The sequence below is a fragment of the Saccopteryx bilineata genome, chromosome 1, assembly GCF_036850765.1.
Source record: "Saccopteryx bilineata isolate mSacBil1 chromosome 1, mSacBil1_pri_phased_curated, whole genome shotgun sequence".
Classification (NCBI taxonomy): domain Eukaryota; kingdom Metazoa; phylum Chordata; class Mammalia; order Chiroptera; family Emballonuridae; genus Saccopteryx; species Saccopteryx bilineata.
Genome location: NC_089490.1, coordinates 149673405 through 149733142, shown reverse-complemented (window position 1 = coordinate 149733142; position 59738 = coordinate 149673405). Strand labels below are relative to the sequence as shown.

Here is a 59738-nt window from a genome sequence, read left to right as displayed (position 1 = left end):
CTGGCTTGAAACCCTGGGCTTGCCTGGTCAAGGCACATATGGGGGTTGATGCTTCCAGCTCCTCCCCCCATCTCTCTCTCCTCTCTCTCTGTCTCTCTCTTCCCCCCCCCTCCTCTCTAAAATGAATAAATAAAATTTAAAAAAAAAATTACCGGACGCTGGGGATGGCTCCTTGGCCTCTGCCCCAGGCGCTAGAGTGGCTCTGGTCGTGGCAGAGCAACGCCCCGGAGGGGCAGAGCATCGCCCCCTGGTGGGCAGAGCATCACCCCTGGTGGGCGTGCCGGGTGGATCCCCGTTGGGCGCATGCGGGAGTCTGTCTGACTGTCTCTCCCCGTTTCCAGCTTCAGAAAAATACAAAAAAAAAAAAAAAAGATAAAAATGGCCAGAAGGGAATCCACAAGAATGCCAGCATTGGTGGGCATTAAGGCAATTTATTTTTTATTTTATTTTATTTTTTTAATTTATTCATTTTAGAGAGGAGAGAGAGAGAGAGAGAGAGAGAGAGAGAGAGAAAGGAGAGAGAGAGGGGGGAGGAGCTGGAAGCATCAACTCCCATATGTGCCTTGACCAGGCAAGCCCAGGGTTTCGAACCAGCGACCTCAGCATTTCCAGGTCGATGCTTTATCCACTGCGCCACCACAGGTCAGGCCGGCAATTTATTTTTTAAATGTAGTCCTTTCTGAAAATGTTCACAAATTATTTATAATGAGCATATATTCTTTTGGCACACAGGAAAAACAATTGTTAAAGCATGGAAGGATGGGCCCTGGCTGGTATGCTCAGTGGTAGAGCATTGGCTGGGCATGTGGATGTTCTGGGTTCGATTCCCAGTCAGGGCACACAGGAGAAGTGACCATCTGCTTCTCCGCTCCTTTGCCCCCCCTCCTCTCTCATGGCTCAAGTGCATCAGCCCCAACGCTGAGGATAGCTGCATAGAGGCACTAAAAATAAATCTGTTGGGAGCATGGCCCCAGATGGGCAGAGCATCAGCCCCAGATGCGGGTTGCTGGGTGGATCCCGGTGGGAGTGCATGCAGGAATCTGTCTCTAGCTCCCCTTCTCTCACTGAAAAAGAACAACAACAAAAAGGAACAGAGGATTGAAGGATTGAAGATGCTGGGGCCTCTGCATTCTTGGCGGGGTTTTCTCACCATCCCAGGGGATGCTCCTTGCTGATCCCAGCTGGATACTGGAAGCTATGACCTCAAGTGAAAGAGAATGTTCAGAAACAAAAACCAGCGCTGATGTGAAACTTAGTCAGGACCTTGGGGGTCAGGGAAAACAATCCTGCCCAGCACAAGAATTTCCTCTGCAGGCTGAGTTTAGACTGTTTTCTGTGGTTTTCCTTTGAAAGATCTGAACTAGTTGGTGTGCACATTTCTTGAAGCCTTTACTCCATGCCAGGCACTTAACAAATAGTCTGGAATCTTTCTTCCATCCTTGGGGGTAAGTGTTGTGGTTGTACCCAATATACAGATGGAAAACCAGGGCACAGTGGGAGAAACTCATGCTCCAGGTCACACTGCTGAGATCTGAAACTTGTTCTTCTGAGTCCAAAGTCAGAACTTCTTACTGATGGATGGTGTCTGCCCATCCACTGATTCATTCAACGAGCATCCATTGGAGTGCCCAGGGTATGCCAACCACTGTGCCAAACAAGACAGATGCAGTATCTGCCATTCTGAACTCAGATATTTTATGGACCCAGCTGTATAAACAGACAATGCAGTTACTGGGCCTGGCTTCTTTCTGAGAACATCGGGTGACAGGGATCTCACTACTTGTCAAAGCAACATGGTTCATTATTGGTTGGCTCCTGTTCTTGAGCTGAGAGGTGTTCAAGCCTCCGTGAGGCTAACGGGACATCAAACCCGCAGCCATCCCATTTGGAAGTCTAGCCTTAGATCTGTGTTGCTGTCTCCTCCTCCTGAACCTGGTTTTCCAGGATCTGCCAGGAGTAGCCTCTGACCCTTTGCCTTTGGCCCTTTGAAAACCAGAAGACCCTTGAGGCATCACCAGCCCCTTTTATGTCTTTAATGTGGACAAATGGAGCGGCAAGCACCAATGTCTAGCTTTCATTATTTAAAAACAAAATGAAGTCTGGCCATTTTTCATCATAAAAATTAGCCTGTGCTATGACTCCACTTATATGAAATATCTAGAATAGGCAAGTTTGTAGAGACAGAATACAGGTTACCAGGGGTGGAGGGAGAAAGTTATTATTGCTAAATGGGTATAGAATTTCTGCTTGGAGCAATGAAAAATTTTGGGAATAGCTAGATGGTCATACAGCATTGTGACTGTAACTAATGCCCCTGAATTGTACACTTAAAAGTAGTGAAAATGAGCTCTGGTCAGTTAGCTCAGTTCCTAAGAGCATCATTCCGAAATGCCAAGGTTGTGGGTTCGATGCCTGGTCAGGGCTCATACAGAGAGCAGCCAATGAGTGCACAACTAACTAGAACAATAAATGAATGCTTCCTTCTCTCTCTCTAAAATCAATCAATAAAAAGAAAGGAAAATGCTTGACCAGGCGGTGGTGCAGTGGGTAAAGCGTCGGACTGGGATGCGGAAGACCCAGGTTCGAGACCCTGAGGTCGCCAGCTTGTGTGTGGGCTCATCTGGTTTGAGCAAAAGCTCACCAGCTTGAGCCCAAGGTCACTGGCTCAAGCAAGGGGTTACTCAGTCTACTGAAGGCCTGCGGTCAAGGCACATATGAGAAAGCAATCAATAAACAACTAAGGTGTTGCAACGTGCAACGAAAAACTAATGATTGATGCTTCTCATCTCTCCATTCCTGTCTGTCTGTCCCTGTCTATCCCTCTCTCTGACTCTCTCTCTGTCAAAAAAAAAAGAAAAAGAAAAAGAAAGGAAAAATGGCAAATGTTGTTACATATATTTTACCACAATTTTAAAAGCCATTAAAAAGTCTTAAAACATCCAAACAAAAAGTTGGTAGCAACCTAGAAAGGGTGAGTCTTTCTTTCTTTCTTTCTTTCTTTCTTTCTTTCTTTCTTTCTTTCTTTCTTTTTTTACAAGGACAGAGGGAGAGAGTCAGAGGGAGGGATAGATAGGGACAGGCAGACAGGAACGGAGAGAGATGAGAAGCATCAATCATCAATTTTTTGTTGCAACACCTTAGTTGTTCATTGATTGCTTTCTCATATGTGCCTTGACCGTGAGCCTTCAGCAGACCAAGTAACCTCTTGCTTGAGCCAACAACCTTGAGTCCAAGCTGGTGAGCTTTTGCTCAAACCAGATGAGCCCATGCTCAAGCTGGCGACCTTGGGGTCTCGAACCTGGGTCTTTCTGCATCCTACTCCAATGCTCTATCCACTGCGCCACCGCCTGGTCAGGCTGGTGAATCCTTTTTAATCGAAAGTGCCTCCCAAGGGCCTGTTTTATGGGAGATAACATTTGCAAGGTCTGAAAGCAATCAAGGCCTGAGGAACTTCAGCAGATCCACAAGAATAGGACAGCTCTTCACCCTTATACAGAAAATGTGTCAGGAACAGGAACAAGTAAATCACAAAAGAGGATCCCACCAAACTCATCATATTGTAGATATTAAATGTGTACATCTTTTTGTATATCAATTGTACCTTAATTAAAGTGATTTAACAAAAGGAAGACAGGAAGGTGCATGAACTTGCAAAGAGATGTTCACACTCACCAATGAACAGAGACATGCAGATTTAAACAAGAGACCACTTTACAGCTACCCGGTTTGCAAAAATTAGCAGCATAATGCCCTGCCTTGCCCTGCTTATGTGCTGTGGTGAAAGCTAATGCTAGTGATAATATGATTGAAAGTTTTCCTTCACCAGGAACATCTATAATTGATCATGTACGAGATACAGGAGGTACCCCTGACCCCCAACAGACAGCCTAGCGCTGAGCCTGTCGGCTCTGCCTTTGGGATCTAACCAGAATCTAAACACTTCTCTTCTCTTCCTCAGCCTCTCACCTTAGGCCAATCTCTTTCACCTTTCACATGCACTTGTGGTCACTTCTGCCCTGGTTCCCTGGCTCCTCCAGCCCTCACCTCCTACACTGTCATACAGAGGGCCAAGCCAAGCCCTGTGCTATGAAACAAGCTTTAATCTCTCATTGGTCTATCACTCCCATTTTACAGATGAGAAAACCAAGGTTTGGAGAAGTGGTCATTTACTTCTGATGTGACCTTGCGTATAACTGTGGCACAGGATTCGGTGCTCAGATTCTGGGATCAGATAGGCCTGGGGTTGATGAATTTGTATAAAAAGGGTAGTGATATCAAGGAAGGCTGCCCGTGGAGGTGACACTGAAAGCTGAGGAATGGCCTGACCTGTGGTGGCGCAGTGGATAAAGCGTCGACCTGGAAATGCTGAGGTCACCGGTTCAAAACCCTGGGCTTGCCTGGTCAAGGCACATATGGGAGTTGATGCTTCCAGCTCCTCCCCCCTTCTCTCTCTCTGTCTCTCCTCTCTCTCTGTCTCTCCCTCTCCTGTCTAAAATGAATAAATAAAAAATAAAAATAAAAAAAAGGAGGAGAATTTAAAAAAAAAAAAAGAAAAGAAAGCTGAGGAATGAATACAAGTTTGGTAGATGCGGACCTTGTCATTGAGATCCTCACAGGCTCTGCTCCAACTTCTAGATGATGTTGTCAGACAGTTTTCTCTGGAGGCTGCAGAGAGCAGGAGAGAAGTGCCTAAGAATTAATGCCGGGGTCCCCAAACTACGGCCCCTGTGGGCCGCATGCGGCCCCCTGAGGCCATTTATCCAGCCCTCGCCGAACTTCTAGAAGGGGCACCTCTTTCATTGGTGGTCAGTGAGAGGAGCATAGTTCCCATTGAAATACTGGTCAGTTTGTTGATTTAAATTTACTTATTCTTTATTTCAAATATTGTATTTGTTGCTGTTTTGTTTTTTTACTTTAAAATAAGATATGTGCAGTGTGCATAGGGATTTGTTCATAGTTTTTTTTATAGTCCAGCCCTCCAACGGTCTGAGGGACAGTGAACTGGCCCCCTGTGTAAAAAGTTTGGGGACCCCTCAATTAATGCCTCCTGGGAGCAGCCCTCAGTCTGTGGCTGATGGGGCTGGGTGGGTGGGGGGCTGCTGAATCAACCTCCAGCGGCCCTGCCTTACAGGTGCCTGTCCTACGGGCTATCTTGCGGAGGTCTCTGTTGCCAGCGAGCTAAACAGCCTTTACACTCCTTTCACTAGCAGTTTTCCCTTCCTGGTCTCACTTCCTTTTACGCACTGAATTGTCACACACACACACACACACACACACACACACACACACACACGCACGTGCAGTAGATAGAGCATCAGACTGGGATGAGGAAGACTCAGGTTTGAAACCCTGAGTTCACCAGCTTGAGTGCGGGCTCATCTGGTTTGAGCAAAGCTCACCAGCTTAAGCCCAAGGTCACTAGCTTGCGCAAGGGGTCACTCGATCTGCTGTAGCCCTCCCAACCCCCTAACCCCCCCCCCCCCCCGTCAAGGCACATATGAAAAAGCAATCAATAAACAACTAAGGTGCCGCAGTGAAGAGTTGATACTTCTCATCTCTCTTCCTTCTTGTCTCTCTGTCCCTATCTATCCCTCTGTCTGTCTCTGTCACACACAAAAAAAGAAAGTATCAATTTTGGTCCATCAGTATAGTAATAATAGAGGAAACTGTGTAGGTGTATGTGGGATGAAGGAACCTATGGGAACTTTCTGTATTATCTGCCTGTAAGCTGAAATTTCTCTAAAAAATAACACCTATTCATTAAAAAAGAAGAAAAAATGTCTCTCCTGCCCTTTACCGCCCCCCCCCAGCCTTATCATCTTCTTGGAATTCTTTGAAGAAGATACCTAGAAACTCAAGTGAACATGGTGTAGGGCCAGCAGTCGCGGCCGTCGTCTCCGTGCAGGTGCAGGTTCCCGCTGGACTCGGGCAGACAGTAAAGAAACAGTGGAGCCAGAGAATGGTGGGCCATTCCTTTACTCAGGACTTGCACGGACCAATGAGAAACACACAGGGAAAACACATTTTCCTCTTTATTTAGAGCTCACAAAGCTACTGACACATTATCCAGTTCCACAACCAGGAGAATCTTCTCCGGTTCCTCCTAGAATCAAAGGCCCCACCAGTCCCAAAGCCCCTCACCTCTGGTTCCCCATCTGCCAACATGGCTTCTTACTCTGCAAAACTGGCTTCTCTCTCTATCCCTGCCATCTTGGCTTCTTCTCTCTCCTCCTCCTCCTTCTCTGCTCTTTCTGATAAACTACCTGGGCCCACCAAGAGCCCTCCTCCCTCAACATTAGCAAAACAATGGCCCTTCCCAAGCAGAAAGGTAATTTGCAATTTCACAGATTACATACCTGGCGCTGCCCAGCACCATTTTTAACAATAAATGTGAGCAAACTCAAAAAACATAAATTTTACAAACTCATTTGCCCAACATATGGGTATGTACATATTTCCCTAAAATTTTACACAAAAAATGGCTTCCTATACACACTGTTTTTGAACCTTGCTTTTCTCATTCCAATCCATTCCATGCATTGCATACATAGATGTTGTTCTCATTGTTTCTTTTATTGTCATTGTTTCTTTTATTGAAGTACAAGTCTCATTCTTTTCCAGGACTGCATAGTATTCAACTGTGCAGAGTGGGGCCAGCCCCATGCAGATAGTCATCACCAATCTTAGCTGTTTAGTTGACACTGCCAGAAATGTCCACATCTAACTAACTCCCCAGTTGGTTAGAGCATCATCTCAATACACCAAGGTTGTGGGCTCAACCCCCCATCAGGGCACATACAAGAATCAACCAATGAATACAAAAATGAATGGAACAACAAATTGATGCTTCTCTCTTTCTCTCTCCCTTCCTCTATCTATAAAATCAATAAAGCGCCCTATCCAGGTAACTCAGTTTGTTAGAGCATCCTCCCGATATGCTGAAGTTATAGGTTTGATCCTTAGGGCATGTACAAGAATCAACCAATGATGGCATGATGTTTCTCTCTTTCTCTGTCTCTCTTTCTAAAAATCAAACAATTGGCTAATTGGCTCTGGCTGGTTGGCTCAGTGGTAGAGCATCGGCCCAGCATGTGGATGTCCTGGGCTCAATTCCTAGTCAGGGCACATAGGAGAAGTGATCATCTGATTCTCCACCCCACCCCTTCTCTCTTTTTATCTCTATCTCCTCTCTCTCTCTCTCTTTTCCCCTCCCACAGGGGACATGTGGGAGTCTGTCTCTGCCTCCTCGCCTCTCACTTAGTTTAAAAAAGATATATGTGTGTGTGTGTGTGTGTGTGCATATATATATCCTTAGCCCTGGCCCATCAGTTGGCTCAGTGGTAGAGCATTGGCCTGGCATGTGGACTTCTCAGGTTTGATTCCCAGTCAGGGTACACAGGAGAAGCAACCATCTGCTTCACCTCTCCCCCTCCTCCTCTATGCCTCTCTCTTCCCTTCCCACAGCCATGGCTTGACTGGTTCGAGTGCATCGCCAGAGGCGCTGAGGATGGCTCCATGAAGCCTCTGGCCTCGGGTGCTAAAAATAGCTTAGTTGAACTAACCAGGTGGTGGCACAGTGGATAGAGCGTTGACATGGGACACCAAATACTCAGGTTTGAAACCCAGGTTGCAGGCTTGAGCACAGACTCACCTGGCTTGAGCACGGCCTCACCAGTTTGAGTGAGGGGTCACTGGCTTGAGCCCAAAGGTTTCTGGCTTGAACCCGAAGGTTGCTGGCTTGAACCCAAAGGTCGCTGGCTTGAGCAGGGGTCACTGGTTCAGATGGAGCACCCAGGTCAAGGCACATATGAGAAAGCAATCAGTGAACAACTAAATTGCCACAACAATGAATTGATGCTTCTCATCTCTCTCCTTTCCTGTCTGTCTCTTCCTGTCTGTCCCCACCGCCTCCTGCTAGAAAATAGTAAATAAATAAAATAAAAATAGCTCAGTTGTAAGCATGGCCCTAGATGGGCAGAGCATTAGCCCCAGACAGGGGTTGCTGGGTGGATCCCAATTGAGGTGCATGCAGGAGTCTGTCTTTCTAGCTACCTCTTCTCACCTGGAACAGAAGAAGAAGAACAAGAAGATACACACACACACACACACACACACACATCTCCTCATCATTTTCTATATAAAGACTAGATTTTTGGAAGTGGACTTTATGAGTCCAAGGATTTATAGGCTTGTAATTTCAAAACAGCCTATTTGTCCTCCAGTTGACATTTACTTAAGAACACTTCTGCCAGCAATGGACGTGAGAATTGGGTCTTCCTGAAACAGAGAGTGCCCTTGCCCATCACTCCTCCACTGCTCCCTGCTACACAGGGCAATACTCAGGAACCCACTGGGAGGCCTTGCAGGACCTTGGCTTGAAAACCTACCACCCTCAAGTCTCACCCTTTCTTCCCTAACCCCCACATGGATGACTTTTCTCGAGGTTTGCTTTGCTCGTGGTCCCTTTGCCTGGAACTCCTCTCTTTCTGATTCTGCCTTGCTGACACTCACTTTAACTTTAGGCTTATCTTCCAGAAGCCTCCATGCCTGGCATTCAGCAGGTGCTTAATAAATGCTAGTAGAATGAATGAATGAGGGTAGAAAGGGGAAGGGAGAGGCTTATGGGCAGATGACCAGACCAAAATCTATAGGCCAGAAGGAAGGTCGTGTCTCCCTGCTGCAGCAATATGGAACCATAGCAGGCTTTGTAAGTGTATAAAATAACACACCTCGAGAGTAAAGGAAACCCAATTACAAACCCACTATATTGGGATACAATTATCAAAATATGTTTTAATTATGATGAAATTTGTGCATCTTCCTTTTCTTTTTTCTTTTTCTTTTTTTGTACCTTTCCGAAGCTGGAAACGGGGAGAGACAGTCAGACAGACTCCCGCATGCGCCCGACCGGGATCCACCCGGCACGCCCACCAGGGGTGATGTTCTGCCCACCAGGGGCAATACTCTGCCCCCCCCCGGGCGTTGCCCTGCTGCGACCAGAGCCACTCCAGCGCCTGGGGCAGAGGCCAAGGAGCCATCCCCAGTGCCCGGGCCATCCCTGCTCCAATGGAGCCTCGGCTGCGGGAGGGGAAGAGAGAGACAGAAAGGAAGGAGGGGGGGGTGGAGAAGCAAATGGGCGCCTCCCCTATGTGCCCTGGCCGGGAATCGAACCCGGGTCCCCTGCATGCCAGGCCGACGCTCTACCGCTGAGCCAACCGGCCAGGGCCTCTTTTTTTCTTTTTAAGTGAAAGAAGGAGAGATAGGGAGACAGACTCCTGTATGCACCCCAATGGGATCTACCTGGCAAACCCCTGTCTGGGGCCGACACTTGAATAAACCCAGCTATCCTCAGTGCCCAGGCTGACGCTTGGACCAATCAAGCCTTTGGCTGTGAGAAGGTAAGAGAGAGAGAAGGGGGAGAGGGAGGGGAAAGGAAACAGATAGATGTTTCTTATGTGTACCCTGACCGGCAATCAAATGGGACGTCTGCATGCCAGTCAAAGCTCTATCCACTGAACCAACCAGCCAGGGCCACATCTTTCTAAACATACTAAATAGTGAGGCAGAGCCACAGGTCTAATGGCTGTTGTCATTAGAAGCAGGGGGAGCAGCAGCTGAAATAGTTCAGTTGGGAGTGCGTTAGACTGAAGAAGCAAGGGGAGCGTGAGCAATGCAAGTTTCTTTCCTCCAACTTCAAGGACCCCCCCCCTGAATTTTATTTACAGATCTCTTGGATATCTGGGGACTTGGATAAAAACTCCCCAAACATTGGGATGTGGTGAGAATACCTGCAAAATAAGCAAACTAGACAGAGGTGTCATTCACCAAGAGGAGTGGTTTCCAGGGATAATGAACAAGCGTCCAGGCACACAAGCAAGAGGGGACAGGCAGCTGTAACATCTGTCCAGAGACAAACAGGAAGCCATGTGGCCTGCCCCTCTGGCCTGTCTGGGCCCAACCTTTTTTGATTTAAACTTCCAAAGGCAGGACACTCCCAGCTGGCTTCTAGCTTCCTTCCCTGGTTCTGGCTTCCAAAGCGGAAGCAGCAGTCACAACAATCTGACAAGGCAGTCTCTCCTCAAGCTCTGTGCTCAGCGTCTCCTGGATTCTGTGCTCTCCTGACAGTGCCTCTGGGGCCCCATTACAGTCCCATAGGGCCAGCTCCCAGAGTACTGTCCAAATTTCACAGATGAGGAAACCAAGGCCTAGGGTGGCCCTGGGTCACCCAGCCAGGCTGTGGCTAAGCAAGGACTAGAATCTAGGTCTCCTTGGACTCTAAGACCTGCTTGTGACTGTTCTTACTGAGTTCACCACTGACTGCAAGGCACCCATTCATTCATTCATTCATTCACTCACTCACTCACTCATTCATTATCAAGTGATTTACTGCGTTATCAAAACACACGTGAAAAACCAGGGGAGAGGTTTCCATGAACACAGCAGACACGATGTAAAGCCAGGGGCCGCCGCAGTGGCCATGCAGGTTCCCACTGGATTCGAGCAAACAGTAAAACATCTGTGGAGCCAGAAATTCGTGGGCCATTCCGTTTATTAAAGTCTTGTAGCAACGAAAGAGCAAACAGGCAGGGAAGACTGCTCCCCTTTCTCCCATCTCAGGACCCCACCAGTCTCAGCAGACCCCAGCCAATAGGCCGGGTGGAAATCAGGGCTCCCAGAGCCCGCAGCACTCCCTCTCTCTCAGCACTCCAGCAAAACTGGCTGGGAAATACCCCTTCTCCAGCCATCAGTAGCAAACCATCGCCACTCTCCAGCAGGAAGGCAATCCACAATTTGCAATCTTCTACCCTGAGGGCAAGCACGGCAGCCTTCCACAGACGACACACACAGGGGTCTGCCTCAATAAAAGGGAGCAAACCTAAAAAACAACAACACTTGTTTACCCAACACCAGGTTCAAGTCCCTGACTCAAATGTTGTGTGATTTTAGGCCAGTGGCTGCTCCTCTCTTAGGTTCAGTTTCCTGCACCTGAAGGTTGATGACTTGGGGTGATGACACCAACTCCGTGGTTAGTTGGAGCCTGCCTACATACAGCAGGCACTCAGGAGACGCTTGCTGAGTGGGTGTCCTTGCACCCTTCACTCCCTACCCTGCTTTGTCTGCTTCTCTCCCCACTCACCTCATGGTGTGGTTTCCCTGCCAATGGGCAGAACAAGTGCCTTGGGCCGACTGGTCTTATTATCCCCACCATGGGCACCAGGGGGCAATGGAAACCCCCATCATGTCCCTAGTCCCCATCCTTATGTGTCCTCCTGCTACCAACGCATCTGTTTGGGAAGCAGAGGAATTGATCCATCTGTCACCAGGCTGGACACACTGATGGTGGAAATTGATCCACCTGTCACTTCTCCCAACACACTGATGGTGGAAATGGGAGGCAACAGGGGAGAGGAAGGCATCAGGGTCCTCTGGCCACTGGACCCCTGTCCCACTCTGCCTCACTCATTCTCTTATTGAGTACCTACTGTATACACAGCCCTCTGGTGGGCACAGGGGACACAACAGTGAATAAGAAAAAAATCCTTGCCCTGATGGAGCTTAACATTCTAGTGGGATAATGAATACCACAAAACCAGTAGGCTATAACTGAGGGTGGTCAGAACTGTGATGAGAAAACCCAGGAGTTTGGGGGAGGGGGACCAGAGGAGCCCTTGGCTCATCTTGCGTAGGGGAGAGAGATGGTCAAGGAAGGCTTCCAGGAAGCATGAAACCTGAGGAAGAAACAGAAGTTCATTCAGGCCTGACCAGGTGGTGGCACAGTGGATAGAGCATTTGCCTGGAACGCTGAGGACCCAGGTTCAAAACTCCAAGGTCACCAGCTTGAGTGCACAGCCTCATCTAACTTGAGCATGGGATCACCAGCTTAAACATGGGATCATAGACATGATTCACTGGTTTGAGCTCAAGGTCACTGGTTTCAGCTCAAGGTTGCTGGCTTGAGCAAGGGTCACCAGCTCAGCTGGAGCCCCCTGGTTAAGGCACGTGTATGAGAAAGCAATCAATGAATAAATAAAGTTCCACAAATATGAGTTGATGCTTCTCATCTCTCTCCTTTCCTGTCTGTCTGTCCCTCTCTCTCCCTCTCCCTTTCTCTTTCTCTTAAAAAAAAAGTTCATTCAGGTAAAGTAGGGGAAACAGTGCTCCAGGCAGAGGATACAACCTGTGCAAAGGTCTGGCTGTAAGCAGATGCACCCCCCGTCTGCACACACACACACAAAAACACATCATAATGCTACACTGATTCAAATTGTGAGGTCCTGGAACCAAGCACTGAACAGTAGATTAGGAAAACAGAAGAGAGAGGCCAGAAATAGATATTTGTGGAGTACCAACTATGTGCCAGGTGCTGGGAACCTCTTGAAAACAGATAACCTAGCCACCTGGACACAGTGTGATCAGAGCTATACACAGGCAGCTGTGGAAGGCAGCAGCATCCAAGATGAGATTTAAGGATTAGAGAAGGTGTCAGAGGAGGCGTAGGTGGTGAAACAACATTCTAGGTGGAGTAAACAGCTTTGGACATTGATATGAAGAGAGACGGCCTCCAACTCCACTCCACTGATCACAGATGCTCCACTTGCCAGCAAGTCGATCTTCAAGTATGACCCATCCACTTCTGGCCATTTCCTTGGCCCCACTCCCACCCAGCCTAGTTATTCCCCACCTGGACCAGTGCAGACCCTCCTCCCAGGCCTGCAGGTCCCCACCCTCACACATAGTCTGCTCTCCCACAGCAGCTAAAGGAGGCCAAAGTCCCCACCATGCTTGGCCTCTATTTGAGCAGGTGTCAAGATCACCCCGGCCCTGCCCAGCTGAGTCAGGCCTGCAGTATCCTGATGAGCAACTTCCTCACCAATCAGGTCTGGCAGGCACCAGGCATCTGGGCAGGGCCTTTACTTGGAGGGATCATTGAAGCCATGTTTCCACCAAGACAAGGCTTGCAGTTGCTGGGCTTATAGCCCCCCACTGTGGAATCAGCTCCCACAAGACCTGGAGTGCAGTGTTCCCAATGTCTGTGCCTCATGCTGTGTCTGACCATGAGCTCTCACAAAGCAGATGAGCAAAAAGAGACTCAGAGAGGTTGAAAGACTTATCCTGGAATACACAGTCTGGCCTGGATTGAGACCCAGCTGGTATTTAGACACCAATTTGGGGTCCGGCTCCCTGGGTCACAGATCTAGAATCACAGATCTGACACTGATTCACTGGGTAAAATGCATCAAGTCACTCTGCCTCTCTAGGCCTCATTTTCCTCATCTGTAAAAGGGAGATGATGATGGCACCCACATGTGGGGAGGGGAACAGCACATGCAAAGGCCCTGAGACAGAGTTGTGTCCTAGGAAATGAGCAGCTGGAGTGAAGTGATTGAGAGAGAGTGGGAGGAGGGAAGGACAGGGAGGTGACAAGAGCAGATCATGCATGGCCTTGTGGGCCATGGTGAGGACTTTGGCTTTTATCCTGAATGTGGTGGGAGTCATGGAGGATTCTAAGCAGAGGGTGGACATGACTTGATTTGGGGATTCCCAGGCTCTTTCTGGCCACTGAAGGGGTAACAAACTGTGAGGGGTGAGGGCAGGAACAGGAAACCAGGTAGGGTATGGCTGGACTGGAACAAGGCAGAGGGGAGAGGAGAAATCTGCCAATCTTTATTCATTTCATCTCTATATTTCCTGCCCAACCTGGCTCCCAGCAGCAGTGACAGGTGAGGCATGGACTTTATTTATTTATTTATTTTACAGAGACAGCGAGAGAGTCAGAGAGAGGGATAGATAGGAACAGACAGACAGAAACGGAGAGATGAGAAGCATCAATCATTAGTTTTTCGTTGTGCATTGCGACACCTTAGTTGTTCATTGATTGCTTTCTCATATGTGCCTTGACCACGGGCCTTCAGCAGACCGAGTAACCCCTTGCTTGAGCCAGGGACCTTGGGTCCAAGCTGGTGAGCTTTTGCTCAAACCAGATGAGCCCGCGCTCAAGCTGGCGACTTCGGGGTCTCAACCTGGGTCCTTCCGCATCCCAGTCCGACGCTTTATCCACTGTGCCACCGCCTGGTCAGGCGAGGCATGGACTTTAGCCCAGGAGGCTGAACGTTGGGTGAGGGTGGCTTGGGGTGGGACCATGGGTGGGGTCACCCTTGGTGTCTCCCACACCAAAGTGGTTGGACCACTTGGGCAGGTTTGTGGGCTGCTGACACACATGTGCACATGTCACTTGTCAAGCTGGGAGCAACCCTGCTGTGCCCTCACTGGGCTGGGTCAAAGTGGCCGGGTATGAGGGTTTGCCTTCGATCCAGGTCTCCCTCCTGTGGACTGAGGACCTGACACTGATCTGTTGGGGACCGAAATATAAACAGGGTGTTTTTACAATCTGGATATCCAAGGGACAGAGGTGCTGGGCCTAACCCCCCACCTCACCTGCCCAGTTAACAAAGAGCAATACCTGATTCTCACTTGTCCCACCCATGTTCTCCGGGAGAGGCTGGAAGCTAGTTTCTTACTGGTGTAAAGTTAGATCTAAATGGTATGGTGGGGGGTGTCTTTGAGTTGTCTTGGAAACAATTGAATTGCTAATGGACCACGTTTTTTCCCTGAATAAAGATGGATGTGCTTCTGGGGGCCCTCATTGCATCGGCTTAGGAACAATAGTTAGTGACTGTTTGCTTTGCTATGCGGTCCTCCCGAACCCATCTTTATGTATATATCTTTAATTCTCTATCATTTATTTAATTCCATACCTTTTCCCATTCGAGGACGCCATAATAGACTTATTGTGGCTGAACCATGACACTGATCCACTGGGCAACTGGGGCAAGTCACTCTGCTTCTCGGGGCCTCAGTTTCCTCATCTATAAATGGGGGATAATGACAGCACCCATACATTGGAAATAAAATAACACATGTAAAGGCCTTGAGGTAGAGTTGTGTCCTGGTATTTTTCAGCCTCAAATTCTCCCTTAGACTGGGTCTGGAAAGGCCATCAGGAGGAAGAATCAACCTATGCAAAGGCTTTGAGGTGAGCAAGGAATTGGCACATCCAGAGGAAGAGTGGAGACCCGAAACTGTCTAGGACTCCTGTAGTGGGGCTCAGAGAGGGGCTACTGGGGGAGAGTGGAGACCACAGATTAACCAAGACATTCACCTGTCCTCCTCCCGGGGGGAAGGCTGCCTGGCCAGTCCAGCCTTCTCTACTGGCTCATTCAGGTCCCACCACCAGGTCCTGACTCACATCTTTGGACACATTGGAGCGTAGCTGGAGCCGCTAGGTTCATTTACCCCAGACTGGGCACATCCTGTGGAGGGCTCAGCGACCCTTGTGATTACTCAGGCCTGGGGAAGTGCCCGAACACCTATGTGCCTCAGTTTACTCACCTGTGAAATGGGAGAAATGTTAGTTCCTGTCGTAAATGTCAATGTAAGGCTATGCTTAATAAACTCAAGATTATACTTATTGTGGTGATTAAGGCAATTATTAGCCAGATGGCAGAAAAAGCGTTCCCTGGAATCCGAGGACCACCGTCCACCCCCTGGCTCAGTTTTAAAAGCGTCTCCCCTCCCCTCCCGTCCCGTCCCCTCTCCTCTCCTCTCTCTTCGGAGTCTCAGTTTCCCCACCCCAACCCCGAGGGAGCGGAGCGACACGGGGACCGGTGCCCCTCCCGCCGGCAGGGGCAGCACAGAGCGGCCCGGGACATCCGGAAGGGCCCCTCCTCCGGCCCCGGCCCCGCCCAGCCCAGCCCGGCTGCCCAGATCCAGGAGGTGGTGGTGGCGGCCAGGACCCGGAGGGTCCGCGCGGTGGTGGCTGTTGGGAAGCGGGGCGCCATGGCGGCCGCCGAGCGCCGCGCCTTCGCGCACAAGATCAACAGGTAGCACAGCCGCGGGGTCCCTTCCTGGCGGCCCCACGTGCCGGGGCCCCGCCCCGCCCTGGGGTGGTCTGGCCCAACCCTGCCTGGGCGCCCCCCCATTTAAGCCCCTTCGGTCTTCGCCAGGTCCGCCAGGGCCGGGGGAGGCGGGAGGGTGGCGGAGTCTGAGCTGCGGGTCGCATCCCCGCAGCGAGTACGATGGCGGCTAAGTTCCACCCTCCGAGCTGTGGGACCGTGGGGGCGTGTCCCAGGGGCCTTCCTGGAGGCGGTGGTGCAGGGAAAGACGGAGCCCCGCGTCTTCTGCACCCCTCTCAACCTCCTGGCCCCTCTCCGGTCCCCGAGCCCGAGGGCGCGGGAGTGGGGGGGCAACCTTTGCGTTCCATCCTCTGTACCTGGTTTGGGGCTCCAGGTTTGGGGAACAGGGTTAGTGCTCCTGACAGCTTTTAGAGAAGGCTATGGAGAAGTTTCCCGTACTATAACTGCCCGCTCCACGGGACAGCAGGGTCCCGTGTCCAGCTGTCTGGGGGGCAGGGGACAGCTGTGGATGTACCCCTGCCCTGATTCAGGCTCTCCTAGCACCGGCTGGACGGGCTAGAGATGGATGAGTGATTGAACGGGGAGAGTGGGGGCTGGGGACAGACCAGCTGGTGGGCAGATGGGGGAGGGGACAGGCACCAGGCGCTGGGGGATCCATTTCCCACTGAAGATTGTGAGAGATGCCTGGGAGAGGGATGTCAGACTCGGGATGAAGAGCCTCTTCCTTGCTGGAGCTTTTGCCTCCACAGAGGGGTTTGGTGATTCTCTCCCTAGAAGACTGGACCTGGCCATCCCCAAGTGAAAAGCCAGCCTGTGGGTCTAGCACTGGCCTGATAGAGAGACAAGAAAAGATTCCACCCTCGGAGGCAGATACAATAGGGGAGACAGACGAGAAGCACAATAAAGTAGATTATTCATTAGTGACAAGTGCTATGGGGTCACACAGGGCAGAGAAGGCAGATAGGGAGGGTGGGGGCTATTTTAGATATGAGAGGTGGGTCAGGAATGTCTGGATGAGAGGGTGACGTTTGAATAAATATCTGAAAGAGGTGAAGAAGGGGTCCATGGTCATATGTGGGAAAATGGCCCAAACACAGGAAAGGGCCAGTGCAAAGGCCCTGTGTGTTCACAAAGGCGTAGTGTGCTCAGATCATCTGAGACCAGCCAGGCTGGAGGGAGTAAGGAAGGGGACAGTGGGAACATCATACAGGGCTTTTTGGGTTGTGGGGAGGACTTGAACTTTTATCCTGAGTGAGATGGGAGCCAGAAAGTGTTCTAAACAGACGTGACCTGGTGTCTGGGGCAATTTTTTGTCTGTCATCTCAGTCTCTGAACCGTTTCTCTGTCTTTGAAATTTTTGTGTCTCTGAGCTTGTTTCTTTGACTCTTGGTACCTATGTCCTTGGGTCCTGGCTTCCACTATGGGAATAAGAGGGGGTCATGGGTCCCATCATTGAACAGATGCTACAGAGCCCAGAGTAAGAAGAGCCGAGAAATATCATGGGGCCCCAGTGAACCACAAGCAAATGGCTCAAGCCACTCTCTTATTAGGTCTCCAGAGCTGTTTGGTGGACACCCAGGTGTCTACATACTCAGATCTGGACCTATATTCATTCATTCATTCATTCATTCACTCCTTCCTCCCCTCCTTCCCTTCCTTCATTCCACAAATACCATATTAACATAAGATTGTCCCCCAGTTTCCTAATGAACAGATTCTAGGAAAAACAATAAGATTTTGGAGGACAACTTAAAGTACAGAGTCTTTTAAGAAAAAAAGAAAACAGAAAAAAAGAGAAAAGTATAAACTCTTACAAATGTAAATAACATGAACAAGTGTTATTGTATGGAATATAATTTGTTCAGTTTTTCACTTGCACTATTTTTATTTATTTATTTACTTTTAGAGAGAAAGGAGAGAGAGAAACATCAGTTTGTTGTTCTACTTGTTTATCCATTCATTGGTTGATACTTGTAAGTGCTCTGACAATACAATATGGAATGGTGATATGACCAGTGCTTATAATATGTTTATCACATGCTGGTCTCCATCTGGGATGTCTATTGTTTAATTGTCACCAGAGCCCCTTGATATAGGTATACCTGTTGAAACTGAGACTCAAAGTGGTTAGGTCATTGTTGAGGGTCTCTTGTGGGAAAGTGAGCCCAGGAGTGTGTGGCCCCAGATCCCAGAACAATCTTGGAAACTCTGCCTCTTCCTGCCACCACACATCCCTAAGCATGTTTACTCATTCTTCCTGAGCATTTAACAGCAGCGTCTTCATTCTGCCCCTCAGTGGTCTGGTGTGGGGCAGCTTGTATTTCTCAGAATGATTCATTGGACTGGTGGAGGGCTGTGAACAGACATTGACAGAATTCCAAAGGAACCTCTAGGATTTCAAGGAAATGGCTCCTTCCTGTCCTGTCCCAAAATATATCTGCAAACACGAGCACACACATATATTATTGCCTTTTTAAAAATTGTTATGTAAGACATGCAAAGTGCAAAGTTTAGAGTAATTATAAAACAAATGCCAAGGAAAAGGTCACTTGGGTCAAGATGGAAGCTGTCTCCTTCCTGGGCCTCCCCACTCCAGCAGCCCCTCCTGAGCTACACAGATTTGTGCCATTCAGAACTGCCATGCTGATGGCAGCTGCCATCCTTTCCTTACTTGCATTATGGTTTTCCACCCTAGATAGCTTCCAGGCTGCTGGGGGTTAGTTTTGCCTGTTTAGAGATCCTATAAATGGGATTATGACGGATGTCTAGTCCTCAAACCCAACTTTCACCCAGCATAATGTCAGGGCTTATCTGTCCTGTTGCCTGTAGTCAGGTTCATCCTTTACATTGCTATATAGTATTCCCCTGCCTGTACCTTCTCTCTCTTTGGTCAAGAAGCATGTGAGTTGTTTCATTCTGGGGCTGTCACCATCGGGGCTACTGAGAATATTCTCGGCCACGTGTTTCCTCCTGATTATCTATGCATCCAAATAGAATTGCTGGATGGGCATGTCTTTAGCTTTCCTTGATAATTACAGGTGGTTTTCCAAGGGCGTTTTACAACCAGTGTGTGAGTTACCATTCTACATCATCATTGGCATTCATATTTGTCTTTACATTTTTCTACTAGCCCGGGGGTGTGGGGTAGAATGTGAAAAGCAATCTCTATGTGGTTTTATTTGGATTCACTTTCTTCTCTCACTTTTTACACAAGTGGGAGCACATAGCATTCAGAGCTTCTGTCATTCTTGTTCTGGTTTTATCATCCTCCCTCCCTATGAGGGTAGACCTCCATTAATCTGGCAAGCCCTAGGGTAAGGTCCACAGTCTCACGTGAATCCCCAGTGATACTCCATCTTTCTCTTCTGAGCATCTCTTTCATGTCACATAGGGTTGTCAGTTTTCACCTTCAGAGGATTTATCTGATTGATAGCTATAACCCACCACCCGATCTTTAGAGTTTCCCTCATTGTCATTGTGAGATTGCTTTCTTAGAAAATCACTAAATTCAGCCTGACCAAGCGGTGGTGCAGTGGATAGAGCATCAGACTGGGACGCGGAGGGCCCAGGTTTGAAACCCCAAGGTTACCAGCTTGAGTGCAGGCTCATCTGGTTTAAGCAAGGGGTCACTCAGTCTGCTGTAGCCCCCCAGTCAAGGCACATATGAGAAAGCAATCAATGAACAACTAAGGTGCCACAACAAAGAGTTGATGCTTCTCATCTCTCTCTCTCTCCCTTCCTGTCTGTCTGTCCCTACCTGTCCCTCTCTCTTGTCTTTCTTTGTCTCTGTCACACACACAAAAAAAGGAAATCACTAAATTCAGCTCAACAGTTTGCCTGCCTTTTTGGAACATGCACTATATCAGGGCATCTGATTTGGAGGTAAATGAAAGGAGTTGGGGGTGACCACCTGGGGTGGGGTCCAAAATCTGAGAGCATGAGGCTGCCCTTAGTGAGACAGGGAGACCATAGAAGGGCAGGTGAAGGTCATGCTGCATGCAGGACGCCTATAGGAACCCCCCACATGGCACACAAAAGAGACAGGTGTTGCATAGGATGGACCTGAGGATTCTTTAGTGTTTAGAAGATGTTGAAGCCCCAAAGCTGAACAGGACAGGGACGAGGTAGGTTCTGGAGCCTCTGTTCTTGGCCCGACTCCCCATCATGGGCCACAGGGAGTGCCTAGCTCTGTGGGGCATAGACTCTGACCTCCAGCTGACCAGGAGCCCTAGGTGGGTCACGACTTCTCCCTGAACCTCCCTTACCTTTGGTTGTCAAAAACAGGACCAACATTCCAGTTTCCCAAGATCCTCTTTGAGGCCACATAGTGACAGCGAGCCTTACTTGAGTACTTACCATGTGCCACGACCTACACTCAAAACAGCTCAATAAGGAGTAGACACTGTCTCTTGAGCCCAGAGGTCCACAGAGGGGACGTCACTCACCCATGCACGGTCAGCTCGAGCACAGAGCCCCGGCTTCATGACTCAGTGACTGTCTCCCATGGCCGTAGTGTTGAGGACACATCCTTTTCCCACTGCAGGGAACTCTATAAGCCTATGACAAAATGAAGCTTCAACTCCAGCTCTCCCCCTCTCCTCTCCCTGCTCTGGGGAAGCAGCTGCAGAACAGCTGGGACGAGGACACAGGCAGGCCCCCTGTCCCTGCATCTTTCGTAAATTATCCAAAGTCTTTGTGTGCTCAAGCTTCCAGAGGAAGCAGCCGCAATTTCAGGACAAATCCCTAATTTTGAATACCCTTTGAATTTCCTAGAAGCTTCACTCCACCCCCCCCAGCCAACAGAAGCAAGACTCAGGAGCAGATGACAGAAATTAAATAGAATATAGGGCCAGAAAAGTAGTGAAGCTGGCATCCCAAACTGGAGACCCCTACATTGGATCAGGGTCATGGTCAAATTTTGTTTGACCCACACTATTTGAAATCTGAGGCTTCTGGATGGGGCTAAGGTTCTCAGTTGGCCCAGTATCCCCCACCCCCACCCTGTCTTACCTGGGCCCACTGCACACATCTATCTAGACCAGGGGTCCCCAAACTTTTTACACAGGGGGCCAGTTCACTGTCCCTCAGACCGTTGGAGGGCCAGACTATAAAAAAAAAACTATGAACAAATCCCTATGCACACTGCACATGTCTTATTTTAAAGTAAAAAAACAAAATGGGAACAAATACAATATTGAAAATAAAGAATAAGTAAATTTAAATCAATAATCTGACCAGTATTTCAACGGGAACTATGCTCCTCTCACTGACCACCAATGAAAGAGGTGCCTCTTCTGGAAGTGCGGCGGGGGCCAGATAAATGGCCTCAGGGGGCCGCATGTGGCCCGCGGGCCATAGTTTGGGGACCCCTGATCTAGACATTGGTATCCTGTGGGCCATCAAGTTTGCAATCCTTAGCGAAGTGCTTTTGGGGAGCCCAACTTTTCATTACGAAAACTTCCAAGCACACAAAAGTGGGAAGCCAAAGGGAGGCCTGAATACTCAGGCAATTGCCTTCTCAATTTTAAAAGGGACTGAGGCTAAGAGAGGGTGTCCTTATTGCCCAAAGCCACACAGCTAAAAGGTTTGGGGTTTCCCCAAACTTACAGTAGATTTAAGACAGTTGGGCTAGGTGGGTGTTTGGGAGGGATTCACTCATTCCATCAAAACCCATTTATTGAGCACCTATTATATGTAGGGACCAGTTCTGGGGCCTCCCTGGGGATCACATAGTCCTGGCTCAAGGAACAAGGGTCCATGGTCAGAGCATAGAGCCCAGCTTTGGGGCCTTTTGCATTTGCTGTTCCCTCTTCCTGGCACACTGTTCCCCCAGACAACTGCATTGCTCTCTAACTTCCTCTTTCCAAGCACTGCTGAAGGAATTGAGGGACTGGGGGATCCCTGCCCCCACTGGGTCTGTCCCAAATTCCCCTGCTGGTCTCATCCCCTGGGGGTCTTGTCCCTCCCTGACTTTGAAGGGTAGTGCATATTTAGGTGACTTAGGAAGACCGCAGCCCTAACCTTGGTTGCAGGTTGCCCTGTGAGGGTTATGCTGGTCTCTTACAGGCTCATCTCAGGCTCTCTGAGAATGTGCGCGTGTGGCGTGCCTTCCGAATGCCAGGCCCCTGCTCAGCTACCCACAACAGCTCTGCGAGGTCAGGGCAACTATAAATGTGTAAATTGAGGCTCAGAGTCAGGAGTGACCTGTCTAAGGCCCCCTAGCAAGCACACATATGGGGTAGGCTGCACAGTGAGATGTGTTTGAAAGACCCCAGGGTGAGCAGAGGTCCCTTAGATGAGAAAGCAGAGACCGGCGGGCTGACATGGTAGGGTGAGGGTTGGAAGAAGAGGGCTCTGTGACCCCTCAGGCCCTTCCCAGAGGCAGTTACCCCCATTTGTGCTTGGAGGGGGGGGCGGTCGGAATGGCCTACAGCGTGAGAGCTGTGGATGTGGAAGCCTGCGTTCTCTTGGCCTTGCGGTCTGTTTTTTTCTTGCTATAGCCTGGATTTTCCTCTCGTAGAATGAATTTGTTGGCCCCAAAGCCCAGATTGTCAGGGCCCTGCTGCCCAAGTTTTCCTGCCCTCACGGTCCCTTTCCTGTCCACACAGGACAGTGGCAGCCGAGGTGCGGAAGCAGGTGTCCCGGGAATACAGTGGCTCTCCCCACTCTAGCAGGCGCTGCAGCAGCTCCGTTGGGGTAGGTATTTGGGACATGCCTCCACTAAGACCGGGCCCTCTGACAGAGGTGGAATTCTTCCTGCCTGGCCTCTGTCTCACCCATCCCACCCCATAGTGCCCTGTCCTGTGCGGAAGCTGAGGCGACTTTGGCTCAGCTGTGGCAGGGAGGGGTTCCTGGCCTGGCCCCAGTGCTTTCCCCATTCCTGCTTCCCTGTGAGTGGGGAAGGTGGTCCCCCTCTCTGCAGCTGCTTCCTGGGGGCGGGGGAAGAGGCTCCAGCCTGGTGTAGCCCCCCTCCTGCTGCCTGGACCACCAAGATGAAGATGGGGGGGAAGGTGGCCTGGAGGATAGGGGTCACATCCAGCGGCAGAGGGAAGGGGGAGGAGCTGTCTTGCCACAGGGCCTTAGGAATTGTCTGTTTCTTTGCTGCAGTCAATAGGCCTTTCCTTCCACCGTTAGTTCCCTGCCCTTCCAGGCACAGGGTGTGATTTCCTGCCTGGAAAGAGGGGTTAGGCAGGCCAGGCTGAGGTGAGAGAGGAGTCTGAGGCCACTGTCCATGAAACCTCTACAGCTCAAGCACCCTCCATGGCTCGTTCTGCCCTCTTATTCAAGGCTGAGGCCAGCCCATGCCCCTGCTTGCCCTCTTCCCCCATGCCTAGTGCCCAGAACAAAGGTCACAGCTACTTTGCTCTGACCCAGGTCCCACTGACTGAAGTCATTGAGCCTCTGGACTTTGAGGATGTACTGCTGAGTCGGCCACCAGATGCTGAGCCCGGGCCCCTCCGAGACCTGGTTGAGTTTCCAGCTGATGATCTGGAGCTGCTGCTGCAAGCCCGAGAATGCCGGACAACAGAGCTTGGGATCCCCAAGGATGAGTGGGTGCAACCACAAGCCCTCCCCATTCATAACTCCACTCTGCCTCCATGCACCACCCCTCATCAACACCCCCTTTCCCATCAAACTCCCAACAGCCCTGAATTCGAATCTCCCTCCTGTGTGTAACCTAGGACAAGTCATCCTCCCTTTCTGAGCCTGCATCTCCGTATCTCTGAAACCGGCAGAAGGGCCTGCCCCACCTCACAGGTCACTGGAAGGACTAACACTGGGCCCTGCCTTTGTTTACCCTGATTTTATTTTGCACAGAAAACTAGATGCCCAGGTGAGGGCTGCAGTGGAGATGTACACAGAGGATTGGATCATCGCCCACAGAAGGTGGGTCTGGCTGGGTGCAGCTCAGGGTAGAGGGTCAAGAGGCCAGGTCTGAGCCCAGAAGAGCCTATCGTCTGTGACTGGTCCTCCTGCTTATCTACCCACTGTCCCTGCAAGGACAGCTGGACTTCAGTGATGGAGTACAGGGGAGGTGGATGGCCTTGCAGGCATCACCTGGGGTCTCTCAGGTGTGTTGGGATGCATTGGGGAGCCCTGATCCCTGCTACCCACTCAACCCTGCCTCCTCCTAGGTACCAGCATCTGAGTGCGGCATACAGTCCCATCACCATAGAGACCCAGCGAGAGCGGCAGAAGGGCCTCAGCCACCAGGTCTTTGAACAGGATGCTTCTGGAGATGAGAAATCCGGCCTGGAGGACTCGGTGAGGAAACTGTGGGTGGGGTCACTGCAGGGGTATGTGTGTGGGCTCTGTTTCCAGCTCTCAGTCACATGTGATGGGGAATGACCCAAATAGCCTTGAATTCAAAAGGAAATGTATTGGCCCCATAAGTGAAAAGTTAAGGATAATAATTATTAACATTTATTAAGTGCTTAGTGTATACTAAATGCTTAATACTTGCCTCATCTTTTATCCTGTAAGTAAGAGGAATCATTACATCAATTTTACAGGTAAAAAAAAAAACAGGGACCAGTTCTGGGGCCTCCCTGGGGATCACATAGCCCTGGCTCAAGGAACAAGGGTCCATGGTCAGAGCATAGAGCCCTTTTGCACTTGCTGTTTCCTCTTCCTGGCACACTGTTCCCCCAGACAACTGCATTGCTCTCTCCTTCCCTCCTTCGAAGCGCTGCTGAGGGAATTGAGGGACTGGGGGATCCCTGCCCCCACTGGGTCTGTCCCAAATTGCTGTGCTGAGGCACAGCAAGATGATTAGAGGGCCTTCACTGTCCCACTCGCTCTCTAGCCTATAGTTTATCAACAAACATTTATTGAGCAGCTACTTTATACCAATAATAATTATACCAAGAATTATTGTTATTGTTTTTTTTATTATTATTTATAGAGGCCCTTAGAGTTGGGGTCTCGACCTGGGGTCACAAAGCTGAACTGGGATTTGAACTAGGGCAGTCTGGCTCTAACCATAGCTCTGTTTGGGAAGTCAAACAAGATTCTGGGCCAGGGACAACCCTAGTGAGGAGAACGCTCCCTCCCCTGGCAATAGTGAGCAAAGTCCCAGGGAAGGTTCTCATTGGTCCAGCCCAGGGATGTCCTTCCTTTAGAGCCAGTCTCTGAGACTACTAGATATTGTACTCTGATTGGTCAGACGCAGGACTTGTGAATCTCAGAGCGTATGGGTAGGAGTAGTCTTCCCAACAATGGTAATGGAGGGAGGCTCCCCAGACAGAAGTTTCTAGAAAGCGGGGCAGCAAAGCTCCTAGGTGACCCTTGTTGTGGTAACTCAGTGCTTGCCCGTTCTTCACTAGCAGGATGACCTCCGGCACTCCTTGGGCTCCCCAGAGGACACTCCCCGAAACAGCGGTGCCTCTGGCATCTTCGACCTGAGGAACTTGGTGGCCGACTCACTGCTGCCCTCACTGCTGGAGCGGGTGGCCCCCGAGGATGTGGACCAGCGCAATGAGGCCCTGCGCAGGCAGCACCGACCCCGCACCCTGCTCACCCTCTACCCGGCGCCTGACGAGGTGGGTGCCTGCAGGCCCGCATAGGCCCTGAGGCCAATACCCATCCAACTGACATGTACCCTATATATTATCCCACCAACATGTACTGGGTGCCTACTGTGTACCCTGTATTTTTATTCAGTAGCTTATATTAGATGCCTAATAGGTAACCCTATATATATTCAACCAATATTTATTATGTATCTTCTGTATAGTTCTCTTTAATCAAACAATTTATTGAGTGACTAATTTTTGATTATATATTTATCTAACCAATGCTTGTTGGGCACCTAGTGTATACACTTTATTTTTATTCAATGGCTTTTATTAGACACCTCCTATATACCCCTATATTTATCCAACCCACTCTTTTGTATACCTAGTATATATACTTATGTTTTCATTCAACCATTTATTGAGTACTTATTATATACTCCTATATTCACTCAGTCAATGCTTATTGGGTACCTAACGTCTATGTCTATATATGTCCAATCAGCATCAATCAAATGCTTTCTGTATACATCTGTTTATTCAACTTTTAGTAGGTATCTACTGTAAACCTCTGTATTTATTCAACCACCATATTTGGGTGCCTATTGTATGGCAGGCACTGGGGATACAGCCATGAACAAGATAGACCCAATCCCTGCCCGCCCCCAAGTTCACAGTCTAGTGGAAGAGACATGCTCCACCCAGGAAATGAGGTACTGATAATTGTCCCTCACATGACCCTCAATGTCCCAGCCACATGGCCCAGAGTAACAGGGCATTGTAAGCACCTGGAAGAGGTGCCTATCCAGGCCTTAGGGGTCAGAGAAGGCTTCCTGGAAGAAATGGAAAGTAAGGAGGAGGGGAGAAGCATTTGTAAAGGCTCAGAGGCAAGGGACTTCAGGTTTAGTCAGGCTAGGGGTAGAGCTGGTCTCAGGCTGTACATTCCAAGTCTTTCCTGGAGGATGTGTCCCAGCTGCCCCCTGGTTCTTGGCAGGATGAGGCTGTGGAACGCTGTAGCCACCCGGAGCCGCCCCACGAACACTTTGGACAGAGGATCCTGGTCAAGTGTCTGTCACTTAAGTGAGTGTGCTTATCTGCCTCTCCCTTCAGACATGTAAGGGGACCAGATAGGTTGTGATGTGGCACCCTGGTGCTCATTGCAAGAACTCTGCCATTACCATGTGCAGCCCTGGGACCCATTTTAGGTGGGAAATAAGACTTCCTTATTTATTAGTCAAAGCCACCAAGCCTTAAGTGCTAACTGTGTGCCAGGCTCTGTTCTCATCCTTTCATGTATGTTAACTCTACAACCTTGTGAAGTTGGTACAAGTAGGGAATCCAAGCCATAGAGTTATGAAGCCATTGTGCCCAAAATCACACAATTTGTGAAGCCAGAGTCCAGCATGTACCCACTCTGCTGCTGGGACCTGGGTGGAAGGGGTGCTGGTGACCCTGGAGCTTGAAGCCCCCCCCCCCCACATCAGACCCCCAGGGAGCAGCCAGAAGTGCGTGGGAACAGAACTGAACAGGATGTGGCCTTGGACCTGAGCCTGTCCCTGCCCCTCCCCACCCTGAGTTCCTGCTTGGACGGGAACAGGAAAGAGGCCTAGTCTGGCCTGAGGCCCGGGTGGGCCACCTGCCCTAAGCACAAGGGTTGGGAACTGGCTCTGTGGGCTCATCCAGTCATTCAATGTTCATTGAGTACCTACTATGTACAGGGCATGTAACCATGGGATGACCAGACAGAGCTCTCTAGGTGGCGGCCACACATCCATAAGGGTGGGGTGACATCTGGAAAGGGGAAAAATGAGGCCAGGAGGTGGGTTGCAACTAAGCTGTGCAGGAATTTGTTCTCAGGGAAGCCTCAAATTTTAAGGGTTTTTTTGTTTTGTTTGTTTTTGTTTTTGGATTTGTGAGAGAAAGAGAGAGACAGGAAGGGAAAGAGATAAGCATCAACTCACAGTTGCGGCACTTTAGTTGTTCATTGATTGTTTCTCTTACATGCCTTGACTGGAGGGCCCCAGCTGAGCCAGTGACCCCTTGCTTAAGCTAGCAATCTTAGACTCAAGCTAGTGACCTTGGGCTTCAAGCCAGCAATGTTTGGGCTGAAGCCAGCAGCCATGGGATCATGTTGATGATCCCACACTCAAGTTGGTGACCCCATGGTCAAGCTGGTGAGCTTGCACACAAGCCCGATGGCCTGTGCTCAAGCCAGCAAATTCAGCGTTTCGAACCTGGGTCCTCACTGTCCCAAGTTGATGCTCTATTCACTGTGCCACTGCTGGTCAGATTCAAAGTATAAGTTTTAAGATGCTTCCTTAGAAGGGACATGGTAAGTGGGGGCCAGCAAGACAGAGTAAGACAAGTAAATGGTTACAGTGACCATTCAGGTGAGGGAACGTGAGACTCAACCCAGGGTGGCATAGATGGCAGAGAACACCCCAGAGAGGGGAGGCGGGAAGCCCAGGAGTCAAGAATTTCAAGCAGGGGAGAGAGCTTCTTGTACCAAAAGCTGCTTCTGTGCCAGCTGAACAAGGGCCATGGTTTTGGGTGAAGGGGCTCTGTGAGTTACTGACAGGGGAGGGGAAAATCAGTGCCTCAGTTTCTTCTTTTGCAAAATGGGACAGGGCTTTTCTACAAGGCCTTAAATAATAAATAGCTGTTCTGTGTGACCCAATGGGAATTTGATGCCCCCCCCATGCTGTGCCAAGGCTGGGTTGGGCCTCAAGAGGGAGTAGGGAGGGTGGATGGGGGGAGTGTCAGGGACAGCCTCTGTCAGATTGCTTCAATCACCTACAGATTTGAGATCGAGATCGAGCCCATTTTTGGCATCTTGGCCCTGTACGATGTACGGGAGAAAAAGAAGGTAGAAGCCCCTTTCTTCCCCTTCCTCCCTCACTCCCCTCTTTGTTGTGAGGCTGTGGGCTTCTTGGAGGTGGTGGCCCAGCAGCCTTTTGTGCCCCCAGATCTCGGAGAACTTCTACTTTGACCTGAACTCAGACTCCATGAAGGGATTGCTGCGGGCCCATGGCACTCACCCAGCCATCTCTACCCTGGCCCGCTCCGCCATCTTCTCCGTAACCTATCCGTCACCTGACATCTTCCTAGTCATCAAGGTGCCCACGGAGGCTGGGCAAGGGGGTGGTATTGGGAAATGCCACAGGCACAGTCTCTGCTCTAATGGAAGAATACAGACATATCCCAAGAAGGATTATCAGGCCTCTTGTGTGGGAAGAACAGGTAGTTGGGCAAGCCCAGAGGAGGCTCCTGACCCAACTGAGGTGGAGAGAAATCACCAAGGGCTTCTGTGGAGAGGTGACAGCTGAGACAAGACCCATGAGTGGGAAGCCTATAGAGAAATGGCATGCTGGCATAAGGAGACATGTTTAGAATATTTTTTTTAAGTTGAGAATTTTTCAGTGTATTAGGGGAGGAAAGACCTAGTTGGCACATTTATTTGGGATTTTCTGTTTCCAGGAGTGAGCTCAAATTTCCTTACCTAAAACATTCACTTGGGTTACGCTAATGACATTAACTGAGCGCCTGTAGGTAGGCACTGCTCACAGTCAGTCAGGCTTCAGTGGGGTCCCACCTTATGTCCTCACAGCAGCCTTGGGAGGTGGGAGTTGCCATGGCTCCATTTTCCATATGGGGAAACCTAGGCTCAGAACAGGTAAGGGATCTGCTCAGGCTCCCACAGCCCGTAATCCTCAGGATTAAAGTCCAGTCCAGTTCTTGGAGAGGCCTCTGTTTATACTAACAGAGTTGTAGATATAGGGAATATATGGGGCCTTGGCATTGGGATGGGTTCAAATGGTGGGGAGGGGGCAGCTGGCCAGGCAAGTCAACTGCTAGCACTCAATCCTGAGGACAGTGGGAGCCACTGGAGGTGTTGGAGCAAGAGGTCAAGTGAATAGGGTTCCTGGGTGCTCATGAGAGTTCAGGAGGTTGGGGGTAGGGTGGGGAGGTTAGGGTCTGGCAGTGTCTAACTGGGCCTGCCTGTCCCTCAGCTGGAGAAAGTGTTACAGCAGGGGGACATCAGTGAGTGCTGTGAGCCCTACATGGTGATGAAGGAGGTAGACTCAGCCAAGGTAAGTGGGTGGAGGCTGGACCTGGTGATGAATTGGGCTACCCAGCAGGGCAGATCCTGCATTCAAGGGGGGCACTGAGCTGTGGGTGTCGGAGGGTCTCCCCACAGAACAAAGAGAAGCTGGAGAAGCTTCGCCTAGCAGCTGAGCAATTCTGCACCCGCCTGGGCCGCTACCGCATGCCGTTTGCCTGGACAGCTGTGCACTTAGCCAACATCGTGAGCAGCGCTGGGCAGCCTGACAGGGACTCGGACTCAGAGGGTGGTGAGGAGGCGGGGCAGATGCCCGGGACTGGGGGGTGGGGTGGGCTGATGGCCCAGGGGCGGGGCTACTGAGGAAAGATGGGGCGCCCTCTGCTGGCAGTACTCTGTGCCAAGCTAAGTCTCCAAGTTTTTTCTGTCCTTTCGTGCCTCATCTCCGTTCCCCTCCATCCATCACTGTCACTACCTCTCTTAGAGCGCAGACCTGCCTGGACTGACCGCCGCCGTCGGGTGCCCTCAGATCGGATGAGTAGCGGGGACGACGCCTGCAGCTTTTCTAGCTTCCGCCCTGCCACATTAACTGTCACCAACTTCTTTAAGCAGGTGTCGTGGCCATAGGAAAGGGGGCTAGGGTAAGGGTGCTGAGGGACAACCCCTGTGGCCACACAGGCCCCAGGGAGCCAGCTCATGGGGGCGGGTCCGGTGCAGGAAGCCGAGCGGCTCAGTGATGAGGATCTCTTCAAGTTCCTGGCTGATATGCGGCGCCCGTCATCTTTGCTACGGCGTCTACGGCCTGTGACCGGTGCGTGGCACAACCCATAAACTGGACATGTCACTCACACAGTCACTCAACAAACACACTGATCACCTGCAGTGTCTGGCCCTGGGGACTCAACAGTGACCATGATAGACCTGACTTCAGGGATGGACCTTCCAGTGGGTGCCACAGATTAGAAACAGAGTAACTAAGACAGATATTGGGTCAACTGGCAGATGTAATGGCAGGGAAAACCATGGATCCTGAGAGCAGAGCTGCTCAGTATTGGGGCAAGAGATGGGAGTTGAGGGCAACTTCTGGCCTTAACCACCAGAGGGCATTGTGGGAGAGTCAGAGCCCTTACCCCAAAGCCCACAGAGGGTGGGGCCTGGCCAAAAGGCTCCCAGGCAGGTACAAACTGGCTTGCCCTCCCCAGCTCAGCTCAAGATTGACATCTCCCCGGCCCCAGAGAACCTGCACTTCTGCTTGTCCCCTGAGCTGCTTCATGTCAAGCCCTACCCAGACCCCAGGGGCCGGCCCACCAAGGAGATCCTAGAGTTCCCTGCCCGTGAGGTCTACGCTCCCCACACAAGCTACAGGTACAGTCTCTAGGGCCCAGCTGGACACATGAATGGGGGCATTCAGGCACTGTGCAAAGTGAGGCCCCCCCCTCTCCCAGACACACAGACACCCAGGGTGAAATGCTGCTGCTTGCTTTAATGAGTCTTGGCATGAAAGGAAACATGTCTTTCCTTCACCCTCCTCAATGGGGCCATGTCTTCTGCCTTCGTCCCCACCTGCTTCTGTCTCTGCTCTGTGGCCGGAAGTGGGGCCTGGCAGCCTGGCCAATCCCCTAGACAGGCAGCTCCTCCCTGTTCAGGGGCCACACGGGGCGTGGAAGCAACCCTTGGTGCATGACTGGTCCTCAGTTTCGCCAGGAAGGCTCAGGCTGGAAGCGCTGCTGTGTGGAGTCTGGGAGGGAGATGAGGCTCAGTCAAGGCGGGGGGCTCCTATCCAGCTTCCCCATTACCCCAATCCAATTCCCCAGCATGCCCAATCACATCCTGGCTCACCTCTCCTGGATCTGTTGCAGCCGGTGCTGCTGTGCCAGCAGCTCCCGCCTCTGTCGCTGCACATGGCCTGTGAGGGCCCACACAATGTGGCTCTGCTTGTCAGCACGGTCCTGTTGAGTCAGGACAGAAAGCTCAGCTGGGGGCCACCTCACCTCCTATCCCCTGATCCTAAGCCTTCCCTCTCCATTGCTATTTGTGTGACCCTGCAAGTCACTGCCATTCTCTGGCCTCAACTTCCCTATCTGTAAAATGGGGAAGAAATGGAACTCATTTGGTGGAATTATGAGCTTGATATGGATTATTAAAGGGCACAAAACAGTGCTAGGTACTTACTGGACAATCAAGAAATGTAACCAATTATTCAAAATATGCATTTATTGAGTACCTAGCACATTCCTGGCCCCATGCTGAATATTTTATCTGCACTGAGTCTCTGGCTCCACTCTGACCTCAGCTGTACCTTTATTTACAAATGGAGAAACTGAGACACAGAAAGAGACATGGCTTTTGCCCTGGGTCACATGGGAGAAACCATGGTGCTGGGAGGCTGACCTGGATGTGAGGGGTGGGATCTCTGGGACTTTCTCTAGAAGCAAGTTCTGGCTGGGATTCAGGGTCTTGACTCACCCAGGGCTGGGAGCATCTTACCTTTAAGGCCTCAAGTTCTTGGCGAGCATGTCCCAGCCAAGTGCCTCTCAGCCGGACTTCTAGCTGCTGCATGCTTTCCCGTAGCACCTGCTGTCCCTCGGCCACCTCCTGCAGTGTCTGGGCTGTGGCTTCTGCCTGCAGCTTTAGGTCATCCTCTTCCGTCTGATCAATAGTGAGACAGTAGGATGACCAACTGGTCTTTGTTTGCCTGGGACATGCCTGATTTTAATACTGAAAATACTGTATTGCAGGAACCCCCTCCTCCTGGGTAAACCCAGACATAACTCCACTGCAGTTCCTACCCACCCCACAACACCCCAACTGCAGTGCCCACCTGCATCTTCAACAAACTTGCTTGTAGCTCCCGAGCTGCATCTCGGCCCTGGCTGACCTCCTGCCCCAGGAGGCCCAGTGCATGGCCATAGAAGCCTAGGCTATGCCTGGCCTCCATCAGCTGTGCCTCTGTGACTTTGTATACACCATTGAGGGCCTGGCCCAGCTGCAGGGCCCCATGGAAGAGCAGGGTCAGCTCCTCGTGCTGTGCCGGCTCCAGGCTTCCCACGGGGGCTGCAGAGGCAAGCCCAGCCACCACTGGCAGAGCACACAGCAGACACAGTGTGAGCATGGGTATGGCTAAAGAGCTGGGGATGCAGCCACGCGCCACTGCTGCCTCCTTTTATGCTCCAACACCCCTTTAACCCCCGGTCAATTGTTAACCAGCCAGTCGGTTGCCTGTGTTGTGCAAGGGCCTGGCAGTGGCACGATGGTTGCATCAGGCAAATGTCTGGTGGGGCCACGCTGCAATCATGCTGACTGGGGCTCAGGGCCAGGTGTGGGCTGGGGGCACTGGGAGAGGACAGGCAGAGGTCCTGCTGGGGGACTCTGAGGTTTTGAGCTTTGGTTTTGCCACTTGTGGCTATGTGCAACAATAGTGGTAATAATAGTGAGGCTTTTTTTTTTTTTTTTTTTCATTTTTCTGAAGCTGGAAACAGGGAGAGACAGTCAGACAGACTCCCGCATGCGCCCGACCGGGATCCACCCGGCACGCCCACCAGGGGCGATGCTCTGCCCACCCTGGGCGTCGCCATGTTGCGACCAGAGCCACTCTAGCGCCTGAGGCAGAGGCCACAGAGCCATCCCCAGCGCCCGGGCCATCTTTGCTCCAATGGAGCCTTGGCTGCGGGAGGGGAAGAGAGAGACAGAGAGGAAATCGCGGCGGAGGGGTGGAGAAGCAAATGGGCGCTTCTCCTGTGTGCCCTGGCCGGGAATCGAACCCGGGTCCTCCGCACGCTAGGCCGACGCTCTACCGCTGAGCCAACCGGCCAGGGAATAGTGAGGCTTTTATGAGTTCTGTCGGTTTCCTCAGAGCTGTTCCACAGCCATTACAGTAGTTGATCTCCTACCCTTCGCACAGCCTGTGTTGCCGGGCGTCTTCTGGGCCTGGTTGAGAGCTGGGGGTGTAGGTGCAGGTGGCAGAGACTCTCTCAAGGCCACACAGCCCGACCTCAGGACCCACACATGCCCCGGATCAATGCTAACTGCCACTTTTCTCTCTGGATAACTGTGGGCAAGTGCCTCACTTCCCTTGCCTGTAAAATGGGGGTGGCATTAGTTCTGCTTCATAAGCTGCTCATTTCATGTTCATAAGCTGCTCATTTCATGTTGAGTGCTTAGAACAGAGCCTGGCACATGGGTGCCCCATTAGTGATTGGTGCAATCAGTGTCATTATTGTTTATCATCTTTGGTGGTATTATGGAGGCTCAGCTGGGAGGCTTGATGCCTCCATTATACAGATAGGGAAACTGAAGTACAGAGGGTGGCTGGAGCCTGCACAGTACCACTGGGGAGGGAAGCGAACCTCTGACGCCAGCCCAGCCCCTGCTCTGATTCTAGCCTCAGGTTCTCACCTGAGAGACAGGTCATATAACTAGTGGCCTCTCCTGGGGGAAGAGGTGGACAGGAGCCTGAGTGGGTGAGGGGCAGGTTAGCCCAGGCAGGGCTTATGCCTGACCACTGGCCGCCTAGGCCACCTTGGAACCTCAGCCCTGAGCACCTGTTTGTGCCCCGTCCTCCACCTACCATTGCCTCATTAATGCCCCCAAAGAGCTCTGTGTTTCCACCCTTTGCCACAGTTTCCCCATCTGTTCTCTGAGGGTGCCCATCTGTCTCCAGCTCTCTGCCAGTCCCATTTCTGGACCAAGCCCCTGATTGCCCCTCACCCAGCCCTCAGTGTCTCAGCCATGTGGCCGTCGCCCTGTGTCCCAGGCCAGGCTTGTTCCTGCAGCCCAGCCTCTTCTGCCGCTCTGACGCCCTGGTCCCCACAGGAACCTACTCTATGTGTACCCGCACAGCCTCAACTTCAGCAGCCGCCAGGGCTCCGTGCGCAACCTCACTGTGCGAGTGCAGTACATGGCGGGCGAGGACCCCAGCCAGGCCCTGCCGGTCAGTGGCTGGGCCCAGGAGAGGTGGGTGAGGTGTCCCTGGCAGGCCCCTCATGGTTCTGCTTTCCCAGGTCATCTTTGGCAAGTCCAGCTGCAGTGAATTCACCCGCGAGGCCTTCACGCCGGTGGTTTACCACAACAAGTAGGTGGGATGGGGGAACAGGGGCACTGATGGGGGGACAGGAGCAAGAGGAGGGGATGGAGGGTCAGGTTCTGGAAGTGCTAGTTGGGGAACCTGAGGCAGAGAGCAGACACAGTGGGGCCTGCCACAGTGGAGGGACATGTGACCTGGGGCTGTGGCAGGCAAGGGAGAACCCAGCCCCAAGCTGAACCCCAGTCTGGCCCTGCCAGGTCCCCTGAGTTCTACGAGGAGTTTAAGCTGCATCTTCCAGCCTGTGTGACTGAGAACCACCACCTGCTTTTCACCTTCTACCATGTCAGCTGCCAGCCCCGGCCTGGCACAGCCCTGGAGACTCCTGTGGGCTTTACTGTGAGGCCCCTGCCAGCCCACATGCCCCCTCCCTAGCCCTCCCGGCCTCAGTCGGGCCCCTCCCCTGACCCCAGCCTCTTCCTAGTGGATCCCACTGCTGCAACATGGCCGCCTGAGGACAGGTCCCTTCTGCCTCCCTGTGTCTGTGGACCAGCCCCCGCCCAGCTACTCCGTGCTCACACCAGACGTAAGTGCCCTGGCTCTCATCTCTACCATCATGACCCCCATAGGTCCTGCCTCATGGGCCCCGGGGCATGCATTAACCACCTTCCCACCAACACCCCCGTGTCTCGCCAACCCCATTAGCATTCCTCACTCTACTTGTGGTCTCCCATTCATGCCCTGACTTTCTTCCTATCAACACCTCTGGGAGCCTTGTTGTCCTCTGTTAGGGCCTCCAGGGCACCTGACTGCCTCATCACCCCTGTTAGTGCCTCTGTGTGTCCTGCCTGTTGTGTCTCTCCCTGTCCCCCACTATTGCTGCCTCATTAGTGCCCCTACCTCTGTACTCATTGTCCCCCACTAGCAGCCCTGCCTGCTTCCCTGATCACTGTCCCCCAGGAGTACTTCAGGACCAGCCACCCCCTCCCCCCTCCACAAATGCTTTGTCACTCCCACTTACCCTGGAGCTATTCATTAATGTCCCTGGGCATTAATCAAGTCTGCCATTATGCTATTTCCTGATTTAATTCCCTTCAATTAATGTTCAACCTGGGTTGAACGTTCTCAGCCTGCCCAGTAGAACCCCCATCGTGCTCCCTTCCAGCTGCCCCCACCCCACCCCCTATCTCAGGGCTGGACTGGGGGTAGGGTGCCCAGTTGCTCCCCTAGGCAGGGCTGTCCTCAGGCTACGGTGTTGCAATAGTTGAAATGGCTGGGGCTGGTGGCCTGATCTGAGGGGGAGGGCCAGCCAGTGCCCACTGGGGTGTCCCTCCCACAGGTGGCGCTGCCGGGCATGCGCTGGGTGGATGGCCACAAGGGCGTGTTCAGTGTGGAGCTCATGGCTGTGTCTTCTGTGCACCCCCAGGTAGGTGGTGGAATGGGAACCCAGGAGTTGGGCAACAGTCCCCACTGACCAGGGAGGGACCTGGTCTTGGGCCATGGACTTGACATCAGTCAGCTGGATCTGTCTCCCAGGGAGCTGCTGACTCAGGCAGGGTGGCAGTGCCAGTGGCCACTCCGGCTGGGGCTTTGGCTCTTTGCATGGTCTCTACTCCCCACCATTTGTCCCTTGCTATTTCTGTGGTTACTCCCCCTCTCTTCAACCTTCCTTCATCTAATGTCTCATCCCTGTCCTAATAAAATCATTGATCCCAGGCCTCAGTGTTTGCTTATTCAGCCCCCAATCCAACTCAATCCCCTGGGTACTTCTTGGATCAGGGGCCCTGGCCTATCCCCACTTACCCCTCACCCCCCACCCAGGACCCGTACCTGGACAAGTTCTTCACCCTGGTGCATGTCCTGGAGGAGGGCGCCTTCCCATTCCGGCTGAAGGATGGTGTGCTGAGTGAGGGCACCGTGGAGCAGGAGCTGCGGGCCAGCCTGGCGGCCCTGCGCCTCACAAGCCCTGAGTTCCTCATCACCTTCTCTCACCATGTGCTGAATAAGCTCATACATCTGGTCGTGCGGCCCCCAATCATCAGCGGCCAGATTGGTGAGCAGGCATGGCCTCAGATCTCAGTTTCCCCATCTGGAAAATGGCCCCTCAGTCCTCTGGTCCTGGGTGACCTCTCAGGCCTCAGTTTTCCCATATGGAAAATGACCCCAACCACTGGACTGAGAGCTGGTCCTCTGTAACTCTGATGGCCACATGATTTTTTGGAACCTAAAGTCTCTCTCAGGAAGGTAGGAGGCCCAGAGCCCTATAACTTGACCTCTGCTCTGCCTGACAGTGAACCTGGGTCGTGGAGTTTTTGAAGCAATGGCTCATATAATCAGCCTTATACATCGGAGTCTAGAGGCTGTCCAAGACACCCGTGGTCACTGCCTACTGCTGGCTGCCTATGTCTACTATGCCTTCCGACTGCCTGGCACTGAACCTAGCCTTCTGGGTGGTAAGTATTAGTGGGAGAATCTGGAGGACAGAAAGTATCTGAGAGGAGAGCATCTTGGACAAAGGGAACAGCATGTGCAAAGGTCCTGAGGCCACATAGGCCTTGGTTGGTTTGAGCACCTTACCAGAGATATAAGTTTTTGCTTCCCTCCCAGGGATGTGGTCTCTGTATACTTGTTGGCAGGTGATTCAGCCAATCAGCAAGCAGGGATCAAGCAGGGTTACCTGGGTTTGAATCCCAGCTCTGCCTCTTACAAGATCTGTGAACCTGGTCAAGTGACTTCACCTCTCTGAGCCTGTTTTCCTATTTGTAAAATGGCAATAATAATGGCGCTTCCTCCTCCTGGGGGTGCTGTGAACAGTAAATGACATAGTAACCCATGCAAAGTACTTGGCACAGTGAGTACTCAATAAAGTTGGATTTTTTTCTCATTTGCTAAATAAGTAATAATTACCACTACCCACTGTGGACACTTACTATGTGCCAGGCACTATTCTTAGTGTTTTTCAGTCTCACCCAAATTATTATTAATATTATTTTGAGAGATACAAGAGTGTTGATTTGGCCTGGTAGTGGGGTTGTGGAGAGTGGTGGAAGATTTTCATAAACTTAATCAGGCCGTGACCCTAAATGCTGCTTTTATTTATTTGTTTGTTTATTTCTTTTTGTGACAGAGAGGGACAGATAGGGACAGACAGACAGGAACAGAGAAAGATGAGAAGCATCAATCATTAGTTTTTCGTTGCGACACCTTAGTTGTTCATTGATTGCTTTCTCATATGTGCCTTGACCACGGGCCTTCAGCAGACCGAGTAACCCCTTGCTAGAGCCAGCGACCTTGGGTTCAAGCTGGCGAGCTTTTTGCTCAAGCCAGATGAGCCCGTGCTCAAACTGGCAACCTCGGGGTCTCGAACCTGGGTCCTCCGCATCCCAGTCTGACGCTCTATCCACTGCGCCACCGCCTGGTCAGGCTGATTGCTTTCTTATATGTGCCTTGACCCAGGGGCTACAGCAGACAGAGTGACCTCTTGCTCAAGCCAGCGACCTTGGGCTTAAGCTGGTGAGCCTTGCTCAAATCAGATGAGCTCGTGCTCAAGCTGGCAACCTCGGGTTTCGAACCTGGGTCCTTCTCATCCCTGTCCGACGCTCTATCCACTGTGCCACCACCTGGTCAGGCTCCCCAAAATTATTTTTAAGCAGAAGCAGTTATGGCCATTTTAAAGCTGAAGATCTTGGAGGTTCAGAAAAAGAAAATGACTCCACCAAACATAGCCCACTGGGAAGGGGCAGGTCATCAGGGCTGGTGGGCAGATGGCTGACCACATTTCCTCCACACTCAGGGGCTCCTCCGGTGACATTGCAGCCTGCCACGCTGAGCCGTGGCCCTGGTCGCCCTGCAAGCCTCTACCTGGCTCGCTCTAAGAGCATTAGCAGCAGCAACCCTGACCTAGCTGTGGCCCCTGGCTCTGTGGACGATGAGGTCTCCCGCATCTTGGCCAGCAAGGTAGGCCAAGGGAGACCCTGGACCCTCCAGCCTCAGTGCATGGTTGCCAGGAGGGTGGGTGAAGTATCTCAGTGTTGATGGAGGCCAGGAAACAACAGCATGGACACTGGCTTGACACTGGGCAGTAGAATGAGGCTGTGACTGTCACAGGTTGGAAGCTATGACTTGGGTTTGCACTGGGCTCCACACTCTGGGGCTGACCCAAGGATGGGTGGCTGGAGCTTGGCCTGGTTGTAAAAAGAGCAGTATGTACACAGTGCAGCGGGTGCATACACATGTGTTCTCCATGCATGTGCGCACATGGGCACATACATGTATGTGTCCCATGTATGTACACACGGTGTGTATACATGTGTGCCCTGTTCATATAAATACACGGTTGCATGTATGTGTGCTCCGTGCAATATATACACAGGCACAAATATTGTGTCCCATGAGTGTACATACATGGAATACATGTATATGTATGCTGTGTGTATGTTCATGGATATGTATCCATGTGTGTATGTACATGGGTACATATACATGTTTGATGTGTGTGCATATGGTATATATATGTGTGTGTCCCATGTACATGCAAACACGGTTCATGTACTCATGCACCCCATGCACATACATGCACGCCAGTTTTCCAGGGTTGTGTGTGGATACCTACATGGGCACACATATGGTTTGGGACAGTGTACACACTTGGTTTTTCATGTTGGTTTCTTTGTCATCTGCCTATGGATTCTACACTTACCTGTGTATCTCCAGGGTGTCGACCGCTCACACTCCTGGGTGAATTCTGCTTATGCTCCAGGAGGCAGCAAGGCTGTGCTGCGCCGGGCACCCCCTTATTGCGGGGCCGACCCCAGACAGGTGCCCTACCTCCCTGCCCTGAATGCATGTGAACCCACCTCAGCACGAGCTTTTCCTACGGCATGGCTGCAACTGACTAACCTGGAAGGGCTGCCTGAAGGAGCTGGCAGACCCCTCCTGCCTTTGTTTGGGTCTGTGGAGTCAGTGTAGTTGGCATCACAGGGTCACCTTAACCAGCATTCTGCTGCCACATAGGCCACAGCCTCACACAGAGACAGAAGGGATGGGTGATATGTAAATAGCATGTAAATGATACACAAATCCAACCAGTATAACCTCACTGCTCCACATGGCCTCTTTCCCTTTAATCCACTCTGTTCAGAAGACTCTCAACTGTTCCCTTGACATAGCAGCTGAATGGTCTCCCAAGGGGATAGAACTGAACCTCTGGGCTCCCCCATCCTGTGACATCCAAAGGCAGCTCCCTTTATTCGGCCCCTTCCCAGGTGCCTAGTACATGGGGGGCTTTGCTTTCAGACAGACTTGGGCGTGAATCTCAGCTCTGCTACAGGCTTGCCCTGTACCCCAGGCTCTGAATTTTCAGATGTGGTAAAGATTCAGAGTAAAGTGCTGAGCATAGCAGTCTCAAGCCTGGGAGAGAGTAGGGCATTGCAGGTGGGATGTTGTTGGTGAGATAGATTCTCAACCCTGCCTCACCCCTGGCTGCCGGCCAGTGGGGGAGATAAGACACCAGTCAAATATAGGCACCAGTATGTGAGGGTACCGCATGAAAATGCCTGCAAGGAAACAGAAGCACCGGGGCCACCAGCCTCCCTCTGCATGCTCTACGGGCTTCTCTTCCTTTGCTGGGACCTGAAGGGTAGCAACGAGACAGAGATGAGAATAACAAGGGACCGGTTTCTCTGCACACGTGGCCCTGGGCCCTGTTCCAGCTCTGTGCCCATCACTCTGGCGACCTGCGCTGCATGGCAGTCCAGGGGACTATTAGCAGCATGGGCTGGGGGACTTCTGGACAGACTTTAGCCAGTATTACTGGGAATCTGAGTTCGTGGGTTCGGCCAGCCCTCCCCCCCCCACACACACACATTTTTAACAGGACTTGCCCCACTGCCCTCAGATCACTGAGGTGTCAACTGGGCCTTGAAGGTCACATAGTATGTGATAAGGTGACAAGAGGGTGGGCCTTCCAGGTAGTGGGTGGCCCATCTGGTGCGTGCTGAGACTGGGAGCTGGTGGGGCCCTCCAGTGCTTAGAGTCCTGGGCAGGTCCTCCCCCCATCATTGGACCTGTTCTCCCTGCCTGCAGCCTCACCTCCCTTCCAACAAAACATACAAAGGAGGAGGAGAGAGTGGAGCTTGAGCCCCTATAACCGTTTCACAGATGGGGACACTGAGGCCTGGTGAGGACAGCAAGGCTGGAGTGGGGCCAGGCCTGGAACCCGGGGCCTCAGTGCTGCCATTACTCTCATCACCATCTACCTCCTCGGTCCTATCATTCTTCCTCTTTCTCCTCCTCCAGCCTCACTTTAACTTCTGTCTATGCTCTCCCTCCACATCTGTGCTCTCTTCCTTCTCTGTCTACCCCTGAACTCACTGACGCACACTTACTTGTCCACACTCACTCTTACCTCCTCTGACCATCCTCTCTCTTCACTGTCCATGATGATTTCACCTCTTTTCACCTACACTCCTCTCCCTCCATTCTCTGCCCTTTGTCCCTGCCAGGTCCTGCTCCATCACCTCTGCACTCCCTGCCTACGGGCTCTCGGTTCACATTCTGACCTGTTCTGTTCATGCTGCTTGTCACCTCCTTATTGTGTCTTCCTTGTTATTCTTTTTTTTTTTTTCTGAAGCTGGAAACAGGGAGAGACAGTCAGACAGACTCCCGCATGCGCCCGACCGGGATCCACCCGGCACGCCCACCAGGGGTGACACTCTGCCCACCAGGGGGCAATGCTCTGCCCATCTGGGGCGTCACTCTGCCACGACCAGAACCACTCTAGCGCCTGGGGCAGAGGCCAAGGAGCCATCCCCAGCGCCCGGGCCATCATTGCTCCAATGGAGCCTCGGCTGCGGGAGGGGAAGAGAGAGACAGAGAGGAAGGAGGGGTGGGGGTTGGAGAAGCAAATGGGCGCTTCTCCTATGTGCCCTGGCCAGGAATCGAACCTGGGTCCCCCGCACGCCAGGCCGACGCTCTACCGCTGAGCCAACCGGCCAGGGCCCTTCCTTGTTATTCTCACCTCCATTGTACTCTTCCCTTTTCCATCCATGGCCACACTGCCTGTCCACCAGACACATCTTTCCTCTGCCCGTGCCAACCAGCTCTCTTCTTGTCCATACTCACCCGCGCCCACACTAACCGCTCCTTGCCATCCCACCCTCTTTACTCCATCCCATCATAGGCCATCGACCGCAGCTCTAGCCGAACCTCCTCCTATCTCGAGAGCTCCTCCTCGGCCCCACCAGCCACCCAGCCAAGACCCGCTGTGCGGAAGGTAGTGGGAGGCAGGGGGTGGGTGATGCAGTTTTGGCCTGGGGCCTGCAAAGGGGTCCAGAGCTCCCATCCTCTGAACCCAGCAGGGTCTGCAGAGGCCAAGGAAAAGGCACATCTGACTGCTGTCCCCTCTCTCCTGCATGGCCTCCTGCTGCTCTAACCCCAAGCCCTCCAGCTTCATCCTTCCCCTTCACACCTTCCAGAGGGGGCAGGGGTGGGCCTCTGCTCTCTGTGACCCAATCTCCTGCCTCCAGCTGCTTCATGAGGAGCTGGCCCTGCAGTGGGTGGTCAGCAGCAGTGCTGTGCGCGAGACGGTCCTGCAGCACGCCTGGTTCTTCTTCCAACTCATGGTAAGACAACCTTCTCACCTGAGAGCAGGAGGCCCCTGTGTGAAACTTTCCTTGGGGAGAGAAGCCCCCTGTGATTGCACCTGAGACTCCTGGGAAATGGCCTCGAGAGAGAGAGATAACATACACCTAAGGGGGTCTTTCCTTGGAGAGAGACTTCCTGAAACTCATTCCATAGAGAGAAGACACCCCCCCCCCCATGGTACTACTGGAGAGATTACCAAAACTCGTCAAGAAGTGCCTTGAAAGACCCCTCTTGTCTTATAAGCTCGCACCTGAATCTGTCCATACTGCCTGAAAGCCCACCCCTCAAGCCCTGTCCTTTCCACAGACTTTACCCAGGAGACCTGCTTCAGCCCCTCATACTCACTCGGCCTGGGACCCACTCAGGCTCTGCCCATGGCCTTCTCAAGTCGCGCCCGCAGCCTCTCAGGCCCTGCTCTCAGCTCAGAACTATGATGGGGCTCAAGCCCCACCTAGGACCCATTATATCCACCTTCAGCTCCCTTGCCGCTCAAGCCCCATTCCCATCTGGCAAGCCCTGTCTACCTAAAAGCCCCTCAAGTCCTGCCCTGGCTTTCACCCGGCCCCCAGGTGAAGAGCATGGTCCTGCACCTAATTCTGAGTCAGCGGCTGGACACGCCCCGCAAGCTTCGCTTCCCTGGGCGCTTCCTGGATGACATTGCGGCTCTGGTGGGCTCTGTGGGCCTGGAGGTCATCACCCGGGTCTACAAGGTAAAGGAGAAAGGGCCTCAACGGGGGAAGGACTTGAGGGAGGACATAGAATCAGCCAAGCAGGGACACTAATCCTGCCTAGTGCTTTCTGGCTGTGAGACCATGAATCCCTTTTCCTAGATGGGTCTGTTCATTTAACATCATTTCTTTAGTACCTACTATATGCACCTCCCTGTGCTAGGTGCTAGAGACACAACAGTCAACAAAACAGACCCCAATTCTTACCCTTGTAGAGCTGACTGTTAGGGAGAAGCTGTTAGGGAGACATCCATGTGATGTCTGGGGAAAGAGCATTTCAGGCAGGGGGGATAGCAAGTGCAAAGGCCCTGAGGTACCTGGGCTGGGGAAGAGGTTGTCTCACCATGAGTCTAGAGCAATGAAGTGATGAATATAGTTGGAATGGAGTGAGCAAACCAGGAATGGGAGTTGGTGAAGGCAGAGAAGTGACAAATACATTAGCCCTTAGCACAGTGTCAGTATACAGTAAGTGCTCAATAAATGGACATTGATTTTCTAATACCTTGACAATTTTCCAGGCCATGGATCATTCATTCAAATGCCCTCACAAGTTAGGCAGGCAAGACTAATAATGATAGTAATAATACTGAGCATTTATTGAGCACTTACTATATGTCTAAACACTTTAGATGAATCACATCATTAAATTCTCCCAACAACCCATGTAGTTTGTATTATTGTCACCATTTTACTGATAGAGAAACTGAGGCAGAGAATGACAAACAGCCTAATACCACACAGCTGAGAAGGGGCAGAACTGGAGATTTGAACCCAAGCCGCTGGGTCCAGAGCCCACACCATCAGCTTCGGTTGGGAAAGCAGAGCTTCTGGAGGACCAGAGGGCATGTGCTCATTAGTTGTAGCCAGAATGTCTGACATGTTTTTTAGATTTTATTTATTCATTTTTAGAGAGGGGAGAGAAAGAGAGAGAGAGAGAGAGGGAGAGAAGAGAGAGAAAGGTCGGGAAGGAGCAGGAAGCATCAACTCCCATATGTGCCCTGACCAAGCAAGCTCAGGGTTTTGAACTGATGACCTCAGCATTCCAGGTCGATGCTATATCCATTGTGCCACCACAGGTCAGGCCTAGAATGTCTGATTTTTAAAGTGAAATGGGACTTCTGGATTTTATGGGAACTTTCCAGATTTTTGAAACACCATTCTGGCCCAAGCCAACACTTGTGCAATCCTCTTCTGGGCTGGTCTCAAAGGTCTCGACCTTGTTCCACTGGAGCCTCCCCAATGGCTGACATTCCCAGGGGCTGACCCATATCATGAGGAAACCTCCCTGAGAAAGAAGAGGTTGCGGGAAAGAACAATGCCCCAGAGAAGCACCATCGTCATAGCTGCTAGTGGGGCATTGGTGACAGCCCCACTGTGGTTTCATTCCTTGACATTCATCGAGCACCAGCTGCGTCAGGCTCAGGGTACAGGGCAGACCCAGCCCCTGCCCCACTGTGGACTCAGAGCTCAAGTGGGTTTTGTGTTTTGTTTCTTTGGGTTGCAGGGAACTAAGGCCCACTGTGGCTAACTTGTGAGGCCACAGAGTGACTGATGAGAGCATGAGGGAAGAACAGGCAGCAGCTGGGCCTTGAAGCCATAGCAACCTCTTTGCCAGTCCTCACGCTTGCTGGGCACATCCTGCTCCAGGGCCTTTGCCTTATTCTTTCATCTGCTTAGAATGCTTTTTTCTTCATCCTTTGGGTTTCTCTCAAAACAACACCCTGTTCAGATGTCTTCAAGATACATAGAATTCTCTGGAATCCTTTGGTTGATTGTGTCTTTCCCCACACCACACTGTGAGCTGTACAAGCAGTATGTGCTCTTTAAATGATTGCTGAGGGTTATCAGTTAGGGCAGAAGTGACTTAAACATAATCACAAGTGGTTTAAATGTGACCAAAGCTTATTTCTGAGCATAAGTGGGCTGTGGGGCTCCACAGTGTGAGCCTGGCCATCAAGGTTCACCAGGTGCTCACTATATCAGACATGGCAGGCTGGCAGGCAGGCTGTGGGAATAGAACGACTTGCTCCTTCCTTTTAAGTGGCCATAGTATCCCATTGGCCAGAATGTGATCACATGGCTAGTCTCAGCAGCAAAGGGGGCTAGGAAATGTAGTCTTCACCGTTCTCTGAACTCTGATACCCTGAGAGATGGGGAGAGAGGATCTACCAGGAGTCAGCAGCCAGTCTCTGCCATCCCTATTGTGTTATTTAAATCTAGTGAGAGAGGGAAGAAATAGTCTTAAACCTGAGGGGTGTGAACACTTCACTGTGGGGAAGGGAGGGGATAGTCAGCAAGAAGACAACTGGGAATGCCTGGAGCGTGAAGATGGGTGTGTCAAGAAGACCCCAGGCTCTGGGCCAGTGATGTGGCTCCTGGGGTTTGCTGGTTGCCTTGGTGAGAGCCAGGCCCTGTGTGTGGACTGAAGCTTTATTGGCGTGCGTGAGCATGGGTTGACAGGCCCTGTGTTCCCAGGACATGGAGCTGGCTGAGCGCCTCAACGCCAGCCTGGCCTTCTTCCTCAGTGACTTGCTGTCCCTGGTAGACCGCGGTTTTGTGTTCAGCCTGGTCCAGGCCCACTACAAGCAGGTAGGGGTGGGCGTGGTGGGAATGACGCACCTACCTATGAGTGACATGGTGGGTGGTGGGCGTGGTGGGCAGAAACACTGTAAATGTTGCCCGCTGACCTCCTTTCTGGCAGGTGGCCACACGGCTGCAATCGGCTGCCAACCCTGTGGTGCTGCTGACCCTGCGCATGGACTTCACCCGCATCTTGTGCAGCCACGAGCACTATGTGACCCTCAACCTCCCCTGCTGCCCCCTGTCTCCCCCGGCGTCGCCTTCACCCTCTGTATCCTCCACCACTTCTCAGGTGGGCTGGCTCCTCCCTTGACCTATGACCTTTCACCTTCAGCCTATTTTCTGGGGTTCCCTAGTCTCTGTCCATTTCACACTGAGCTGCCAGGGGGACCAACCCCTTATCTCACACCCTTCACTTCTGACCCGTCATGCTCAGCAGTTTCCTGGGGACCAGGTTCTAATGTCTCACCCCAAAATCTTAACTTACAGACTTGCCTTCCATCTGCTCTTTCTCAGACCTCTGACTTTCAACCCCCTGAACTCCATGTCCACTGTCATCTCGAGATAAGTTAATTCCAATCTCTCACCTCCGACAGTTAACTTCAGATGTGTTAACACTAACCCCTCACCTCTGACACTTGACTCCTGGACCCCTGATGTTCCTGCTTTCCTCCCCCCATTGCCCTATGCAGAGCTCCACCTTTTCCAGCCAGGCCCCAGACCCCAAGGTGACCAGCATGTTCGAGCTGAGTGGGCCATTCCGACAGCAGCACTTTCTGGCTGGGCTCCTGCTGACAGAACTGGCGCTGGCCCTGGAACCTGAGGCTGAGGGGTGAGCATAGTCTGTTTGGCTCCAGTGGGTGGGAAGGTTCAGGGGCACTGTGTCCACTCCGTCCTGAGCACCTCACTCCTCCACAGGGCATCCCAGCTGCACAAGAAGGCCATCAGTGCCGTCCACAGTCTGCTCTGCAGCCATGATGTTGATCCCCGTTATGCCGAGGCCTCGGTGAAGGCCCGTGTGACTGAGCTGTACCTGCCACTGCTGTCGCTTGCGAGGGACACACTGCCACGGCTGCATGATTTTTCTGGTCAGTAGGCCAGGGCAGGATGGAGTCACACAATCCAGGGGCTTGACTGACACACAAAGTTATTAGAAAAACATGGCATTAGGGTCAGTAGATTGGGTTCAAGTGCTGGTGCAGGGCCCTGCCAAGCCATTAACCTCTCTGAGCCTCAGGTTCCTACCCTGTAAAATGAGGACAGTGGTAGCACTTACTTCCTATAGCTATATAAACATTTATGGAGCTTTAGTGTTAGGATATTGTCAGCCCACAATAAGTGGGAGATATTATTATTATAATATTTATTAGCTTCTAAGAAGAGAGGACGTGAGGAGGGATGGTTGGGAACATTAGGATGAAAGGGCGGTTGGAGCCCTGCACGGGCATTCAGTCACATGCACGTTCACCAGCGCAGCTTAGGGACATGTGTACAGTGGTGGGAAGCACAGATGTGGGATCGGCGAGTTGATCTTCATCATTTGAAGGAAATTCTTAGTCTTTATTTTTTCAATTTTCTTTTCCTGCCTCCTTTTCTTGCTTCCTTCCTCTGGGACTTCAATTACACGTATGTTAGACCTTTCGATCATGTCACACGTGCCTGCTATACTCTGTTCTGTTTTACATTCGTTTTTCTCTCTGTGCTTTACTTGGGAAATTTTCTTTTTACCTGTCTTTGTGTTCCCTACTTCTGTCTTTTGCTGTGTCCAGTGTCCTGTTAACTCCAATCATTGAGTACTGAATTTCAGATGTTATATTTTTTTAGTCAGAAAATATCTATTTAATTTAATTTTTTTTGAGATTCCAATTCCCAGTTAAAACTCTCCATCTCTTTTACCCCTTTTAGTCCATCTTTCCACTACTTTGTATTTTAAAGTCTTTGTTTGCTTTAGGTCATCTACGTACCTGCTTCTACTGTCTCTTTCTCTCTCTTACCAATCATGGTTTCCTGCCTTTTCATACATAGTCTAGTTTTTTTATTGTATTTTGGATATTGTATGTATAAGAGCCATCAGGACTGAAGCAATATCATTTTTCCTTAGTGAGGGTTCCTCTTTCGCTCTCTCAGGCATGTGAATGAAGGGGCTGACCACTTAATGCACTGAAAAATTGAGCTTGGTTAAGCTGGGCTTAGTTAGATCCAGCTGACCTTTGGTTTCTAGACTGTCTAGGGTGAGACCTGTTCTGTATTTGTTGGCTGCTCCTCTTCTGATGAGACTATTTTGGGGGAGGGGAAAGTAAAGGGGTACTCTTTTAAGACCATAGACTTTTAGGACCAGACCATTTAGGTTAAATTCCTAGCTATACTATATATGTACCTGCCTACTGTGTGACCCTAGGCAAGTAACTTAACCTCTACAGAGAGATCAACCTCAGTTTCCTCATCTATAAAGTAGGAATGATAAAAGTACTTGTCTACTAGGTTTTTTTGAATAGTAGTAGTTAATATTTTTAAAGTTAGAATAGCACCTGGCCGATAGGAGATGCTATGTAAGTGCCAATTGATGCTCTAATAATAGCAGCAGCATATGTGGTTGTTGTCATCACCATCATCATCTTTTTTTTTTTGTATTTTTCTGAAGCTGGAAACGGGGAGGCAGTCAGACAGACTGCCGCATGCGCCCGACCGGGATCCACCCGGCACGCCCACCAGGGGCGATGCTCTGCCCACCAGGGGGCGATGCTCTGCCGCGACCAGAGCCTAGTCTAGCGCCTGGGGCAGAGGCCAAGGAGCCATCCCCAGCGCCCAGGCCATCTTTGCTCCAATGGAGCCTTGGCTGCAGGAGGGGAAGAGAGAGACAGAGAGGAAGGAGGGGGGGGTGGAGAAGCAAATGGGCGCTTCTCCTATATGCCCTGGCCGGGAATTGAACCCGGGTCCCCCCGCACGCCAGGCCAACGCTCTACCGCTGAGCCAACCGGCCAGGGCCACCATCATCATCTTTACAGCTACTTCTCCTGTGGGCAAGGCCATGTTCTAAGTATTCAGCGTATAGCAGTGGCCAGAGGAGATCTAGTCCATGCCTTTGTGGATGCAATGAATGTATCTGATTACAAGTACAATTAGTAAGCTGCAGGAGTAGATAACTAGACTCCACCCTGGTATGGGGGGTATCAGGGAAGGTTTCCATGAGGAGGTGACCTTTGAGCTGAAATCTGAGGCAGAGGGACAGCGTTTACCAAGGACTTGTTCTTCTCTCCACCTGCTCCTCCCCCACAGAGGGCCCAGGTCAACGGTCACGGCTGGCTTCAATGCTTGACTCAGACACAGAAGGGGAAGGGGACATTGGAGGTACCATCAACCCTTCAGTGGCCATGGCCATCGCTGGTGGCCCCCTGGCCCCTGGCTCCCGGGCTAGCATCTCCCAGGGCCCAGCGACTGTGAGTACAGGGCTGGTCTCCAGAGACACTATGCAACCTGGTAATAGAAGTTATATAATGAGATTCAAATCCGTTCTCATCTTCTATGGAAAAAATGAAAATTGACTCTGTCCCTTCTGAGCTCCTTATCCCTGTCTGGCCCCAGGGTTCTCGCTCAGGCTGTACCCTCTCTGCCGAGTCCAGCCGGACCCTGCTGGTGTGTGTGCTGTGGGTACTGAAGAATGCAGAGCCAGCCCTCCTGCAGCACTGGGCTGCCGACCTGTCCCTCCCTCAGCTAGGCCGTCTCTTGGACTTGCTGTGCCTCTGCCTGGCTGCCTTTGAGTACAAGGTCAAGGACTGGGCAGGGGACGGGGTGTACAAGGCAGGCTGAGTGTGCATACAGGGCTCTTGGTGCTGTGGTCTAGGCATGAAGGGGTGCACAGTTCCTAAGGGTTAATGGGTGGGCTATTTCTGTGCTGAGCCAAAGAGAAAAGGGAGAATTGTGTTCATGAGTAGAATTTGAAGGTGCTAAGAGCTTGCAGTAAAGAGAAGAGCTGTGTCTTCAAGCACAGGGTCCCAGAGGTCGGAAATGTCCAGAAGAGGAGGGACTAGGTTAGCCCAGGCCCCACGGCAAAGGGTAGTCAACCTGGAACCTACTCTTTGATCTCTCAGGGGAAAAAGGCCTTTGAACGCATCAACAGCCTCACGTTTAAGAAGTCACTAGACATGAAGGCTCGACTGGAGGAAGCCATCTTGGGCACCATTGGAGCACGACAGGAGATGGTGCGACGGAGCCGTGGTAAGACGGAGATGTACCCGATGCCCAACCCCACCAACTGCTCCACCTTGGTCTGAGGGGCCCCAACAGGGCCCATTCCTCCTTCTCTGTCCGACTCACTTTTCCCAGAAGTCCATACATCATCCCCATACACCTGGTTGTCTGTGTCCCCGCGTGTCCACTCCGCAAGCATCCACACCACCTAGTGTCCTCACAGGTTTCCCCACCTCTGTATCTTTGTGCCTGTGTGCTTCTCACCGTCACATGTGTTCTTACGATTTTGCATGTCTGTGACCATGTGCTTACGCATCTCAGAAAGAAGCCCATTTGGGAACCAGGAGAACGTACGCTGGCGGAAGAGCGTCACACACTGGAAACAAACCTCAGATCGTGTGGACAAGTGGGTGTGGGCTGGAAGTAGTTGGCTGGGGTCAAACTAGTTTCCAGAGACCTGGCACCTCAGGGCACCCAAGGGAGGGAGAGAGCTGAGCCATGGGGTAGGGTCTGGCTTTGAGGGAATCCCCAGTACCCTCTCCCCTTCAGGACCAAGGATGAAATGGAACATGAGGCCTTGGTGGAGGGGAACCTGGCAACTGAGGCAAGCCTGGTAGTTCTGGACACACTGGAGATCATTGTGCAGGTAGGGCTCGATCCAGCATCTTCCTGACCTCTGACCCCCCACTGCAGTACCTTGTGATCTCTGATTCCAGAATCCCTCTCCCTTCCTGATTCCATAACCAAACCAGTCCCTAACAGCTGGATTTCTGACCCCGCAGACGGTGATGCTGTCAGAGGCCCGGGAGAGTATCTTGGGTGCAGTACTGAAGGTTGTCTTGTATAGTCTGGGCACTGCCCAGAGTGCCCTCTTCTTGCAGCATGGCCTGGCCACACAGAGAGCCCTCGTGTCCAAGGTGAGCACCACTTGGCAGCTATGGCTCTTTGAGTCATAGTGACAGCCCAGTCATTGAGCACCTAATGTGTGATCAGCAACTCCATGTGGCAGATACTCCTTAGTCACACCTCACAGAGGAGAGAACTGAGGGTCAGATTGGCAAAGTCACTCACCCAATGTCACACAGGAAGGGCTTAACCCAGGTTTGACTCCAAAGCCCCCTCAAAGAAGGCAGAACACAGGTGCCCCTGCCCAAGTCCCCATGAGGGACCTTCTGGTCCTGCACGGGGAGGGGCTGACTGGTGTCTGTCCTGGCCCTGGGGGCAGTTCCCAGAGCTGCTGTTTGAGGAGGACACAGAGCTGTGTGCCGACCTGTGCCTGAGGCTCCTGCGACACTGTGGTAGTCGCATCAGCACCGTTCGCACGCACGCCAGCGCCTCGCTCTACCTCCTCATGCGCCAGAACTTCGAGATTGGCAACGTAAGTGGGGGTGGATGACCGAAGCGGGGGCGAACAAAGGCGGGAGGGTGCAGAGAGAGGTGAAGTCAACGAGTCGCGCAGGCCCTGGGGTGTGAAGGCCAAGGCCCACTGGTATGCTTTCTCTTTTTGTCCCCTGCAGAACTTTGCCCGTGTGAAGATGCAAGTGACCATGTCACTGTCGTCCCTTGTGGGGACGACCCAGAACTTCAGTGAGGAGCACTTGCGACGGTCACTCAAGACCATCCTCACCTACGCCGAGGAGGACGTGAGGCTGCGGGACAGTGCTTTTGCCGAGCAGGTGACTCCACCAGGCCCCTGCCCTACCCTCGGTAACCCAAGGGTCTTTGTCCTGCCCTGCTTGACTCCTGACCACACAATCTTGGCCCTGTGATTTCCCAATGAGGGCCACTTTTCCCTCTAGGTCCAGGATCTGATGTTCAACCTGCACATGATCCTGACAGACACAGTGAAAATGAAGGAGCATCAGGAGGACCCTGAGATGCTCATTGACCTGATGTACAGGTGAGGAAGGCTGGGGGGCCTTCCGCCGTTAGCACCCAGACAGGGTAGGGGACTAGTGAGTAGATATGTGAAGAAGTGAGGAGGCAGCAGGTGAGCATAAAGGTACTAAGAGGAACAAATAGGAGGGACAGGTGAAGAGGGGCCCAGTGAGCACACAGATGAGGGTACAAGTAGGGTGAGGGCTCTTAAGAACAGATGGAAAGGGTACCAGATGAACCTACAGAACAAAGACAAGAGAGGAAACAGGTGGGAAAGACAGGTGAAGTACAAACAGTGGGTTAAGGGGTGACAGATCAGGGGGGTACGTGATCTGAAGGAGAGGTATGGGGTATTTAGTAAACCGGGGAGTGAGACGGAGAGGCAAGTGATGCAGAGAGGGCAGTCAGGGGGCATATGGGTGGATGGGCCTGGGTAGGCAGATGCCATGGTACATGTGCAAGGGGACCAGTCAGCGGGGTTCTCCAGGTAGAATAAACAGGTGAGCAGAAAGACAAGTGAGAAGATGACACTTGTGCGGGTAGTGAAAGGATGGGCAGTGAGGATTGGGTAAGAGAGGGATTGGATCAGTGAGAAGACAGGTGAATAGGGGAAGAAGGGAGATGATAGGCAGGCAAATGGGCAGACAGGCAAGGGAACAGGTCGGGGCTGGACAGCTGAGCAGACAGAAAGGGGCATGGACAGGTGGGGTAAGAGGTGGACAGGTAATTTAGGTGAAAGGATGGAAGGTAGGACAGGTAAGGAAACGGGTAAAAGGGTTGACTGGTGAATGGAGTTCAGAAGAACGGATTGACAGGTGAGAGAGGTGAGGAGATGGACAGGTGAGAAGACAGGTACAGGATGGACATGTGAAGAAGGTGGGGGGATAGATAGGTGGGACAGGTAAAGGGTGGAGAGGTGAGGAAACAGGTGAAGGGTGGACAGGTGAGACAGGTAACTGGATGGACAAGTGAATGGCTTGTCAGTGGGACAGGTGGGTGGAATAACAAGTGAAAGGGGTGGACAGGTGATGGCAGGCAGGGTGGGTATGGTGAGTCCCCATCCTCCTCACATCCCCCCCTCCTTGGCATCAGGATTGCCCGGGGCTACCAGGGATCCCCAGACTTGCGGCTGACGTGGCTGCAGAACATGGCAGGGAAGCATGCAGAGCTGGGCAACCACGCAGAGGCTGCACAGTGCATGGTGCACGCAGCCGCGCTGGTGGCCGAGTACCTCGCCTTGCTTGAGGACAGTCGCTACCTGCCTGTTGGCTGCGTTTCCTTCCAGGTGAGTGGTTAGAGGGGTGGTTGGCAAGGGCAGGGGTGGCACATGTAGGGCAGGGACCAGGCTCTGACACCACCTCCCACCCCAGAACATCTCATCTAATGTGCTGGAGGAGTCGGCCATCTCTGATGACATCCTGTCGCCCGACGAGGAGGGCTTTTGCTCCGGGAAGCAGTTCACAGAGCTGGGGCTGGTGGGGCTGCTGGAGCAGGCGGCCGCCTACTTCACCATGGTGAGGCCTGGGGCTGCTGCAGGACACAGGGCTCCGGCTGGGTGGCATCCTAGATCTGTTGATGGCCCAGTGCCTGTTCTTGGTCATTCAAGGGGGAGCTTCTGCCTGACCCTTTCCAAGTGGAGGATTTGCAGAGAAGGAGAATGGGGACCCTCAAAGGCCCCCATTACCTGCCTTTCTCTTGGTTAAACCCTTGACACACAGGCTGGATATCATAAGCCTTTGCACATTTAGCTACTATTAAAACAACTTTTTTTATTATAGAACATTTGAAGCACACATAAAAAAAGAAAGTTGTAGCCTGACCTGTGGTAGCGCAGTGGATAAAGCATCAACCTGGAAATGCTGAGGTCGCTGGTTCGAAACCCTGGGCTTGCCTGGTCAAGGCACATATGGGAGTTGATGCTTCCAGCTCCTCCCTCCTGTCTCTGTCTCTCTCTGTCCCTCTCTGTCTCCTCTCTAAAATGAATAAATAAAATAAAAATTAAAAAAAAAAAAGAAAGTTGTACTCCCACCACTCCCGTAGCCAGCGCTCAGATTCCTCAACCAGCAGCATTTATCATCTTGTTTCATCTCTTCTTTACCTCTAGCATTTTTGGGTTTTGTTTTTTGGGGGGTTTTCTTTGGGTTTTATTTTTCTAAAGTGAGAAGCAGGGAGGCAAAGAGACAGACTCCTTCATGTGCCCCAACTGGGATCCACTGGGCAAGCCCCTATGGGGCAATGCTCTGCCCATCTGGGGCTGTTGCTCCATTGCTTAGCAATTGGGCTATTTTAGCTCCTGAGGCGAGGCCATGGAGCCATCCTCAGCGCTGAGGGCCAACTTGTTCTAACCAAGCCATGGCTGCGGGTGGCAAAAAGAGCAATAGAGAGAAAGAAAGGAGAGGGAGAAGGGTGGAGAAGCAGATGGTCATTTCTCCTGTGTGCCCTGACTGGGAATCAAACCCAAGGACATCCACACACCAGGCCAATGCTTTTCTGCTGAACCAACCAGCCCGAGCCTGTGGGTTTTTTAACCATCTGATAAAACAAGATCCCGGTTTTCACAAATTAATGAAACTTAACATGACTATACCGCTGGAGTTTTTGTAAATCCTTGCTACTTAGTGTGGTCAGAGGACCAATAGTGTGGACATCACCCAGGCTGTTAGAAATACGGAGTCCTGGGCTGCCCAGCCTTCTGAACTTAGCATTTTAACAAGATCTCAAATTCTTGTGTGCATTAGAATGAGAGAAATTCCAGCTTAAAACAAATCTGATAGCACTCTGTCACACCCATGAGTACCGGTGTGCAGCTCCCCCTGAGAAACTACCTTGGGTACGACTCTTACCCTGTGTGACCAAATTAACAGGAATTTAAAAAATACCAGACCATGGTTAGATGTCCCCAGTTATCTCAAAAACATGTTTGCAGTTGTTTTGTTGGAATCAGTTTCCACATAAGACCTACAAATGGCTGTGACTGATGATCTCTTAAGTTTCTTTTAATCAAAGAGAAGACGATGCGGGCTAAAAACCTAATTTCCCCTCTTTTTGCAGTAGAGGTTTTCTTGATAAGTTGATGCCTGAGCACTTATTTTTTATTGTTATAAAGGGCTTTCTCCTCTAATTTGCTTGTTTATGTGAAAGCAATCGTGTGTTTCTGCATCTCACTTGTTGGAGATAAGAGACTTTGTTTCAAAAGGTCCTCCGGCATGCCGGAGGCCAGTTGTGTCCCTGTGCTATTGCTTGATCTGTTCCTTAGGTCCCACATTTTTGGCAACTGGTAATTACATTTGGGGCCGCACTCAAATTCAGGGTCAGTTGACCCAGCAAGATTTCTTTTCTCCTGTGCCAGCCCTCCTGGTGATGATGTTTTCGTTATTGTCACTTTGCTGGAGTCTCACAGACAAAGGCCTTGGGGGAGGTAGACATAGCTTCTGACAGTCAGCATACAGACAGCACCTGCTGTATGCTATGCTTGATGCTGGCACCATCTGGGTATAAGGGGCACCCATGAGTGGTCATTACTGTGTGCCAGGAGGCAGTGGTCATGAAGGTCTTAGGTACCAGGCCAGGTGGGCTGGTGTTTGGACCTGGGGCCTGGTGAGCCCCTCCATGTCTCTGAGGTTGTGAGGAATGGGGTGGGGGGAGGGACTAGCACCTCCTCCTGCCAGTGAAGGAATATGGGCAAAGGACACAGTGCCTGGTCCATAATAAACATGGTGAAGACCACAGAGGGATCTGTAGGGGACAAGTGGTTAAGCTGGTGCTTCATCTGGATGGGGGTGGTCAGGGTGGGCTTCCTAGAGGAGGTGATGGAGGCTAAAGCCTTGGAAGGTGTGTAGGAGCATAGGGGAGAGCTGGTCCAGGCAGGAGAAAACCAGGGAGGTTGCTGGGAATCTAGACTGGCTCCACCTCCACCTCCACCTCCAGGGTGGGCTTTATGAGGCAGTGAACGAGGTATACAAGACCTTGATCCCCATCCTGGAAGCCCAACGTGACTACAAGAAATTGGCTGCCGTGCATGGCAAACTGCAAGAGGCCTTCACCAAGATTATGCACCAGGTGGGTCCAGGATGCCCTCTGACACCCTGCCCTTGGCCTGGGTCCCCCTTACCATGCTCAACTGATCTTGACCCTTCTCTTCCCCACAGAGCTCTGGCTGGGAGGTAAGTCAACCTGGTGGCCATCTGGGGTCCCGCAAGACAGCTAGTCAGAGGTGGTCAGGGACAACCACTAGGGGGCGCCAGAGGAGCACAGCTGCCTGGACATAGGAGTCTGGGCTCAGTGGGTGATGACGCTCCCCCACTGTTTTCCCCCAGATCCTCCTCCCTGGCCCAGATCTCCCTGGCAGCCTGTGACTCACCCAGCTGGGAACTCTCCAGGGACACCCCTCCCTCAGACAGGGCCTGCTCAGTCATTGCCCAGGAGGGGGGGATTCTGACTCCTTCTCTCTGTCTCTGTTTCTCTTTTTCTGTTTGTACCTCTTGGTCTCTCCCTTCATTTCTCCGTCTCCGTCCCTCTCCCTGTCTTGATCATGCCCTCTCTGTCTCATCTCCCCAACTTCCCCCAGGATCTCTGCTCATTGCCATTTAATAATCCCCCTCTCCTGCCTCTCCCCCACTTGGATCTATTTTTAGGCATCTCCTAGTTTGGGGAGAATTTTCTGGCCAAAGATGGCAAGAACCCAGAGTGAGGCAGGAGGACTAAGTGGGGGCTGGGTGGGGTGGGGAGGTCTCCTCCCTCCCTGGATCTCTGGTCTCTGCTCTTCACATGGTTCTTATGGGGAAATGTAACTAGGATCCTGGGGGTTGGGGGCTCTGATCTCTGACCTCTCCCATGACATTGTCTCTCCACCCCCTTTTCCTGGTGCCCACCCCACCCCTCCTGGATCGGCCTTGGTGAGTGAACATGGAGCCACCTCTTCCCTTCTGGTGGTAGGGGGTAGGGAGGTCCCCCTTCCAAACTTAGGGCTCAAGGGGAGAGGATGCCCTGGAACAAAGGAGGCAGAGCCTCTGTCCCAAACATTTATGAGCACCTGCTCCGTACCCAGCCCACAGGCATTTAGGACACAGCTATGAGCAATATAGCCCTAGTCCTCATTTCATATTGGGATCTGGGCTCTGAAAAACTGCATGGGGTGAAAGGGAGAAAGTAGGGCCTTATAGAAATGAAGAGGAAGATTTGGGGGAGGTAGGAGAAAGAAGCTAGAGAGAAAGCAACAGTGTGGGCAGTTGGCAGTCATCTGGGTCCACATTCCAATATTCAAGAGATTCCCTCTAGCCTGTGCCTGTGATACGATGTTCTTAGGGTCCTCACATAGCCACCCAAAGTCCTCTGGGTGGCTTCCCCATACCTACCTCATTCATATATTGGGCCCAAGGACCTGCATCTCTGGGGCAGGGGTACCTCCAGCGGGGCCTCCTGGGCAACAAAACCCCTTCCCACAGCCCCAGCGTGTTTTTGGAACCTACTTCCGTGTGGGTTTCTACGGTGGCCGCTTTGGTGACCTGGACGAGCAGGAGTTTGTGTACAAGGAGCCATCCATCACAAAGCTGGCCGAGATCTCACACCGGCTAGAGGCACGTCCTGGTGGTGGGGGATGGATCGGGTACAAGGCTACCCTGGGGTGGAGTAGGGGCTGCACCTCTGCAGCCCGAGTCAGCCCTGTGTCCCCAGGAGTTCTACACGGAGAGGTTTGGGGAAGACGTGGTAGAGATTGTCAAAGATTCAAACCCTGTTGACAAGACCAAGCTTGACCCCCAGAAGGTGAGGGCTCCTGACTATCTCCCTGGGGTCCCCAAAATTCTAAGGTCAGGGAATCTTTGAGTACTATTTCCTGGAAACCCTCAAATCCTAGTTCTCTGGGAAACTCCAAAGCTTATCTCCCCTGGGGACCCTCCAAATTCAGGTAATTCCCAAACATAAGGAGACCTGGGAATCCCAGATGCAAAACCCCCAGATCCATGGAGACCCAAATCCCATTTCTCCAGGGAAAGGGCCCTGCTAGGAGGCTGGCAAGCCCCAAGGGAAAGTTGGGGCTGTGGGAACCTCACACCTGAACCCCATGCCCCAGGCCTACATCCAGATCACTTATGTGGAACCGCACTTTGACACCTATGAGCTCAAGGACCGGGTGACCTACTTCGACCGCAACTATGGGCTGCGCACCTTCCTGTTCTGCACACCCTTCACGCCTGATGGGCGTGCTCATGGGGAGTTGCATGAGCAACACAAGCGCAAGACGCTGCTAAGCACAGACCATGCCTTTCCCTACATCAAGACACGCATCCGAGTGTGTCACCGGGAGGAGGTAGGTAGGAGTCCCAAACCTGGGTTAGGGGAGGTGAGAGGACTGCAAGCTCCAACCTCCAGACCACAATCTGTAGCTTCAAATCTCTACCTTCAGACCCAGCTGATCCAAGGCTGGACTACAACCAGACCAAAGGCCTCAGCGCCAGACAAAGGCAGCTGAGCCAGGCCCTGGCAGACCCAGGCAGGCAGGAGGCCCCACACACTGTTCATTACATAGCCGCTCAGACTCCCTCCCACCCCAGCTGCCCTGGGCTGGCCTGGGCCAGGATATCTTCAGGCCTCAATCAGTGCATGCTGTTCCCCTACCCTGCAGACAGTGTTGACACCAGTGGAGGTGGCCATCGAAGATATGCAGAAGAAGACACGGGAGCTGGCCTTTGCCACTGAGCAGGACCCGCCTGATGCCAAGATGCTACAGATGGTGCTACAGGGCTCTGTGGGGCCCACTGTGAACCAGGCATGGCTGGTGGGGGATGCAGGCTGCCCGAGGTCCCCCATGGTTGATACAGACACCCTCACAAGCCCCTCTCACCCCACAGGGTCCCCTGGAGGTGGCCCAGGTGTTTTTGGCAGATATCCCAGAAGATCCCAAGCTCTTCAGGCATCACAATAAACTACGGCTCTGTTTCAAGGACTTCTGCAAGAAGTAGGCCTGACCTCACCCATTAGAGCCCCTCTAACCTCCATCATGGCTGTCGGCCTACTTTATATCCCATTCTAGCTCCTGACCCCACCTCATGAACTCCTCTGCCTCTGGTCTTGTTTTCTCTCCTGAGTGCCAGTCCCTGAGCATGCTACCATCTGGCCCTCAGGTGCGAGGACGCACTGCGGAAGAACAAAGCCCTGATTGGGCCAGACCAGAAGGAATACCATCGTGAGCTGGAGCGCAACTACGCCCGCCTACGGGAGTCTCTGCAGCCTCTGCTCACCCAGCGCCTGCCCCAGTTGATGGCACCAACCACAGCTAGCCTCAGGTGCCTGCCCTGGGCTCCCCACTACAGAGGAGGCAGGCTCAGGATGGGAATTGTGCACGTCAACAAGTGCACTTGGCTTTGCACACAAGGATGTGAATACTTGGATATGTGTACAAATGAATGCTCTGGGTAGCCATTTAGGATCCTGGTGGGTCAGTTTCTAGGCATGTGACTTCATCTTTCTGAGCTTTGGTTGCTACATCTATAAAATGGGCAAGATAAGACTCTGGTGGTGGGTTCCAGGAGAGAATCTATGAATCCACAGCTGGATCAGAACAGATGTGAAAAGAGCAGGGAAGACTAGAAGGAGCTCTGCAGGAGGAGGAGGGTAAAGGCTGGGAGCACTATGTAGTTGGGGGCCCTGTGTCCATGTTGACCCATCTCATTCTTCCCCCAGGAACTCTTTGAACAGAGCAAGTTTCCGAAAGGCTGACCTCTGAGCTCACAGGGCCTGAAACCACCCCAGAGAAACCAGCACCCTGGCCTCAGCTATGTGCCTTTCTGGGAGTCTGTCCCACCACCCACTTGGGGTGACCACATTGCACATGGTGCTGGGCCCTCTGTTCCTGTCTATGCACTGATATTTACCTTTTTTAATTTAAAATGTTTTTTATGAGCAGCCTGTGTGGTGTACTCCCTCTCCCTAGGGGCTGGGTCATGTATGCACAGTCTATCCACACACCCTGATCTTTGACAGACACTGAGACCCTATTGGGTGCCAGGACACAGCAGTGACAACAGACACAAATGCCTGCCCTTGTGGGACTGACATTCTGGTAGGGAAGGCAACACAAAAATGAAAATGTCACATATATATGTAAACTGGGAATCACAGTAACTTTTTTTTTTTAAGTAACATTTATTAAATCCTTGATAAGTGCCCACCCCTATGCTAAAAGGCTCCCAGAAAGACACTGCCCCATTTATG

General features: G+C 51.9%; 2 protein-coding genes across 8 annotated transcripts; one reads left to right on the top strand and one right to left on the bottom strand.

Annotated features, from left to right (window-relative positions):
- The first annotated feature begins 15752 nt into the window (after window positions 1-15752).
- Window positions 15753-59429, top strand: DOCK6 (dedicator of cytokinesis 6). Of its 7 annotated transcripts, none has more exons than XM_066273741.1 (50): window positions 15753-15881; window positions 22523-22610; window positions 23289-23464; window positions 23733-23801; window positions 24050-24179; window positions 25244-25456; window positions 26424-26509; window positions 28229-28295; window positions 28396-28545; window positions 29440-29520; window positions 29628-29781; window positions 29974-30101; window positions 30207-30300; window positions 30692-30854; window positions 34302-34419; window positions 34490-34560; window positions 34770-34908; window positions 34994-35095; window positions 35849-35935; window positions 36331-36562; window positions 36801-36962; window positions 38303-38466; window positions 39223-39327; window positions 41690-41782; window positions 42036-42131; window positions 42723-42863; window positions 45357-45470; window positions 45583-45753; window positions 46154-46293; window positions 46380-46549; window positions 48738-48898; window positions 49044-49226; window positions 49550-49676; window positions 49971-50055; window positions 50199-50295; window positions 50432-50566; window positions 50875-51027; window positions 51167-51325; window positions 51449-51549; window positions 52620-52812; window positions 52898-53041; window positions 55455-55586; window positions 55676-55690; window positions 56978-57103; window positions 57201-57290; window positions 57598-57834; window positions 58150-58293; window positions 58376-58482; window positions 58649-58810; window positions 59208-59429. In XM_066273741.1, the coding sequence occupies exons 1-50, from the start codon at window positions 15838-15840 to the stop codon at window positions 59248-59250; spliced, it is 6342 nt and encodes a 2113-aa protein (XP_066129838.1). In that variant the 5' UTR covers window positions 15753-15837; the 3' UTR covers window positions 59251-59429. The 7 variants fall into 7 exon arrangements, with proteins under 7 accessions (XP_066129838.1, XP_066129832.1, XP_066129866.1 ...); XM_066273735.1 differs by having other exon boundaries at window positions 25241-25456; XM_066273769.1 differs by lacking the exon at window positions 39223-39327.
- On the bottom strand, window positions 30965-32707 carry ANGPTL8 (angiopoietin like 8). The gene is made up of 4 exons (XM_066273785.1): window positions 32311-32707; window positions 31977-32138; window positions 31329-31438; window positions 30965-31227 (listed from the first exon to the last, which is right to left on the bottom strand). The coding sequence occupies exons 1-4, from the start codon at window positions 32599-32601 to the stop codon at window positions 31200-31202; spliced, it is 591 nt and encodes a 196-aa protein (XP_066129882.1). The 5' UTR covers window positions 32602-32707; the 3' UTR covers window positions 30965-31199.
- Window positions 59430-59738: the final 309 nt, after the last annotated feature.

Coding starts and splice junctions, on each gene's coding strand:
- DOCK6 (XM_066273735.1), top strand. CDS start 15,838: ATGGCGGCCGCCGAGCGCCGCGCCTTCGCGCACAAGATCAACAG. Junction 49,677..49,970: donor GATGGTGCGACGGAGCCGTG/GTAAGACGGAGA, acceptor TACGCATCTCAG/AAAGAAGCCCATTTGGGAAC. Junction 53,042..55,454: donor CGGCCGCCTACTTCACCATG/GTGAGGCCTGGG, acceptor CTCCACCTCCAG/GGTGGGCTTTATGAGGCAGT.
- ANGPTL8 (XM_066273785.1), bottom strand. CDS start 32,601: ATGCTCACACTGTGTCTGCTGTGTGCTCTGCCAGTGGTGGCTGGGCTT. Junction 32,139..32,310: donor CAAGTTTGTTGAAGATGCAG/GTGGGCACTGCA, acceptor ACTATTGATCAG/ACGGAAGAGGATGACCTAAA. Junction 31,228..31,328: donor CTGCAACAGATCCAGGAGAG/GTGAGCCAGGAT, acceptor TCTCCCTCCCAG/ACTCCACACAGCAGCGCTTC.